Raw genomic sequence first — 72,089 nt, forward strand, 5'->3', positions numbered from 1 at the left:
ATATTAAGATTAATAATAATATTAATCTTAATAATAATAATAATAATAATAATAATAATAATAATAATAATAATAATAATAATAATAATAATAATAATAATAATAATAATAATAATAATAATAATAATAATAGAGAGATTGAGACGAGAGATATAAGTAAATAAAACTGGTACCAGACTTCGCGTTTTATAGCATCTGGCCTGAAAAAGTACCTCATGCGATCGCATGGGATTTGTGCTTCAAGGCCATGCGATCGCATGGCACCCTGGGACAGCTCACAATTGTTTAACTTCTAGTTTGTCGACATATTTTTATATTATATATAATATATTTAATTTATATAATTAATTATATATTATATTAAATTCACGTGCATAGTTGACTTGTAATTTTTGTTCCGATAAGTCATACGTCATCACTCGACTTATGTCCCGGTTCTGGTTTTTCGAGTGTCACTTCGTACGCTGAGAAAACTTGTAATTTACATTTTGGGACACGTACCTTTGTCAAAATATAGCCTTAAATTATCCCTAAATTATATCACTCAAAGTGTATCTTAAACTTTCGAGTGTTTTGGTTATTTACTTCTATAAATCATTATCTCGCAGTATATACATATACATATATACATTTTCATTTTGAAATAGTGTTTCACTGTAGCAAAGTTACTGTAGCAAAGTTTTTTTACGATAGCAAATAGTGATTTTCGAAAACACTGTAGCTTTTCGGGTACTGTAGTAATTCGAACATACTGTAGCAAATTAGTGTTTTACTGGTTCATCTTAAACGTTTTAGTTAACTTATCTAAATATCAATCGAATCAATAATCGAATGTTACTATCGTTTACTAAATAACTTGAAATCATATATATTCAAATAGATATATAAACCAATAAGTTTAATGTACGGTATCATGCAATTAAAACTTTGTTACGTCTTCAAGTTATAGTATATATATGTATCTATTTACATATAATGGTTCGTGAATCGTTGAGAACAACCGAAGGGTACTTGAATAGTTCAAAAATTTAGAGATTCGGTTTTACAGACTTTGCTTATCGTGTCGGAAACGTTAAATCATTTAAAGATAAAGTTTAAATTCGGTCAAAAATTTCCGGGTTGTCACAAAAAAAAAATAATAATATATATATATATATATATATATATATATATATATATATATATATATATATATATATATATATATATATATATATATATATATATATATATATATATATATATATATATATATATATATATATATATATATATATATATATATATTAACTTAGTCATAAAATGTCCCAATTTAAAATAATATATTTTGGTAAACAACGAGTCACTGATTTATAGAAGCAAATGACCACGACGCTCAAATTTTATAAGATACATTTTCATAAAGTAAATTTTTGATAAATAATTCAAATTATTATTAAAGGTACACGTCGCGTAACGTAAAAGGCTAGTTTTCTAAACGTACGAAAGTGCGCTAAAAAAATCGAAAGTGGTACATGAGTTGAGTGACAACGTACGACTCATTTGAACAAAAATTACATTTTAACTATGCACGAGAATATAATATAATATTTAATTAATTCTAAAGATTTAATATATATATATAAATATAAAATATAAGTATCAATTTTTTTGTTGGTATGCAATAATGTAAATGAGGTGGTTAGGTGGGAGATATCCTTTAAAACGCTCGATATCTGGTTCATTTTTCTCACACATTCGATCTTTCTTCTTTATATACTCTGTATTATAATTATATTATTATTATTATTATTAATATTAATATTATTAATATTAATCTTATTATTATTAGTGTTAGTATTATTAGGAGCGATATTACTAGTATTGTGCATAAAATATTACGACAAGGTCAGGAGAGCGTGATTTTCAAAACGGGTTTTTTTTTTCTTTCCGAAAGGGATAGGGCTAAGGAAATTATGGGTTATAGCTATGGAGGTTATGGATATGGTTCATGGGTATGCTCGTGAGGTCAATTTAGTATTTATCGTCTCCGTTGCGTCTACGTACCTTTCCTGCAATATTGAATCTCAATATTGATACGTGAGCACTCATAACTTAACTTTTATTTATTAATAGTGTATCCCTGACTAGTGCTCGAGTATATAGGATTATGCATGCTTGTACTTTTGATATTGTCATTAGAAAGGTTATGTTAAATCCTGAATTAGTTACATATGCGGTTGAGATAAGGTATAAGATATGCATGTCGTTGGAAAGCTAGCGAAAAATTAAGAACTTTTCATTTAGATATCGAATAGTTTCGATGAACGGATTAGAAGTTATAGTCAATTGAATCTTTGTATTATTATTAAAAATGATTATTATTATCGTCATTACTATTGTCGTTATAACTTTTATCCAATTATTATTATTATTATTATTATTATTATTATTATTATTATTATTATTATTATTATTATTATTATTATTATTATTATTATCATTATTATTATTATCATTATTAATATATATATATATATCATTATTTAAAAATGGTTATTGTTATTGTTATTGTTATTATTATTATTATATTATCATTAAAATAATTATTAGTATTATCGTTAATAATGTCATAGTAATTATCATTATTAGTATTATTGTAATTAAAACTAATATTAGTAACACCTAATTATTTTGATTACTATTATTATCATTATTCTGAACACGATATAAAAGACGATTAAAAGCTATTAAATGAAATGATTAAGAAATAATGAGTAAGAGTATCTTGATAAAATTAAAATATTATAAGATATTGATTTAGATAAAATTATCGTTCTTATTATTTTTATCATTACTATTATTATTAAAAGTATCGTTTGTATTAAAACTATCATTTTAACAAAAATTATCATTTTAAATAGAAATGTCATTGTTATTATAAAATATCACTATTATTATCATTTTAAATAGAATTATTATTTTAAAGATAACATTAAAAAGTATCGTAAATATTAAAGTTATCATAATTAAAATTATCGTTTTACCATAATGTCATCTTAGTAATTATAAATATTGATATTTTTTTATGATAATAATTATTATTACAAAATAATACAACTTTTACTTACTATTATTATAGATATTATTTTATCAAATAAATATGTAGTACAAATAATATAATTACCTTAATAAGATTTATCATAATATTTTTATGAACTTTATTACTTAAGATATATAAAAGTATATTTTTTTATATAAAGTTTTATTTATTGATAAATGAATAATATTATTTACTCTAATAAAACTTTTGAAAATATTTAAAAATATAAAACGACGATATTTAAACTATATAATAATCATGTATAATTTTGAAAATCATTTTGAGTCAAATTGACTGTTGTTGACTTTTGCATATTAATCTCGAGCATTAGGATTGTGGTACACTATGACATAACCTAATTTGGTAGACAAATATTGACCAACATATAAATATATATATATATATATATATACTTAATTTAGGTTCGTGAATCCGAGGCCAGCCTTGCACTTGTTCAATGATGTTATATGTATTTTTACTACGAAATACAGTATGGTGAGTTTCATTCGCCTTTTTACCCTTTATATTTTTGGGCTGAGAATACATGCGTAATTTTTATAACTGTTTTACGAAATAGACACAAGTAATCGAAACTACATTATATGGTTGAATGATCGAAGCTGAATATGCCCCTTTTGCTTGGTAACCTAAGAATTAGTAAACAGATCTACTAATTGACGCGAATCCTAAAGATAGATCTATTGGGCCTAACGAACCCCATCCAAAGTACCGGATGCTTTAGTACTTCGAATTCGTTTTTATCATGTCCGAAGGATTTCCTGGAATGATAGGGGATATTCTTATATGCATCTTGTTAATGTCGGTTACCAGGTGTTCAATCCATATGAATGATTTTTGTCTCTACGCATGGGACGTATATTATGAGAACTGGAAATGAAATTCTTGTGGTCTATTAAAATGATGAAAATGATCGTTTATGATAAACTAATGAACTCACCAACCTTTTGGTTTACAATTTAAAGCATCTTTATTCTCAGGTGTTAAAGAAATCTTCCGCTGTGCGTTTGCTCATTTTAAAGATATTACTTGGAGTCTTTTATAGCATTTTTCGAAGAACATTGCATTCGAGTCATTGAGTTCATCAAAGATTGTTATTAAGTAAATTTATAGTTGGATAGTGGATATTATAAAATGGTATGCATGCCTGTCAATTTTCGATGTAAAGAAAGTTTTTCATCTAAAAACGAATGCAATGTTTGTAAAATGTATCATATAGAGGTCAAATACCTCGCGATGTAATCAACTATTGTGAATCGTTTATAATGTATATGAACGGGTCCTTTCAGTTGGTATCAGAGCGGTGGTCTTAGCAAACCAGGTCTGCATTAGTGTGTCTAACTGATAAGTCGTTATGATGCATTAGTGAGTCTGGACTTCGACCGTGTCTGCATGTCAAGAGTTTTGCTTATCATTTTGTGTCAAAAATTACCTATTTATCATCCTTAGTAAATTACATGCTTATCACTCTTAGTCTAGACACGTCTTGCTGCATTGATTGCATGAATAGTGTACAGACAAAATTCATATCTTAGCGTATCTGCTAAATCATATCTTATCGTATCTATTACTGTAAACATTGCCTGACATATTCCGCAAATTCCTCCGTAATCTACAAAATCTTTTACTCTATATATATGGATATTCTATGTAATTAGAATACCATCCGATAGCCGGAAAATCATTTCATATCGAAAAATCCTTTATTCAATCGTACAAAATGGAATTTGTCATTAGTTCAAGTCCCTCAGATTCCGAAATGGAATCCCACTCAAGCTCTGAAAGCAATGTGACCGGAATGGACCAACCAATCAGCCATCATCTATTCTGGATGAATTGGGGATGGGTTCGTAGCCTCCTCAATCATTGGAGACAAGAAGAAGGCGATCCTTTCCATCCACCACATTGCCCTCTTGACGAAGAACCTGAAGCACTTACCGGCGAACCTGTCTGAAACACCTTTTTCTCTCTCATTTCTAGAGTATCTCGTCACGATTATATATTACATCAAATTTTAGATTTTATTTATCCGCTCGTCCGAATCGACAATCACCCCGGTGTAATAGAAAAAGTCAACGAGCTTCGCGCTCGGGTAGTAGCTTTGGAGAATGTTGTGTAGAGATTACAAACACCAGCAGCAGCACCAGCAGTATAACCAGTACTACTATCATCAACGCCAACAGTACCATTACCACCTCCAACCACAACCGCATCGTAAACCTCAACTTCACAATCTGTCCCACGAGCATCAACGTCATACGAACCATAGATACCAAGGAGTACCAAAAACAATAACTGACGAAATATTAATTCATAACTTCATTGAAGAAACATTCCGCGATGATTATATAATCTCTAAAGTCTTAGAGATTATCTAATCTAGCCCTAACCATAAATCAGTTAAGCGAACCAAAATGATATAAGGAAGAGTAGAAACCCTGACAAAAATGGTGTGTGATTAACAAGTTACACTTATTTTACCAACAGCATCAACAGTACCGTCAACGTCACCAGCATCGTCAGTACAGTCAACATCAGAATCAACAACACCTATAACATCACAAACTCCGTCAGTTCAAGAATTATTGTGGACATCATTACGAATCAATAATGCGTATATTGTATCAACGAGTTATGAAGAATTAACTCATTCCTTCTGAAGAAATTATATGTATATTATATATATATATATATATATATATATATATATATATATATATATATATATATATATATATATATATTTTGAAATAAAAATAAATCCTTCCGTGCTAAGCTATTGTGTATGAATCTTAACTAATCGGTTAATTCATATTACAAATATGCAATAATGTACGTCCTTCGGCCGCAACTTAACCAGTGTTAACTACAGTCTCTGTTTCAATTCAACAAATTCCAATTCCTAATAAATCAAGTATATATTTGATTTTACACTCCATCATTGATGTAACCGAAACTTTTCAAATAACATCATTCGTACTTTGCGAAGTTTTACAAGAATTTAACGAAAACCAACATCACATCTCAACAAATAACGAAGTATTGATTCATAATTTCAATATTATTGAAGAAATACTTATGTAATCTCTAAAGCCTTCAAGGGATTATTCAGTTCTAGTTCCAACCGTAAATCGAATGAGTTTAATTTAGTATTAACTCATTAAAATCTATGTTACATCTGAGGAGAATATATACATATATATTTTCATAAAGACTGTAATAAAAAAATTCTTATGTACAAAATATTAATTGTGAAAAAAAAATTTAACGTGTAGGTAATACCCGAGATATATATATATATATATATATATATATATATATATATATATATATATATATATATATATATATATATATATATATATATATATATATATTCACAATTAATATGTTACATTCTTCGAATCAGATTAAGCAAATTATCAACTATACTTCTTACTTTCACAATAATATACATTCTTTCATAGCAATCAAAACAACCATACTCATTCAAACTCAATTACATATTCTGATTTTGAAACCTCAGAAGTAAATTCGAGATATAACTGGTACCATCACTTTTAGATTCCTACATCTTTCAAAGCTATATTTTGACTTCAAAACTGTGTTAGAACATCAAATGTATGTTAACGATTACAATCTGTGTTCAAACCCTTCAAAAATTTCTGAAGACACTTCGAATGATGAGCAATCGAGATGATGATCCAACTACATGTTACCCACAGTTATGTACCCGAAAAACTCTTGAAATCAAAGTAAAAGTTTAAACAACGTATCCGCGTCAGATTCTTTGGCATTTATTAGAAAAAATAACTTTGCGACTCCTTTTCAAAGTAGCCAGTTTTGTCACAACTCCAGCAAGTCAACTTCGACTTTTCAGTCAGACTAACCTTATTATAACCTTGAGATATAAACCGTCGTTACCAGGGAACCTTTTACATTTCACCACATTATTAGCAGATGTACCAACAACATCATTACCCTTTGAATTTAGCCTCTCCAAAAAGTCATTATAATTATTCATTGAAACCCCATCATTTACTTGTTCGCATCTTGTAACAAGAATTGTCATACGAATCATTGGGAATTAGCAATCAGTATTTTGAAATCTCGCAGCATGTCTACGCCAACAGTTATATGTGTATATATAACGTCTATCTTCTGGACTTAATTTGAATGTGAAGTTTCTGAAAAACACTCCGAACTACGAATTGGTTCTCCGAAAATGGAAAAATGCTGATGAAGCAGCAAAAACTATAAACGACTTTAACAGTAAAAGTTTGATGATAATGAAGAAGTGTGCTGGCAAAGCGCAGAAAAAGAGAAGTCTTGGAATTGGAAACCGGATTGAGCAAAGTATGAAAGAGGCTGTGGACAAATCACAAAGACTGAACCTAACTTCAAAGGATCCAAATGATTCAGTACCTGCTGAAGTCATTAACGAATACCTTGCTCCTGACTCTAAACCCCTGTGGACAATATTCTTCATCATCCTCTGATATTAGAAATTCTAAGATATCATCGTATCTTTCATTATAAATATCCTCCATATTTCTGAAGATATTTTCTTAATTATTCTTATCTGAAATCATTTACCTTTTCGCGCTATCTGTATTACATCATAAAAGAAACTATTTTAGTTTCTAAATTCTGAAACATTCGAGTTTAAAATAGGAATATTTTTAAAGTAGTGTTGGGAGCTGAAGCATGAATTAGTATAATATAATGACACTTGATCAACGTGATTATATTACAATAATTCATGTTGAGTTTCTAAATGAAACGTGATGATTCACAGATCATAACGTCATCATGTGCTATGTTACACGACTTTTATATTCTCTTTAACCTCTAAAATATCAAGAAAATATTTCTTGATGATTTGGCCTTTTCCAAGGTATTCTGGTAATTTGACAAGTCAAGATCGTGCCATCACAATTTCTTTCCTAGAACATTAACAATGTTCATTCCGAAATTCATATCTGCGCATTCTGAACCATTACAAGCGGTGCTTAATCGCAAGAAGAAGAAACGAAAGGACAAAACTCCGAAATAGAAATTGGGGTATAAATTGCAGCAAATAAAAGAGAGCATTAACTGTGGATGACAATGATTATAGAAGACAGAAGCAGAGACTTTGAAATATAATGGAAGATTGATAATGCTAAAAATGAACATATATTTCATAGCATTATCCCTCAAGAAAGACAAGCTTTTAGTTGCAATTGTTCTATTTACAAGTGATATTCGTTTAAATAATAAAAGGTGAAGACAAAAGATAGATTCGACGAATTGAAGACGCAAACGACCAAAAAGCTAAAAAGTACAAAATACAATCAAAGTGGTTCAAATTATTAATGAGAAACGTCTCAAAATTACAAGAGTACAAGACGCAAAATGCAAAGTACAAGATATTAAATTGTACGCAAGGACGTCCGAAAATCCGGAACCGGGACCAGAGTCAACTCTCAACGCTCAACGCAACGGACTAAAAATTACAAGTCAACTATGCACATGAATATAATATAATATATAAAAAATTCTTAAAAATTATATATATATATATTATATTATATTTATAAACCGTCGGCAAACAAGAAAACAAATGAGTGTGAGCTGGAACTGCCCTCCATGCGATCGCATGGGAATCAGACATCAAAGCCATGCGATCGCATGGCCCTGAAATGTTGGCCACATCTATAAAAGGCGACGAGTTTTCAGCGAACAAACACATCTTTTTCTCTTCATCTATCAACGTATATATATATATATATATATATATATATATATATATATATATATATATATATATATATATATATATATTATAATTTTAATTTTAATTTTAATTCTAATAATAAGGGTATGTTAGCGAATGTTGTAAGGGTGTAAGTCGAAATTTTGTCCGTGTAACGCTACGCTATTTTTAATCATTGTAAGTTATGTTCAACCTTTTTAAATTAATGTCTCGTAGCTAAGTTATTATTATGCTTATTTAAGCCGAAGTAATTAATATTATTAACCCTAATTAGGGTTTATTAATTAATTAATTTTTAATATATAGTTTTAGTTTTATTATTATTTTGTATTATTTAGTTTTAATCTAGTTTTAATTAATATATAAAATTAATAGTTTTATAAAATAAATAATATAAAAATAATATTTTTATAAAAATTGTATTTTTACAACTTTAAGTTTATTTTTATATTTTGTATCTTTTTATTTGTTTTATCGTAATATTTGTATTTTTCGTTCGTATTTAGTTTTAAGTCATAGTTTTTGCCATTGTTATTTTTTTTTTTCTAGATTTTTTTAGGCTTCGCCGTAAAATCCCTTAAGTGCTTTTTCTTTAGACTAAGATTTAGGTGCTTTAGAATTTTGCGACGCCGTTTTAATATTTTAGTACCTTTTTAAGTAATTGCCGTTTTGGATATAGAATTTCTTTTAAGCTTTAATACCTTTAGACGCAACCTTTAATTCTTAGTTTTAGACTTTTAAGTTTCGACGCGCTACATTCTTTTTATTATTTTTCGACCATTTATTTTTCGACGTTTTTCGACGCACTCTTTTTCTTTCTTATTTCTCGACGCTCTAGTTTTTAGGACATAGAATTTTCTATTTCTTCTCTAAAATTTCTGTAAATTTCAACGAAAAATTATTTTGAGTGGTTAAATTGATAGACATCCAAAATTTTCTGGTTCGTAGTAATAGTTGGATTTGTTAGTGGCGAGTTGTGGGCTTCTGATTTAAAGGGTCCTGGCTACCTGCTGCATCTATTAGCTATTCGAAATGTGGGCAAAATCAGAAAAGTCTATTAATTTGATAACTTATATAATTTTTATTTTTATAACTAATAGGATATTCAGTGAATGCACCGAGCAAAACGTTCACCACCTGTAACTCGATCAAGACATTTAGCCAATATTGTTGCCGTTGATTTTTCTTTAGAATCGTCATCCAGTCGACCAAGTACTCCAATTCAAATTTTCGATAATCCATTTTTTGAACCCGACCTCACAATTGAGAATCCGGAAGATATTCAGGGACAATTCAGAGATCCTGAACCATTAATCTTTCCTCCGGAACCACCAATCATTCAAACGGAGATTGTCGAGGAAGAAACCATTAAATCAGAATCCCTTAGTGATTTAGATTCAACAAATTCAATCATGGAAAATCTAGAACCTCTAAGTATGGAAGACCGAATGAGAGCTAAACGCACTGGCCAAGGTCACGCAATTACTCAACCAGACATTAATGAGCCATATTATGAAATCAAAGGACAAATTCTACACATGGTAACTAATCAATGCCAATTTAGTGGTGCGCCGAAGGAAGATCCAAACGAACATCTTCGTACTTTTAATAGGATATGTACTTTATTTAAAATAAGAGAAGTTGAGGATGAACATATATATCTCATGTTATTTCCCTGGACTTTAAAGGGAGAAGCCAAAGATTGGTTAGAATCATTACCCGAAGGGGCGATTGATACATGGGACGTTTTAGTTGAAAAATTTCTTAAACAATTCTTTCCGGCATCTAAAGCCGTGAGACGTCAAGGAGAAATTGTTACGTTCACGCAAAAGCTAAATGAAACTCTATATGAGGCATGGTCAAGATTTGGAAAGTTATTAAGAGGATGTCCGCAACATGGTTTAGACACCTGCCAAATAGTACAAATATTCTACCAAGGATACGACATCACTACAAGAAAAGACATCGATATAGTAGCTGGTGGTTCCATTATGAAGACAACCGCAACTGACGCTTACAAAATTATTGATAACACTGCTTCCCACTCACATGAGTGGCAACAAGAAAAAGATATCATTAGATCATCTAAAGCGGCTAGAGCCGATTCTAGCCATGACTTTGATTCCATTTCCGCAAAGATAGATGCTGTCGAGAGACGAATGGAAAAGATGACTAAAGATATCCACTCAATACGAATTAGTTGTGAGCAGTGTGGAGGACCACATTTAACAAAAGATTGTTTAAGTATTGAACAAATAATGGAACAAAGAGAGAATGTTTCATACATGAACCAAAGGCCTGGAAATAATTATCAGAATAATTATCAACCGCCAAGACCAATCTACAATCAAAATCAGAATTATAACCGAAATGTTCCATACAACAACCAACAAGGTCCTAGCAATCAACAAGTATCCAATAATACTTACAATCAGCAAAGACCTATTTTTCAAAACAAACCACCACAAACCGATGATAAAAAGCCAAATTTAGAAGACATGATGTCGAAGTTAGTTGAATCTCAAACTCAGTTTTTCACATCTCAGAAACAAACCAATGAACAAAATGCTTAAGCATTTAGAAATCAACAAGCTTCGATTTAAAATTTGGAACAAGAAGTAAGTAACCTAGCAAGGTTAATAGGTGAAAGAAAACTGGGAAGTCTACCTAGTGATACAAATGCTAACCCCCGGAATGAAACAGCTAAAGCCATTACCACAAGAAGTGGTATTACACTTAAACCACCTGAAATACCTGTAATTTCTGAGAACGCTATTCCTACTCCACAAGAACCACAACCTGAGCAAGATAAGGAAAAAAGAACCGGTAGTTGAAAAGGTTAATGAAGATAACACAATTAAGGCTAAACCTTATGTTAAACCATACCAACCACCACTTCCTTACCCGAGTAAAATGAGAAAATAAAGACTTGAAGCCGAGCAATCCAAATTCTTGGATATGTTTAAACAAATAAATGTCAACCTTCCTTTTATTGATTTGATTTCAGGAATGCCTAGATATGCCAAATTCTTGAAAGATCTAATCACAAATAGAAAGAAAATGGAAGAACTCTCGGCTGTTACAATGAATGCTAATTGTTCTGCAGTGCTGTTGAATAAGATACCAGAAAAACTTTCAGATCCAGGAAGTTTCACAATTCCATGTTTTCTGGGTAGTCTTAGTTCAATAGAAGCATTGGCAGATTTAGGTGCTAGTATAAATTTAATGTCGTATTCACTATATGCTAAACTAGACCTTGGAGAATTGAAACCAACACGAATAAGTATACAACTAGCAGATAGATCAGTAAATATCCTAGAGGGATAATGGAAAACATGCTAGTTAAAGTTGGTACTTTAGTATTTCCAGTAGATTGTGTTATTCTGGACATGGAAGAAGATTCTCGAGTTCCTCTCATATTAGGAAGACCATTCTTAAATACGGCTAAAGCAATAATAGACGTGTTCGGTAAGAACTGACCCTAAGTATAGAGGACGAGAGTGTTACCCTTTCTATTGATAGAGCAATGAAACAACCGCAATCTGCAGATGATACATGTTATTATATTCAAACTATAGATTCACATGCAGAATTGTTAGAAGAATTTCCAGAATTACAAGGAACAGGAGAATGTTCTTTAGGAGAAGGAACTGAACCAAATGATGAAACTGAAATGTTAGCTACACTCATGGCTAATGGATATGAACTAACAACAGAAAAAATTCAAATGCTAAAAGAAGAAGACAGATATCGATATAAATCATCGATAGAAGAACCACCGAAATTAGAGTTAAAGCCACTTCCAAACCATTTGGAATATGCTTATTTACATGGTGAATCTGAATTACCGGTAATAATATCGTCTTCTCTTACTGAAAATGAAAAATCTCAACTCACGTCTGTGCTAAAAGCTCATAAACCAGCTATTGCATGGAAGATTCATGATATTAAAGGAATAAGTCCTTCGTATTGCACACATAAAATCCTTATGGAAGAAGGTCATAAAACGTATGTGCAACGCCAACGAAGACTAAATCCTAATATGCAAGATGTTGTTAAAAAAGAAATTATTAAACTGCTTGATGCAGGTTTAATTTATCCAATCTCTGATAGTCCATGGGTAAGCCCAGTTCAATGCGTACCTAAGAAGGGTGGCATGACTGTCATCACAAATGAGAAAAATGAGCTTATTCCTACTGGAACTGTAACAGGATGGCGTATTTGTATTGATTATAGAAAATTAAATGACGCCACCAGAAAAGATCACTTTCCCTTACCCTTTATTGATCAAATGTTGGAAAGATTAGTCAGGAATAGTTACTATTGTTTTCTTGACGGTTTTTTCGGATATTTTCAAATTCCAATAGCACCCGAGGACCAAGAGAAACCACATTCACGTGCCCTTATGGTACTTTTGCTTACAAACGCATGCCATTTGGACTTTGCAACGCCCCTGCACTGCAACCTTTCAAAGGTGCATGATGGTGATTTTTCACGACATGATAGAAGAATGCATGGAAGTTTTCATGGATGACTTTTCAGTCTTCGGTGATACTTTTGAATCATGTCTAGTTAATCTTGAACGAATACTTATTAGATGCGAACAATCAAATCTAGTACTTAATTGGGAGAAATGCCATTTCATGGTTAAAGAAGGCATCGTTCTTGGTCATAAAATTTCAAAGGAAGGAATTGAAGTGGACAGAGCTAAAGTAGATGTAATTGCTAAACTTCCACATCCCACCAATGTTAGAGGAGTTAGGAGTTTTCTAGGGCATGCCGGTTTTTACCGACGTTTCATAAAAGATTTTTCTAAAATTGCCACTCCTATGAATAAAATCCTAGAAAAGGATGCTCCATTCATCTTTTCAGATGAATGCATCAAATCTTTTAATATTCTTAAAGAAAAAACTCACTAATGCGCCGATTATGATAACTCCAAATTGGAATCTACCGTTAGAACTAATGTGCGATGCAAGTGATTTTGCAATGGGAGCCGTTTTAGGACAAATGATTGAAAAATGATCTCAACCTATTTATTATGATAGTAAGACGTTACAAGGAGCACAAATAAATTACACAACTAATGAAAAAGAACTCCTTGCTATTGTCTTTGCTTTTGACAAATTTTGTTCATATCTCGTTCTAGCTAAAACGGTGGTGTATACCGATCATTCTGCTCTTAGATACCTATTTTCAAAACAAGATGCTAAACCAAAATTAATCCGTTGGACCTTACTCTTACAAGAGTTCGATATTGAAATCCGAGATAAAAAGGGAGCAGAAAATCTCGCCGCTGATCATCTTTCTCGCCTTGAAAATCCCGAATTAGAAGTTCTAAATGAATCAGCCATACAAGATAACTTCCCTGATGAATATCTATTGAAGATAGATTATAGTAAAATTTCATGGTTTGCAGACTATGCAAACTACTTAGTATGTGGATTCCTTGAAAAAGGGTTGTCGTACTAAAAACAAAAGAAATTCTTTAGTGATATAAAACACTATTTCTGGGAAGATCCACATTTGTTTAAAAGTTGTCCCGATGGAATAATACGCCGATATGTATTCGGAGATGAAGCTAGTCAAATCTTAAACCATTGTCACACAGGACCAACAGGAGGGCATTATGGGCCTCAACTTACAGCAAGAAAAGTTTACGATGCTGGATTCTATTGGCCTACAATTTTCAAAGACGCACACCTTCTTTGCAAATCCTGTGATGCTTGTCAAAGGACCGGAAAAATAAGTCAACGTGATGAAATGCCACAAAATGTCATTCAAGTATGTGAAGTATTTGACGTTTGGGTTATTGACTTTATGGGTCCATTTCTAAAATCTCATAATAATCTCTACATTCTCGTTGCCATTGATTATGTATCTAAATGGGTGGAAGCACAAGCTCTCCCAACTAACGATGCACGAGTTGTAGTCAACTTTTTAAAACGTCTTTTTGCAAGGTTTGGAACACCGAAAGCTTTAATAAGTGATCGGGGTACTCATTTTTGTAATAATCAACTTGAGAAAGTTCTCAAAAGATATGGAGTAACTCATAAAATCTCAACCGCTTATCATCCACAAACAAGTGGACAAGTTGAAAATACCAACCGAGCTTTAAAACGTATTCTAGAGAAAACCGTAGGATCAAATCCGAAGGAATGTTCCATGAAATTGGAGGATGCACTCTGGGCTTTTAGAACAGCCTACAAAACTCCAATTGGAACCACACCTTTCAGACTCGTTTACGGAAAAGCATTTCATCTTCCAGTAGAAATTGAACACAAAGCATTTTGGGCTTTGAAGACATGTAATCTTGATTTACATGAAGCTGGACGTCTGAGGTTAAGTCAACTAAACGAATTAGAAGAATTAAGACATGAAGCATATGAAAATTGGTTAATCTATAAAGAAAGAACGAAGAAATGGCATGATAAAAGAATCAGAAGTTCAAAAGAATTTAAAGAAGGAGACAGAGTTTTTCTTTTCAATTCACGATTCAAGCTATTTCCTGGAAAATTGAAATCAAGATGGTCTGGACCATTCATAGTCAAAAGAGTTTTCCCGTACGGAACAGTAGAATTAATAAATTCAAATGGAATTGAATTTAAGGTTAATGGTCACAGAGTTAAACATTACATAGATAATCCAATGGAAGTTGAAGATGAAGTTAATCACAATTTCGACACCACAGCTAACTAAGTGTGGGGAGAATCAAGTCTTTTAAGGAAAATATATATTTCTGTTAGAGTTAGATATTCTGTTTTCGTGTAGTTTCCGAGAATGGAATCCGAATGGTCTTTCCCTAGCAGACCCTAAAGAACTAGTCTTCTCCCCCCATTCTGAATTTTTATTTTTTTTAGGTTTTACGAGATGAAGAATTCCTTTGATCTGAACCATGGTCTAATGCTACACGCTATGATTACTAAACGTAATAATGACACACTTCCGAGTGAACTGGTATCATTCATAAGAGAAAAAATGGACGAAGTAAGAAAAGAACTTAGAAAAGATCATCATAAGATACATTTTGGTAAAGGAAAATCAAAATCCGCAACGAAAAGAAGAGCACGACAGCTTGAAAGATGTTACAAATGCGGAAAATGGTCACACGAAGGTAAATGTTCAAATAATCAAACATATTCAAATACCGAATTTGTTACTCTATGCAGAGAAGGACCGTTCATATGTTTAGAAGAAAAGATATTGAAGATTCGAGGTTATGCTTACGTAGCTATGGAGAACCAAATCACACGACTCTCCTATGAGTCGGCTAAAGCAGGTCTCTAAGAATTCTTTCTCATAGGTAAGTATGTACAGTTTTTTATTGCTTTTAACCTTTTGATAATAAACGCTAAATCGTTCGATATAAAGTATTAAATTGGTATTCAATAAAATTAGGTATGCGTAACCAAAATTATTGATATCATACAAAAATTTATTACATCACTGCGAAATTTACCGTTTATTCTTAAGGTATAAATATCTTTAATCAATCAACCCAAAATATTTCAAAAATTTGTCAGGAGTAAAACTAGGTCGTTGAACTGAAATTACTTTACCGAAAAGAGGGGCGTATATTTTTGATAATATTTGATTGATTAAAGTGTGATAAAAGACCAAAAAGATTTTTAATTTTTAATTTTTACCATGTTTTTAAAATTACTATAGAAATATTAAATTAATATTGTAAACTTTTTAAAATCAATATATTTAAGTTTGTAAATATTTAAAAAATTAATATTTTTAATATAAGTTTGTATGTTTAAAAACAAAATTTTTAATATAAAGTTTGTATGTATAAAAATATTAATAATATGAATTTTTAATTTTATGCATTTTAAATTTTAGTTGGTGTGAATTTAAAAACAAAATTTACTTTATTCCGTTAAGTTAAAAATTTGATATTTAAAATTCGTCGTGAGTTGAAACTAGGTCGTTGAACTGAAATTGCTCTACCCAAGGGAGGGACGAGAACTTTTATTATCATTATTTTTAATATTATTGAATTAAAGTATGCCAAAAACATTAAAAAAAACCCAAAAATCTTTACTTTTAAAACTGTGCTTAAAAAAGACAAATTTTAAAATTTTATCGAGGGACGGACTAGGACAACGATCCGAAACGCCCTCACTCCTAAAAAGAAACAAAATTTTTAAAATTTAATTAATTATTTGTTTTAATAAGTATAATGTTTTATTTAAAAATAAAAAAAAAAAATACCAGACCCCCATGCGATCGCATGGGGTTTGGCCTTCAAATCCATGCGAACGCATGGAGACCGAAATCAGGCCAGGATCAAAAAGAGCAGTCGCTGCTGCTGCTCCTCACTTCCAACACACACACACACGAAAATACCCCAAAAACCTCTCTAAAATTCGCAAATTTTTACCGTAATTCGTCAAATTTCTCGCTCTAATCATGAAATTGTTCAGAAGCTTTTCAAAGAAGGTAAAAATTACACCCCTAAACTCATAAATTTTCTAGTTTTTGTGATATTTATTAATATTTTACCTAATTTGATTTTGTTAATTTCTAGTGTAATTAGAGTTAAATTGTTAGTATATTATGCATGTATAACCTAGATTGATGCTATTTAACATGATTTGAAGCCAAAAACTTCAAAATTATTAGGAATCTAGGGTTTGTGTTCTTGAGCAATTTGGGGCTTTTTGATATAAACAGGTTATGGCCGATTTTTGTCATGAATTATTGCTAAATTAAGTAGTGTAACATGTTTAGGTAGCTAAATGATCCAAACTTTGATCCTAAACATAATTTTTGAGAATTAAAGTGGACTTTTTAGGTATAAAATTCATGAACTTGATTAAATTGATGTAAATGCCATTTGAAACTTGTTTAATTGCTAGTAATGGTTATTTTAACATGTTATTTGAGTTAAATGCTTATGAACTTTGTAAACATTTTCATATATGCTTATTTGAAAAAGTGTAGAATTGTAAAAATTGTGAAAATGTATATAAGTTTAATTTTGATTGAACATGTTATTGTAATTGTGTTAATTTGTTATTTTGCTAACACTAATGCATATTTGGATGCACAAATTTTGTGTTTAATGTGTTTTGCAGAGATTTACTAATACTGATGGTGCATCATCATCATCTAGACAACCTGCTCCAGAGCCTGAACCAGAAATGCAATATGAACCTGAACCGGAGCAACAACAGGAACAACAACAACAACCTGATCAACACGTACCTTATTATGATCTGCATCAAGAATATGTTGATGCTTACGTAGTATTTCCGATGCATCCGATAGTAGCTTACCCAACGATTCATGAAGAACAGTTGCATCCCAATCTAAGATTTGATCGAAGTTGGAAAGATTACCCAACATATCAAATTAACAAATTCAAACTGATACCAAAAAATGTAGAAGTGCCAAGGGTAATCGATTGGGAGCCTTTGGAAAGGGTCCAACTTGTTAACTCAGTTAGACAACATTTGATCCAAAGGTATGGCCGCTCTTCTTTTCCCGATTGGGAACGTTTATTCACCATTCGTAAACCTGTATATAAGGAATGGTGTATTGAGCTTATGAGTACTATTTCACTTAATGCGGATGTAGATAGATTAGATGATAGAAGTTTTCTTAGATTTATACTTGGCCGTAGGATGTACAGGATGTCCATGCTGGACATGGTCAGGGCTTTACAGATATATACGCCCACTGAATTGCTATTACCCGATTGTATGAATTTGATTTATCATGGTGAAAGGGTAGATAGAAATTTTGATGCTAATGCCGTCTGGAGGCGTATGTCAGATTTTAATGTTTTTGGGCGGGCAGGAACACACACCTACTTACATATTCACAGAGCCGAGCTTCGTATAATTCATAGATTTCTGGCTAACTCAATTATATAGAGAGGTCACAACAAGGAGAAAATGACCTTAGATGATTTATTCTACCTTAAGTGTATTTGAGACCCAAGAGGCTTTGTTAATATCCCTTACTGTGTTGGTTTTTATTTGTCTAAAATGGTGGAAGGAATACAGGAAGGGGGAATAATAGGAGGAGGTATTTTTGTTACTCTCATTGGAGAGTATTTGGGTGTAGATAGGGATCAAGGGGGTTCACTTTTGGTATGTAGGGAACAGGTTGAGCCTTTAGGATTGAGGGTCTATCAGGGTGCTAAAGTATTAAAAAGCAGACGCAATCAGGTAATACCCTATGTTGGTAATCATCCTCAGGTAGAGAGAGGTTCAGATGAGAAAATGGAGGAAGCAGATGACATTAAGGATGTCATTAGGGAGGCTATGACTGACGTCTACCAGCGTGTAGATGAGGTAGATATGACAAACGAGGAGAGACATAGACGGTACGAGCAGTGGCAAGCCCGGAATGATTACGAGCATTCCAGGCAACGACAGCATGATAGATGGCACTATCACCAGCATCAGATCATGAGCCGGCTATCACCTCAGGATCACTACGTATCGACCCGACCTGCTTACTATCCTCCACACCAGCCAGAGATGAGACCACCATATACTCTCTACGACCCTAACCAGGCCTACCAGTACACCTATCACCAACCATGGAACCCAACCGACGACATGAACTGGAACCCCTATCCAGATTGATATAGTTCCCGTTGGTGATTTCTATGATTTTTATTTTTTATTTTTATTTATTTATGTTTAAACATATAAATATTGATACTTTTATGTAATGTTTAATATTTTTATTATGTTGTACTAATATTTCATATTTGATTTGAAAGTGGGATTTTAAGTCCCATTTCAAATTACCATGCATGTTTATATTTGTATGTATGTATATTGTCAATTGTACACAACAGGATAAAACAGCGCATTTTCAAAGACTGGCATTAAGTTCAGCAAAAGCTACTAATTTTGACGACAAAACAAAAAATAAATATGATGTAACAACAAGACGGAATGAACAAATGATGTGTGCCATTTATCATTCAACAAACAAACGCCAATATGTTTGGAAACTTTGGTAAAATTTAATCATTTTTCTACGCTAATCACCCTCAATAATTTAAATTGTTACTGATTTCTTGCAAATGAGGGCATTGCAAGATCTTAAGTGTGGGAAGAGGTTAAATTCTTTCGGATTTTTAAAAAAATTTTAACTTATACACTTGGTTACCATTAAAAATACTAGTAACACAGTAGTTGTATTAGAATCTAGTGCTCTCTGATAATAAAGAACAGCCCTAGTCTTATATACTGACTACCCAATTCTAGTAAAATTCTCAAAATTTTCAATTAAATGAATTCAAAATCATGTTTATACATATTTATGAACGATAAAACTAGGTGTTAACACCGAAATTATTGTTACCTCGGAAAAGACATAAATTGAGAAACAACCCAAAATGTTAGAATTCATTTAAAATGGAATAGAGGACAATAAAAAGGCAAAGAAAGGAAAATAAAAGCCAAGTGTGGGAAAAATTTACCAAGTTATTTAAAACATATATCACATATTTTTTTACAAATAATTGAAGATACTTTTGTTTTGGACAAAATTAACCGTTTTACCCGGTAAATTGTAAGATATTTGAAAGAAAGATGGATCTACAAAATGAATCAATTCCATTATTAAAAGGAAGTAAAGTCTTCAGAAAAAGAAACGCGCTTCTTGATTTAGGTCAGGAAGTTGTCGTCCAGACCAGCTGTAGGTTGACGAAAAATCTAGAAAAGTCATCTCTAAAATCAGCAGGAAATCCACGGACCTCAGTATCAAACAGGGTCGCCAAGTGGTCAGACTTATCCTATCCATGAGAGGATCTGTCTCGTAAAATGGGGAGGGCGCCATGCAAATTAGCTTGATAAGACTAATGAATCAGATCCCCAGAAAGGATAATCTCCTTAAAGATCAAAAATCAGCTTTTAAGACTGATATTACTCAATCCTTGAGATTGACTTTTAAAGATTGAGAATTCAAACTCATGGAATTATATGATATCTAAACTCGAGCTTGAACGAGAAAATATTTTGATCAAAACTACAAACCGATTTGTTTTCCGAAAACCCATTTTTAATGCGTTCATTACCATTGAACGTAAAATCCTAGGAATTCACCTAGAATTCATTAGGTCACCTGAACCAAATCGGGTGTCAACCGTAAGAACGGTGGTTGCATAGCATAATCAAAGATAGGACCTTGTGCCAGACCGAAAAATTATAGGGTGAGCTTTAGTATTGCTCCTAAAAAGGATAGTAATTGCATCCGACACGATATAAACCATAATTAAAAGCATGTCAGGGAACATTGCCTTAACAGTTGCTTATTCAACGCTTTCCTCTACAACCGGATGGTAGTTTACCGAAAGGTAATATACGGAGCAAGTATACTGGAAGTGTTGCTTTCCCAATACAAGGTTAGCAAGTGGGTGACACAAAACCGCAAGTTTTGAGCTAAAATTTTCAAATCTGAAAGCCACCAAACCCAAAAAAACAATTTGCAAACACCGGTGAAGGGTTATTCCGGAAAACTTATCTAAGGTAAAAGCTAGATTGTATTTTCAAAAGATCAAATGTTTTCATAAAGATCCAATTTCCTTAAGGATCTAAATTTTTATAGTCATGTGGGACTGTAAACCACATCGTTACTACCATTGTTCATACCACCGTATAGAAATCACTGATGTACAAAGTGTGAAGAATAAAGAAGTGATTCTAGTATTTTTATTTCAAGACTATATTACTTGAGGACAAGCAACGCTCAAGTGTGGGAATATTTGATAATGCTAAAAACGAACATATATTTCATAGCATTATCCCTCAAGAAAGACAAGCTTTTAGTTGCAATTGTTCTATTTACAAGTGATATTCGTTTAAATAATAAAAGGTGAAGACAAAAGACAGATTCGACGAATTGAAGACGCAAACGACCAAAAAGTTAAAAAGTACAAAATACAATCAAAGTGGTTCAAATTATTGATGAGAAACGTCTCAAAATTACAAGAGTACAAGACGCAAAATGCAAAGTACAAGATATTAAATTGTACGCAAGGACGTTCGAAAATCCGAAACCGGGACCAGAGTCAACTCTCAACGCTCGACGAAACGGACTAAAAATTACAAGTCAACTATGCACATGAATATAATATAATATATAAATAATTCTTAAAAATTATATATATATTATATTATATTTATAAACCGTCGGCAAACAAGAAAACAAATGAGTGTGAGCTGGAACTGCCCTCCATGCGATCGCATGGGAATCAGGCATCAAAGCCATGCGATCGCATGGCCCTGAAATGTTGGCCACATCTATAAAAGGCGACGAGTTTTTAGCGAACAAACACATCTTTTTCTCTTCATCTATCAACGTATATATATATATATATATATATATATATATATATATATATATATATATATATATATATATATAATTTTAATTTTAATTTTAATTCTAATAATAAGGGTATGTTAGCGAATGTTTTAGGGTGTAAGTCGAAATTCTGTCCGTGTAACGCTACGCTATTTTTAATCATTGTAAGTTATGTTCAACCTTTTTAAATTAATTTCTCGTAGCTAAGTCATTATTATGCTTATTTAAGCCGAAGTAATCGTGATGTTGGGCTAAAATATTAAAGATGGGGTAATGTGTGACGATCGCTCCAAATCCATATGGAATAATATGTCATTCATCGATTTCATTGCGAGGTATTTGACCTCTATATGATACGTTTTATAAACATTGCATTCTTTGGAAAAGGTATACCATAATGAATATTTAAATCCAAAGTTTTTAACATCTGATGATTTCTACATATAGACAATCACCGTAAATAATAGTTTACAATAATACTTCCATTGACAATGCAGTCAAAATAGATACATGATGATGGTTTTGTGAATGCAACGTTTTCTTGAATAAAGCATGTATGACTCCATGCTCAAAGCTTGTCTAACATATAAGCAAACAGCGGAAGACTTCTAGGGAACCTGAGAATAAACATGCTAACAAGTGTCAACACAAAGGTTGGTGAGTTCATAGTTTTAGTGTATCGTATAATCTGTATATAAAGGTGGATCACAAGATTTCAGTTGTTTCATCCAGAAACGTTTATCAAAATATTCTACGAAATTGAGCACTCTGGTAACTAAACTTAATGTATATAATTTATACCCTTTGTATAATCATCTTAATAATACACGCAAACCAACGTGTACGCTTCTCAAATAGCATACGTCCGTTAAAAGGCTAGTGCTCTAGCTCGGATGGGGATATCAAGCCCTATGGATCCATATACTACTACTCGCGCCCACCAGTTCTTATAACTGACAGTTACTAGTTACCAAAGCTAAGGGATTTTTGGTTCAAACTCAGTGTAGAATTTAGTATGTACTTGTATCCATTGTGTTTAAAATAAAGTGCATGTATTCTCAGCCCAAAAATATATATTGCAAAAGCAATTAAAAAGGGATCAAATGAAACTCACCTTAGTAGCACATAAAGTCGTTCACCAAAACGTGACTGAAACTCGGATTACCAAATAATCGTAGATCTCAACCTAGAGAACATATGTTGGTCAATAAATGTCTATCAAGCTAGGTCAGGTCATAGTGTATCACAATCCTAATGCTCGAGATCGACATACAAAAGTTATCAAAAGTCGTTACAAAAAGTCAATCTGAATCAATACTATAGTTAAATGATCAGGGCAATCAAAACATTTTAACATTTCATATAGTTTCCCAATTCTTGTAAAATTAAACTATAGTTTTTATAAGGCTTTAAAATATGATAAAACAATCAATTTCGACAATTGTTCAACAAAACGAGACGTGCCTTATATAGAAATTCATTTACTCGATTAGTAATATCTAAAATTCCAATTTATCAATCTCATAGACAAGTTGTTTAAATATTAATTTCAGATTCAAAAGCAATTTCAATTAACGTTGATCATAATTCAGTTGCCCATATCTTTTAATTCGTTCATCGAAATTTCGCGATTTCTAAATGAAAAGTTATTGATTTTTCGCCAGCTTTCCAAATACATGCATATCATATACCTTTTATCAGTAATATATGTATTTAATTTGTGATTCATCATAAACTGTTTAACGACAAAATTTAGCATATTAGCATGCATAAACATATATACTCGAGCACTAGACATGTATACACTATTAATATATAAAAGATAAGATATGAATGCTCACGTATCAATATTGTGATTCAATATTGCAGGAAAGTACGTAGACGCAACGGAGATGATAAACACTAGTTTGACTTACGAGCAATACCCCCGAATAATACTCATCACCTCCTTAGCTATAACTCATAATTTCCTTAGCTTAAACCCGTTCGAAAAGCTTGTTTTGAAAATAACTCGCTCATGACCTCGTCGTAGTATTTTATGTATAATACTACTAATAATAATACTCCTAACCTTAAGATTAATAATAATATTAATCTTAATAATAATAATAATAATAATAATAATAAAAAAAAAAAAAAAAATAATAATAATAATAATAATAATAATAATAATAATAATAATAATAATAATAATAATAATAATATTATGAATAACAGAGGGAGTAATATAAATGTAAGTGTGTGTGTCGAGCCAGTGAAACGAATTCAATTTATAGACATCTCCTGAAATCACACTCCATGCGATCGCATGGAGTTTATATGTTAATCTCATGAGATCGAATTACAGCTCACAATCATTTGTTTTTATTCTTGTCGACATATTATTTAATTATATATAATATATTTAATTTATATAATTAATTATATATTATATTAAATTCACGTGCATAGTTGACTTGAAATTTTCGTTCCGATGACTCGTACGTTGTCACTCGACTTGTGTCCCGGTTCCGGTTTCTCGAACGCATTTTCGTACATTTAGAAAACTAGCACTTTTCGTTACGCGACGTGTACCTTTATCAAAAATTAAACTTAATCATTGATAAACTATGTCACTCGAAGTGTAGCTTTAATCAATTAAGTGTTTTGGTTATTTGCTTCTATAAATCATCGTCTCGTAGCATATACATATACATATATACATTTTTATTTTGAAATAGTGTTTTACTGTAGCAAAGTTATTGTAGCAAAGTTTTTTTACTGTAGCAAATAGTGATTTTTGAAAACACTGTAGCTTTTCGGGCACTGTAGCAATTCAAAAATACTGTAGCAAATTAGTGTTTTACTGGTTCATCTTAAATGTTTTAGTTAACTTATCTAAATATCAATCAAATCAATAATCGAATGTTACTATCGTTTACTAAATAACTTGAAATCATATATATATATATATATATATATATATATATATGCACAATAAGTTATATATATTGTTCGTGAATCTTCGAGAACAGTCAAAGAATAATTGATTATATGAATATAGTTCCAAAACTTTCGTGACTCAACATTTCAGACTTTGCTTATCGTGTCGAAAACATTAAATCATTTAAAGATAAAGTTTAAATTTGGTCAAAAATTTTCGGGTTGTCACATAATTGGGCTTTGTACCATAATTGGAGTTTGGACAAAAGAACGACACTTGTGGAAATTAGACTATGGGCTATTAATGGGCTTTATATTTATTTAATTAAATGATAGTTTGTTAATTTAATATAAAGATTTACAATTGGACGTACCTATAAATAACCATATACACTCGATCGGACACGATGAGCGGGATATTTATAAGTACTAATAATCGTTCATTTAACCGGATACGGGAATGGATTAATAGTCAATGGACTTATTAAAACAGGGGTGAATTATGTACAAGGACACTTGGCGTAATTGTTAACAAAGTATTAAAACATTGGGTTACACGCAGTCGATATCCTGGTGTAATTATTAAACAAACTATTAAGACCTTGTTACAGTTTAAGTCCCCAATTAGTTGGAATATTTGACTTCGGATATAAGGATAATTTGACGAGGGCACTCGCACTTTATATTTATGACTGATGGACTGTTATGGACAAAAACCAGACGGACATATTGAATAATCCAGGACAAAGGACAATTAACCCATGATAATAAACTAAAATCAACACGTCAAACATCATGATTACGGAAGTTTAAATAAGCATAATTCCTTTATTTCATATTTAATTGCACTTTTAATTATCGCAATTTTATTTACTGTTATTTTATTTAATTGCACTTTTAATTATCGTACTCTTTAATTATCGCAATTTTATTTATCGCACTTTTATTTATCGCAATTTCATTATCGTTATTTACGTTACGCTTAAAATTAAGTTATATTTATTTTTAATATTTTACATTAGGTTTTAACTGCGACTAAAGTTTTAAAATTGACAAACCGGTCATTAAACGGTGAAAACCCCCTTTTTATAATAATAATACTACTTATATATATTTATATATTTACAATTATAGTTTTAAAAATATAGCGTTAAACTTGGCTAAGATCCCTGTGGAATGAACCGGACTTACTAAAAACTACACTACTGTACGATTAGGTACACTGCCTATAAGTGTTGTAGCAAGGTTTAGGTATATCCATTCTATAAATAAATAAATATCTTGTGTAAAATTGTATCGTATTTAATAGTATTTCCTTGTAAAAATATAACTATTTTGTATACACCTCTACGCACATCAAAGATATAAAGCCCAACGACAAACCAGAAATTATAAACCATATATATCGATGCATATAGCAATATAAAGACACTGAGAACTAGAAACACTATAAACCCAAGAGTATAGTAGAAGTAAATAGATTCTTCCGGTGGTAGATGAAAAAGAAGAATGACTGATATAAAAGTTAGAAGTATATCGAGAATCAGAACTGGATGGAGTATATTGATGAATACTTTAAAATACGAGTTAAGGGGGAAAGAATAGAAGGTGATGAAACATGACTAGGAACTTAGAAATCAACAGATTTAACCCACACAATGACGGAATAAGTGAATCAAACCCTCTAGTGAATAGGTTAAACTTTTTGGGATTAATTTAGTCAAACCACAACTAAATCAAGTATGATTAGATCAACACCTAGAGCTATTATTCACCACCTGGGTGATTTGGGCTGAGAGATAATCGGAGGAGCTCACCAGATCTGAGTGTGTGTAACAAATGAGAGACTTAACCTAAAATGAAGAACATAAGACTTTATATACCCCTGCTGTTGACTCACCCGTACGATTCATCCATCACACGTACGAGTTGGCTTCATCAGCCGTACGGGTGATCACTCAGTCGTGACTTCTCATTTAGGTTGTAATTGTGACTTAGCTCAGCATCAACCGTGCATATGAGCCTGTCAGCCGAACGAGTGAGGCTTCCCTCGTACATCTGATTAAGTCTAACATAGCCAAACATCCAAATTTCGTTCCTGCAGTTCCTGTAACTACATGCAAACACGGATATGATTATAACGAGCGATCATGGTGGCCTGTAAACTGGTGTACCTGCAATGGACATGGGTAGATGTCTAGGGACTTGCATAAAATGCATCAACGGAAGGTGTGAGTTGTAAGGAAAACGAAGGAGTTGAATTTATAAGAAAATCTCTGACAGAACAATTAAAATGGACGATCGCATTTAAAGCGGATCCTAATTCCCTTGGTTACCAGAGAATCAAATCTTATTACGAAGATTTTTTTCAAATCCCTTGAAATATGGAAATCAATCATATCTACGTCAAATGATAAGATGAATCTATACTTACTCATTTTAATCTTCTATGTTAGCTTCATTCGTACTCTTCATATAAAAGGATTATTTATCCAAATTATTCGCTGATGATAAAACTCTAATTTTCAGCCCGTATGCATCATGAAAACATACTTATTATCATTCACCACCTTTCCACTCAAATTTCGGGACGAAATTTCTTTAACGGGTAGGTACTGTAACAACCCAGAAATTTCCAACCAAATTTAAACTTTAAATCTTTATATATTCCCGACACGATAAGCAAAGTTTGTAAGTTGAATCTCAAGAATTTTAAACTGTGTTCATACATTCATTTAACCTCGACCAAATTCTAAAGATTCACGAACCATTATAGGATCGGATATGATTATATATGTATATATGTATATATTATAACTTGAAAACATTAACAAAGTATTAGACGTATAATACTTTACATAAACGTATTTGTTTCGAAATATATATATTCAAATAGTTATCGATGGGATTAGAAGATGTTATCAAATGATTGACTTAACAGATACATTGAATTAGGATTACGAGTCTCTGTTAAGAGGTCCACTTTGATTTAGAAAACCTTTCCTTTTTAACGATATCCGGAATATTTGATAAAAGTGATTTACAAAAGTGTCATTAACGAGAGTTAGTCAAAAGTTAGAAATCATTTCCGTTTAAATTTCAAAAATATACTTTACTTGATTAACTCGTGTCCCTCGATAAATCAACTCTTTAGTTTTCATATTAAAAACATTATTTGGTAAAATAACTAATATTATTTAAAAACGAGTTAAAACGAACTTTGAAATCTATTTGGTTTTGAAAGGCTAAATATTATATCATTAGTTAAAATATTTCAAAAATATTTATTAGGTACAAATTTACAATTTTAATTAAATATATATATATATATATATATATATATATATATATATATATATATATATATATATATATATATATATATATATATTTTAACTTAGTCATAAAATGTCCCAATTTAAAATAATATATTTTGATAAACAACGAATCACTGATTTATAGAAGCAAATGACCACGACGCTCAAATTTTATAAGATACATTTAATAAAGTAAATTTTTGATAAATAAGTCAAATTATTATTAAAGGTACACGTCGCGTAACGTAAAAGGCTAGTTTTCTAAACGTACGAAAGTGCGCTCGAAAAACCGAAAGTGGTACATGAGTCGAGTGACAACGTACGACTCATTTGAACAAAAATTACATTTTAACTATGCACGAGAATATAATATAATATTTAATTAATTATAAAGATTTAATATATATATAAATATAAAATATAAGTATCAATTTTTTCGTTGGTATGCAATAATGTAAATGATGTGGTTAGGTGGGAGATATCCTTTAAAACGCTCGATATCTGGTTCATTTTTCTCACACATTCGATCTTTCTTCTTTATATACTCTGTATTATAATTATATTATTATTATTATTAATATTAATATTATTAATATTAATCTTATTATTATTAGTACTAGTATTATTAGGAGCGATATTACTAGTATTGTACATAAAATATTACGACAAGGTCAGGAGAGCGTGATTTTCAAAATGGGGATTTTTTTCTTTCTTTCCGAAAGGGATAGGGCTAAGGAAATTATGGGTTATAGCTATGGAGGTTATGGGTATGGTTCATGGGTATGCTCGTGAGGTCAATTTAGTGTTTATCGTCTCCGTTGCGTCTACGTACCTTTCCTGCAATATTGAATTTCAATATTGATACGTGAGCACTCATAACTTAACTTTTATTTATTAATAGTGTATCCCTGGCTAGTGCTCGAGTATATAGGATTATGCATGCTTGTACTTTTGATATTGTCATTAGAAAGGTTATGTTGAATTCTGAATTAGTTACATATGTGGTTGAGATAATGTATAAGATATGCATGTCGTTGGAAAGCTAGCGAAAAATTAAGAACTTTTCATTTAGATATCGAATAGTTTCGATGAACGGATTAGAAGTTATAGTCAATTGAATCTTTGTATTATTATTAAAAATGATTATTATTATCGTCGTTACTATTGTCGTTATAACTTTTATCCAATTATTATTATTATTATTATTATTATTATTATTATTATTATTATTATTATTATTATTATTATCATTATTAATATATATATCATTATTTAAAAATGGTTATTGTTATTGTTATTATTATTATTATATTATCATTAAAATAATTATTAGTATTATCGTTAATAATGTCATAGTAATTATCATTATTAGTATTATTGTAATTAAAACTAATATTAGTAACACCTAATTATTTTGATTACTATTATTATCATTATTATGAACACGATATAAAAGACGATTAAAAGCTATTAAACGAAATGATTATGAAATAATGAGTAAGAGTATCTTGATGAAATTAAAATATTATAAGATATTGATTTAGATAAAATTATCGTTCTTATTATTTTTATCATTACTATTATTATTAAAAGTATCGTTAGTATTAAAACTATCATTTTAACAAAAATTATCATTTTAAATAGAAATGTCATTGTTATTATAAAATATCACTATTATTATCATTTTAAATAGAATTATTATTTTAAAGATAACATTAAAAAGTATCGTAAATATTAAAGTTATCATAATTAAAATTATCGTTTTACCATAATGTCATCTTAGTAATTATAAATATTGATATTTTTTTATGATAATAATTATTATTACAAAATAATACAACTTTTAATTACTATTATTATAGATATTATTTTATCAAATAAATATGTAGTACAAATAATATAATTACCTTAATAAGATTTATCATAATATTTTTATGAACTTTATTACTTAAGATATATAAAAGTATATTTTTTTTATATAAAGTTTTATTTATTGATAAATGAATAATATTATTTACTCTAATAAAGCTTTTGAAAATATTTAAAAATATAAAACGACGATATTTAAACTATATAATAATCATGTATAATTTTGGGAATCATTTTGAGTCAAATTGACTGTTGTTGACTTTTACATATTAATCTCGAGCATTAGGATTGTGGTACACTATGACATAACCTAATTTGTTAGACAAATATTGACCAACATATAAATATATATATACTTAATTTAGGTTCGTGAATTCGAGGCCAACCTTGCATTTGTTCAATGACGTTATATGTATTTTTACTACGAAATACAGTATAGTGAGTTTCATTTGCCTTTTTACCCTTTATATTTTTGGGTTGAGAATACATGCGCAATTTTTATAACTGTTTTACGAAATAGACACAAGTAATCGAAACTACATTATATGGTTGAATGATCGAAGCCGAATATGCCCCTTTTGCTTGGTAACCTAAGAATTAGTAAACCGATCTACTAATTGACGCGAATCCTAAAGATAGATCTATTGGGCCTAACGAACCCCATCCAAAGTACCGGATGCTTTAGTACTTCGAATTCGTTTTTATCATGTCCGAAGGATTTCCCGGAATGATAGGGGATATTCTTATATACATCTTGTTAATGTCGGTTACCAGGTGTTCAATCCATATGAATGATTTTTGTCTCTATGCATGGGACGTATATTATGAGAACTGGAAATGAAATTCTTGTGGTCTATTAAAATGATGAAAATGATCGTTTATGATAAACTAATGAACTCACCAACCTTTTGGTTGACAATTTAAAGCATGTTTATTCTCAGGTGTTAAAGAAATCTTCCGCTGTGCGTTTGCTCATTTTAAAGATATTACTTGGAGTCTTTTATAGCATTTTTCGAAGAACGTTGCATTCGAGTCATTGAGTTCATCAAAGATTGTTATTAAGTAAATTTATAGTTGGATAGTGGATATTATGAAATGGTATGCATGCCTGTCAATTTTCGATGTAAAAAATGTTTGTCATCTAAAAACGAATGCAATGTTTGTAAAATGTATCATATAGAGGTCAAATACCTCGCGATGTAATCAACTATTGTGAATCGTTTATAATGTATATGAACGGGTCCTTTCATGAATGAACATAAAATAGTTGAAAAACACTTATCTTTTACCTATATAATTAAATATATAGTTTCACGTTCACATGTGCATATTTATTTCCGAACATGTGAACAGTTTCATATAATTAACAATTTAACATGTAATTTGAGCTATTGAACATATGTTTGTTAATGATATGTGCATTAATTAACATTTGCATGTAATTTGTTGCATTTAAACGCATAAAAACTATTAAATTAAATAGTTATCGCAGTTCTCACATTTTTAGTGGTTCTCGTTTGAACCTGTCCCTATATATATATATATATATATATATATATATATATATATATATATATATATATATATATATATATATATATAGATAGTAGAGGGATCAAATGAGAATTTTTTTGTGTGAGAACCTTGAGAACTCAAAAATACACTGAAATTCGAGCAAAAATGGGAAATTCGAGCAAAAAACTCCATATTCGAGCAAAAAATAGGACACGGACGAGCAAAAAACCTGATAGTCGAGCAAAAATGGAGAAAGTCGAAAAAAAAAGAAGGACGAAAAAAAATTTGATATTCGAACAAAAAATGTGTTCTACATTTTTGAAATTCGAACGCAAAAATGTAGAACATATAGGTAGTCGAACAAAAATTTTGATATTCGAACAAAAAATGGTTCTTCATTTTTTTTCGAATTTTTTTTTTTTGCTCGACTATGAAATTTTTGTTCGTCCGTGTTTTGTATTTTTGTTCGAATTTCTCTTTTTTTGCTCGAATTTAAGCGTATTTAGGTGTTTTTTGGAGTTCCTAGAGTTCTCACACTAAAAAAGTTCTCACTGGATCCTCTCACTATATATATATATATATATATATATATATATATATATATATATATATATATATATATATATATATATATATATATATATATATATATATATATAACACAAATTTCCAAATTCTATGTTCACATTTTAGTTCGTTTTACAACATTCAGTTCGTTTTACAATATTTTATTTTATACCTTCTTCAAATTTAAATGTATTAAGTTATGGTGTCATTTTTAATATTTGAAACATAATTTTTAGGATATTTTTAATGAGAAATATTCATTTAAATTATTAATTTTGCTAATTTTTATTATATATATTTTAATTTTAATTTTAATTTAACAAAAGTTCATTTTAAAAGAAAATATATGGATAGATATTGGATAACAAGCTAAATATCACGGAATTTGTGTTTCACACAAAAATAAAATAGAAATAACACTGTCTTTTTCTCCAAGAAATGTAAATTATAGGCCCACCTAACCCGAATTCCCAAACTACCCCTATAAAAATGAATAAATCACCTAAGCCATCTAACATCTACGGTCACAAACACAAAAAGCCACCACTCAATTCAATCCAACGATCCATAATAAGCAATACGACACGTAATCAAAGGCACGCACACAGTGGAATAAACTCTCAAAAAATTAGGGCTTTTCTTTTTCCCCAATTCATTTATCATCATTTAACCCTATAAAACCTGTATATCATTCATTCTATCGTCTTCGTCTCCAATTTCATATTTCATATCAGTCTTCAAACAAATCATCAATCAATTAATCATGGTTAAAGGTCCAGGTCTCTACACCGACATTGGCAAAAAAGCCAGAGGTATATATATATATATATCCGTATCTCTATATATACATGTTCATCGATATATTTCCATATACATATACGTATACATCGATATCTGTATGTGTATGTATGCATGTTAAAATGTTCGATTGTGTATATTCGAGCTTAATAGTCCGATTTCTGTTAATATATTCAATTTTACATATAGTTAGATACATATAGGTGTGTATGTATAAGTATTCGTAGATATGTATGTTTTTGAGCTTAATAGTTTGATTTATGATTTGGTTATCGTATAAGTTATGTTAATTTGATCTACATTTGCTGATTTAAATCTGTTTTTGTAGATCTTCTGTACAAGGATCACCAGAGCGATCATAAGTTCACCATCACTACCTATTCACCTACTGGAGTCGTGAGTTTATTTTTTTTCTTCACTTTTTTATAATTATAGATCTGTTTAATTATTATATAATTTTGATTGTAGTTATTGTTTATGAGTCTATTGAAGTTTGATATGTTGTTATTTGTTTAATATTAGCTACGTTAGCTATTGATGTTGGATTAAACTATGTTTTATATAATTTTGGAATCATTAATGAATATAGAGTGTATTTCAAAGCTGAATGTGTTAACAGACCACTTAGTCTATAAATGAGGTGTATGTGACTGAGAATGAACATGAGAAATTGTTACATAGTTTATTTACTTTATTTATATTCTATGGAGTTGGAGTATCTGATTCTGATGAATAAATAAAGATAAAGGTGTCTGTTAGAAAGTTGATGTTAGGCTCCACACTCACACTTTTGAAGGTTTATATGCTTTAATTTGAATTTTTTAAAGATAGTTTTAATGCTGTATCCTTCTGAGGTTCTTTTGAAAGATATATTTAAAATGTATTTCGTAATCTGATTGTTTTGAAGTATGTATATAAAATTTTGACCATATTTGACACTGCACTTTTTGGTATGGATTCTTTTGATTAAGTTTGCTAGGTGACATGTTTAATTGATTGAACTTATCTAATTATATTACCATGATTTTCAATGCCTTTGCATGTATGATACTCGATTTTATCTCAAATTTAGAAGGCTCTTGTTTGATATTAGAATCATATGTTCCAATGTTTATGTAGTTTCTCTTGGTTATCATAGTCGGTCAAATTTGATATGTGTTCTATTAGAATATTTAGAAATGTATGTTTGTATCCATCTGTTATTGAATGGAAGCCTTGCTAAGGAGTTGTATTGTTTTTTTTTTTGTCTGGATCTGGTATTTTAAGTCCATTACATTAGCAATAACTTAACTTACATGTTTCACAATACACAGGCAATCACATCGTCTGGAACAAAGAAAGGCGAACTATTTCTTGCAGATGTCAATACCCAACTAAAGAGGAACAACATTACTACTGATGTCAAAGTGGATACCAGCTCTAATGTAGGTTTCTCTTTTTTACTTGTCATTCATATTTTGTTTTGCTTCTTCTTTCGTTTTGCCTATTAATTAATCATTATTTAAATTTATATATTCCTCGGCTACAACCTTATCTCTGACATTATTAGTGATACTTGTGGTTTCTGATGATAATATCAGTTTTTTGGTATATAATGTACATTGTAAGAGTTTGTTGCAACTAGTTTAATATCCTTGATCTAATTTTCCTTTGTATGTTCATGATGTTGCTGCCAACAAGTACCATACTAGTTATGCACTGGTTTTTGGTTAGCTCATTTGAGCGTTTATAAGAAATTTAACCCCTGAATCGTGTACCACTATCGCAGCTCTCTACAATCATTACCGTTGATGAACCTGCCCCTGGTTTGAAGGCCATCCTTAGCTTCAAAGTTCCAGATCAAAGGTCTGGCAAGGTATGTAACATGTTCAGTCCTTTTATATTCCACATGTTTAAACTGCTTGATGAAATAATGAAATTTGATTATAATATATTTATGCTTAATTGTCTTTTATTCCTGTAGTTGGAACTGCAATACTTGCATGACTATGCTGGAATCTGCACAAGTATTGGGTTGACTGCAAACCCTATTGTCAACTTCTCTGGTGTGGTTGGAACCGATGTTGCTGCCATTGGAACCGACGTTTCATTTGACACCAAAACTGGCAACTTCACCAAGTATAATGCTGGAATTAGCTTCTCCAATGCTGACCTTATTGCTGCTTTGACCTTGTGAGTAGTTACATCTTTATTAATTTTTTCTTATTTTAAAGCTTGTTAATTTTATAATATAACCGCTGCTTTTTGTATAATAAAACAGGAATGACAAGGGTGACTCTCTGAATGCATCATACTACCACATTGTGAAGCCATTGACCAACACATCAGTGGGTGCTGAAGTGAACCACAGCTTCTCAACCAATGAGAACACAATTACTGTTGGGACCCAGCATGCTTTGGACCCATTGACCACTGTCAAGGCTCGCATTAACAACCTTGGAAAGGCCAATGCTCTGATCCAGCACGAGTGGCGCCCCAAATCCCTCTTCACTATTTCAGGAGAAGTTGACACCAAAGCTGTTGACAAGAGTGCCAAGTTTGGTCTTGCCTTGGCTCTTAAGCCTTGATGAAATGTTTGGTTTTGATCTTGTTTGAAGTTGAAAGGTTTTGATACTTTCCGTACTTTAAGCGGTTTTCATGGATCTGAAAATAATTCTGACAGTTTTTTAAGGACCCATATTTTCTCTACTTATCCATGGGTGATAGATAGTAGCAGATATTCATTTTGGTACTGTTATTTTGATTGACTATTAAGTACTTTTTCTTGCCCAAAGTGTTTTTACTTATTTTGATCTGGTGCTGATGCATGTTTTATGGTTGGATTTGTTGGTTATCTTGGTCCTATGCTTATTTGGTTTTTGACATCCATTGGTTGTTCACATATCTTAAGATTTGCATAATCAAGTGCCTGGATGTTGATGTGCTAAAATCTCCAATTTGCTTTTAATATTTTTGCTAATCGTTTGAGTATTTGATTTCACATTGCATACTCGTGGTGCATAATCTCATATACATGGTTCTGACCAATATTTATGAATATGGTATGGTTATTGTTCAGTTAATCCAAGTCCGTTGATATGTTTAAAATCATTTGTTTTAATGGACTACTAGACTAGTATAGCTTGCTCCAGCTCGACTTTATTCAAGAGCTTTTTAAGATTCTGATTCATTTGGTTTTTGTTTCTACTTAATGCGATGTCCTTGAAAGGCTGAAACCCAATCAGGTTCTTATATGTATAGCTTCGTTAATTATGTTCATCCTGCGCTCATGTATTTAACTGAACCACAGAAAATATTTGATGGTGTAAAACCATCCATTAAATACTAGTAGAAACATGAGGTTAGTGAAAACTATATAAATAGCCTTCACCAGTCTTCCTTTTGACATTTTACTTTGCTGATGTACGTACGTTTGTCCCAAGTTTATTTGTAATCTTGATGATTTGTATATCACCATCGTTTAACTATATACAATCAAATGTGCTTTGGAATGTTAGCATTACAAGCCTCTATAACATATTTGATACAACAACAACAACAACAAAACCCAATATCACATAAGTGGTGTATGGAGGAGGTAAGATGTAGACAATTATTCTCCTATTCGAGAATAAAGACAAGTCATTTCTCCACCCAGAGTGAAAACACTCACAAAAGTCCATCTCTCTATTCCACGGATAGAGAGATTGCTTTCGAGTGGACCTCCGGCCAATACGTAGGAAATTTTTTTAAAAAATAAAATAAAATAAAATTGAGACGCCATGAAAATGATAAAATCAAATTTCCATAGGTTTTAAATCCTGCATGAAATTTAATTTAGGCTCTAAGAGTCAGTCAAGTCGCCAATGAATCGACGCTTGCTGTATATTATATGACAAAAATCATGGTATATCCTGATATCCATCTCCTAGGTATGTATATTATATGACAAAAATCATCATCCTTTTTAATATGGGTATAATGGTATATCCTGATATCCATCTCCTAGAAATGCAAATATATTGATAAAGAGGGGATTTACATCCACAATTTTTATTTGCGTTATTGTACTTGATATTTGATAAATTCAAAATATGTCGGACACAAAAGGATCTGACTCCATATATTTTTATAAACTATGACTCTTTTAGGTAAACAATCACCAAAGTACCTTTCAAAATATAATTATCTTCGAAATTTTTTTCGAGGACTCCATTGGGTTATCAAAACTATTTATTGATGTATAAAGAATATAGATGCATACAATAACGACATATTTTCCCATCATGAAATCTGATGTACATGAGTTGCTTAGAAAGAGAATTACATGGGCCTCTTGGGCCATATCAAAGTGGGCTAACATAAATACATAGCTAGACTTATACAATAACTTTGGTCGATTAATAAATAACAAGTATCACTAGTCAATGAACATGTCATGTTCTCAGAAATATTAATGTAGACAAACCTTACTATACAAACAACAGTATACATTGCTATATACAAATCAGAAAAGATGGTAAGAACATTTTTTTATGTACAAACTCTGACCATATTACATCCATATATATGCAGCTGCTAAATCATTTACCTAAAGTTAAAAAGCCCCCTAATATGTTCACACATAATTTCAATCATTACACATTTCACTTCAACATAATCGTTTCGAGAATATGACGATCTCTAAGCTTGATCACTTCCAGCTTGAAGAAGACCATCGCGTATTTGTGAGGCAATGTCTTTAACAACACCAGGTCCATGAGGAATAAACACAGCACTAGACTTAGACGAAGCTCCGATATCTTTCATCGTTTCAAAGTATTGAGTGATCAACACCATGTCCATAACCTCCTTGGCTGATGTTCCTGACACGTTGTTGGAAAACGCAAGCACACTGTCCCTAAGACCGTCCACTATGGCTTGGCGCTCTCTAGCGGTACCAAGTCCAGATAGGTACTTAGATTCTGCTTCTCCTTCTGCTCGCTTGATTTGCATAATCTTTTCAGCTTCCGCGTTTTCATTTGCAGCAACTCTCATTCTAGAAGCTGTATTCAAAGTTAAGGTATTATTCTTTACATTGTATGTATGTGTATCACTGATCAGAATTACAAACGATGATACGTATACCACCAAAATTATCCATACAACACTAAACATGCTTTAAAATATTGTACTGTACAACTCACACTAAACATGCTTTAAAATATTGTACTGTACAACTCACTAAAGAAGGTTAAGGCATGTTTAGTGGTGTATGGATAAGCTTTGGTGATGTATAGATGACCCTATTAGAAAAGGCTTACAAACACCTTTGTTTGTCCACTTAGTATACATTTTAATATAAATACTAAAACTACTACTCGATAAACCAAATAAGGAGAACGAAATTAGCCAAGGTTTTATATTGTTACCTACTTGGTTAAATATCAATAATAAAATTAACCAAAAATTCAAAAAATTTCACTAACTAAGATGAAAATTGTCCCTACTATTAAAGTGAGCAGAACACTAATCTATCTTGAATCAAATTAACCAAGCTTACCGGCATTGATATCATTCATGGATCTTTTCACAAGTTGATCAGGTTCTATATCTACGATCAAAGTTTGCACAATCTCGAAACCATATCCAGACATGGCCTAAAACAGAACGAGACCAATAATATCAGGAACACAACACAACAACAACAACAATAATATCAGGAAGCATCACATATTTACATAACAACATACGAATATTTATTTACGCACTATTTAGAGGTTAAAAATTACAATAGCACTACTACCTTCTGAAGCTCTTCTTCCACACCTCTTGCTATATCATTTTTCTGCAGAAAAAGGTCATCCAAAAGCAGCTTTGGTACAGTAGCCCTGATCACTAATAATATTGAAGGGGGCACAATTAGACCTTTGAAATGAATAACACAAAAACTAGTACAACTGCTATGATATTCATTTCTGTTGTTGGATGAGCAAACAGACTTGTGACCATAAATTAAATATCATTATCACTAATCTAAAGCTAAAATAATGTGTATGAAATTCGCATCTCACCATCGAAAACATAAGCTTGAATACGTTGCTGTGTATTTGAGAGTTTATAAAAAGCATCAGCAGCCTTCTCGGACAAGGCACGATAGAGTACGGAAGCAACCATAGTAACAAACACATTGTCCTGAAACAACACAATAAACTGAATACTCTTGCAAAATTTTGGCAGTTGCATAACATGATCAGGCACACATTACAAATTTGGTTATAAAGAGAAGGGGAAGAAACCTTTGTTTTTGTCTCACAACGAACATCAAGCTGATTCAGACGCACCGAGAGTTTACCAGCCAACCGATAGCCCACACACCAAGGCAAACAGTAGTAACCAGGCTCAAGTACTTTATCATGCTTCCCAAAATGTTCTTGTATGCCAACATTAGATTGCTCCACTTGAATGCACCCAAAGATTTGGCCCATGATTCAAATCTCGAAACAAGATATGTCTTATTAAAAAACAAAAATGACTCGATATAAGTATGGTGTATGATGACATCCTCTACATATATATTATATAGATTATTTTACATTATATTATATAAAATCAAAAATTAAAATGTATATATTAAAGCTTCATGATAAAAAAGTGAATACATATGAATACAGAAGGCTTCGTTCCAGATTGGCATACATCTATGTTCAGTTATGTCTATTAGAATAATACAACGCTATGAATACAGAAGGCTTCATGTTAAAATCGCATAATATTCAGGGGCGGATCTATGATTGGTGGTCACTGGTGGTGTCATCAGTTAATACCCCAAAATTTTTTCTAATAGATGACTTATTTTAATGGCGTCATACAAAAAAATTTACACTATCCACTGGTATCCCTAGTTAATAACCTCAAATTAATTCCACTATATCACCGCGTAGTTCAGTGGAACCACTGGTAACATACTAGATCTGCACCAGATAATACTACACTACAGTTACGTATATCTATTAGAATACATGTATCATGCCACGTGGCATATTTCGATAGATGTACTAGTGCGCCTAGAAACCAAATTCACACGCATTTAACTATGACATAGTGATATGTAGGCGATAATAGTGTCGAAATCACAACCAATGATCAATTGAAATCAGATTCTACAACCAAATTGATCGATCATGATATATTCAAATGAATTCAAATCCAATTATCATTACAACACTTGAATCTGCTTAAATAGAAAAACTGTAGATCCATAATTATGCACAGTTAGTACTTTAGTATCAAAATTTGAAACACCAATTGATGTAATCATTTTATTACATTGTATCATGATATTCAAAGCCTAACGATGATCAAAAGTCAAACAACTAGGAAATGTATGCATAAACAAACAGAGAGTAACAACACAATTATTACATTGTATATCAGAATTGGATGATGAAAAACTCGCTCAATTGATGTAATCATTTTATTAATTTATTTATTTTAAATCAACTTTAGACTACATGACACAGATTTTTTTCCAAGAATATATACAATTACATATATATAGCATGTAGTTTAACAAGAATAAAAGTGTATTAATTACATGACTAATTTACGCCTGAAATGAACAATCAATGATCAATAAACGAACTGGTGATTGAAAAATTATGGTTACCTTCAATTAAGCGCGTTATTAGGGTTTGAAGATGGAGTTGCAATATGAGATTATTGAGACATACTCACATCTTTAACGGTTTTATATTTCTGGCGGTTGAGTGGGGTCCATGGTCCTTGTAAGTTGTAACTGCCAATAGTAACGATATTTTTAAAAACTTGCGAAAATTGGATCACCGCCATAATTTTGATAGCAAATATTAACAGATTTTTCCCCCCTCATATATAGTGGTATTATGGTATACTTAAAATTTTTATGTGACGGTGATTATTAAAATTTTATAGTTTTTATTGACAACTTAAGATTGTCATTAAAAATTTCTAATATTGTTAGGCATATTTTTGATTTTTTTTCCTCAGGATTTTGTTAGAATAAAAATAGCTAATTGAAGAAAGAGTAAAAGGAATACGTATTCTTAAGTAGCCAATTAAAGCCTCCCAAACTAAACTCCAAACATGTTCCCATGTTAAGTTTTTATATATATATATATATATATATATATATATATATATATATATATATATATATATAGTGGTAGGATCAAGAGGGAAGTAACCATTCGGGGGAAAGCGGGGGAAAGCAAAAACTTTTTTTTTTTTTTTTTTTTTTGAAAAAACTTTGTTCACGAACATTATAGATGAGATGAAAATATGAACATTTAGTAGGGACACTTTGTGATAATTTTTTTTATTTTGGCGGAAAAACGCTCGAAGAAGTAATATATAACAATTATCGTGTTTTTCGAGCGTATTTTGAGGTTTTAGCTATTGGGGTTTAGATATTAGGGTTTAGATATTAGGTTTTATAGGGTTTAGATATTAGGGTTTAGAAATTTAGGGTTTAGGGTTTAGATTTAGGATTTAGATTGAGTTTTTAACACGAACGGTTTAGAGTTTAGGGTTTAGGGTTTAGGGTTTGGTGTTTTGGGTTTATGGAATAAACCCAAACCACCAAACCCTAAACCCTAAACCCTAAACTCTAAATCGGGCTAAATTTTACTTCACAAAACATGAAGAAAAAAAAACGTTCATATTCTTCACGAACAATATTATCTTGAATGTTATTTTTGTCGATCATTTTCCCGCCTAAATAATAACATTCATCACGAAGTGTCTCTTCTAAATCTTCATATTTTCGTGTGATCTTGATGCCAGAAAAAAAAAATTTCAAAAAAAAAAACGAAATTTTTTTTTTTGCTTCCCCCCGCTTCCCCCCGATTGGTTACTTCCCCATTAATCCTGCCCCCATATATATATATATATATATATATATATATATATATATATATATATATATATATATATATATATTTATTGCTTAGTGGTATGATCAAGAGGGAAGTAACCATTCGGGGGGAAGCGGGGGAAGCAAATTTTTTTTTTTCATTTTTTGAAAAAACTTTGTTCACGAACATTATAGATTGGATGAAAATAAGAAAATTTAGAAAAGACACTTCGTGATGAATGTTATTATTTTGGCGGGAAAACGCTCGAAGAAGTAATATATAACAATTATCGTGTTTTTCGAGCGTATGTTGAGGTTTTAGACATTAGGGTTTAGATATTAGGGTTTATAGGGTTTAGATATTAGGGTTTAGAAATTTAGGGTTTAGGGTTTAGATTTAGGGTTTAGATTTAGGATTTAGATTGAGTGTTTAACACGAACGGTTTAGAGTTTAGGATTTAGATTGAGTGTTTAACACGAACGATTGAGTGTTTAACACGAACAATATTATCTTGAATTGAAACAACCCAACCCGTATTAAAACCGGCCCATAAATTTTTTTCCTTTTAATACGCGTTAAATAATACTTTAGGTCCCATTACACAATTTCCAAAACATATTTGTTACCAAAGTAAGTTCAACGAACTTAAAACATACATTAATAGTTTAAACTCCCTAATGCAATGGTTCATTAATTAAATCGTAAACCGGTTATAATCATTATGACCCGACTAGTTACGTTTACACTAAACCGTGCATGGTGATTTGGGACTACGCTACCCAAATCCTAATCAAGTCCAAAAGCAAGATCTTCTAAAGCAACCTAGCCAAGATCTCTAATTCCCAAGCTTACCCGAGCCGCCAAGCCTGCGAACCTATAAAAATAGCAACAACGAGAGGGTAAGCTAACGCTTAGTGAATGATAATATACTACATACATATATATGTATAAAATGGACACGCCACACAAATATCAAATACCGCATACCGAAGCATCCATGTATAAGGCAACTACACTAAGCATACCGTACTATCTCTAAGCAACAAGCTAAAGATATCAACAAAGTGTAAGTTCACCAACGACGATGTGAACAACGCCAATAAGCTACACCCGGAGGGTTAGCTACAACACAACATTACATTAATATACATAACAATATAAAACGAAATAAGGTTAACCCCTTAACCCATTACCGAATACCAAACGCCACAATGAAGATTGGCCGAACTACACGAGCCTTAGTAATCCGAACCCACACGAGATTACTATCTTCACAACATCGAGGTTGGTCGAACCACACGAGCCTTAGTAATCTGAAACCACACGAGATTACTACCTCAATAAGATGACCGAAATACACGAGTCATCGTGAATCCGAACTACACGCGATTCACTTCTCAACATCAAAACCCACGGTCACGGGATTATAAAATCCACCACATCGGGGTCATCCACTTCACAATAATATCAACCCTTCGCCATTGGGGTTATAACATCCAAATCACAACCACGTGTGATAACGTACACACAAGCGTGTACCTCGCCAAAGGTGGTCAACCAAAACGCACAAACGTGCCAATTGGACCTATACACAAGTCCATCACTCCACCTATATGTGAAGTGAGCTCTATGACCGAGAACCACTTCACCCGACCCGCACCCATCCTACACATACATATGCATATAGGATATTAACACTCACCTTGTTGCCTTGAAGAAAATGCTTTCAAGTAATCCGCAACTCGTCAATGGAAAGTACCTAATCCATTATCACAAATTCAACAACACACTTAGATTGGATCTACAAACCAACCCAATTCGACACTTAGTGCAATTTCGACCCAAATGCACTTCCAAGGACAAACCGCTCCCAAACTAACCAATAATCACTAACACAAGTGATAATAGTCCTAATATGCCAATTAAACCCGAACACAAGTGTTAAACACTTATCGTTCTCAAAATCGCCCATAAACCCTAATTTTGACCCATAAGGTCAAAATCTCATCATTTACAAGTTTTGACACCAAAACATGTTTAACTCGATTTTATACTTCAACTTAATCCATTTTAAGTTTACAAACCTCATCGAATCGACATTCGGGTCATAATCCTCAACAAACCCTAATTTTGACTCTAGTCAAAATTAGTCAACCACGAAAACCCTAAAATTCTCCAAAACACCAATAATCACTAATGCTAGTGATTATACACCATTCTCAAGTCTTAAACATGGTTAGATCATTAACCAACCCAAAACTCGCCTCTAACACTTACAAACCCGAATCTCGGTGTTAATCTCCAATTAACAACTAAATGGGTTCCATCTATGAATCATACAATCAAAAGCCCCAAATTTGAATGATGAACACGAAAACGAAATTTGGAGTTAGAGCTTACCACTAGTATCACCGTGTAGCTAAGAATGAGGAGAAAAAACTTGTCAACTACGCCAAAGATCAAATCCCGCTTCTTCCTTTCCAAAAATCCCTTTGAAATCAAGTGGGTGTTTGAGTTTGAGAGGAAAAATGAAAAGAAAAGGAAAAATAAAATGAGAAATGAAATGGGTGGTCCAGATTTAAGATCCCCATCTGGCTCAATCGTGAAATGACCAAATTGCCCTTGAACTTCATTTAATATTAAAGAATCTGGTGCCAGTTCGCACAGTAGGCCGCGCCGCGGCATTAATGGTCGCGCCGTGACCTTTGCCTGAGTCTGGTGCCTTCTTTACCACACTTTCTGATCTGATTTCTTGTTGATTTCCGCACCGTGGCCTCCTTCGTCGCGCCGCGACGTTCCACGTGATCTGACTCCACTTCTCGCACACAAGGCTTTAACACTAGAAAATGCCTCGAACCCTTCTTACATCTATCGTACATACCCAATACATCTATAAATCATATACGGGGAAAACGAGGTGTTACAACTCTCCCCCACTTAGACTCGATCACGTCCTCGTGATCCTCGTCACTTAACCAAACGGACCACACTTCACGGTCCTCAAACATAAGTCCCAACCGACTTTCCTAAGCAATTCTTCCCACTGAATTGCCTTTAACAACTAAATCGTCACCCACGATTTTTCAAATCCACAATCCGAGCACTAAAACCATGCTCATTCCCTAACATCGGGAAAACTCAACCAATCTCGTACCGAGATATCGATCCCTTAGCGGACCCTTACTGAGTACGACGCTAAAAGCAACCAGTCTAAACCTAAGGTCAACAACCCGAAACGATGAAGACCGAACCAAACGAATCCTTACGGATAACACCAATCACTAAACATCCCTTGTAGTGCGCAATAAGACCAATACGCAACTACCGTAACATTATAACAAACGGTTAAGACCGATAACGCCCAAAATGACTATGGTAACGTTAATCCCAAGGTGTACAAAATCGACTATCGTCACACTCGTAGCAACATGTGAGCGAAACACGGCTATCGCATCACTAATCATACAACATGGTCCTCACGACCCCACCATAGGCGTATAAACAACCGATTGTTCCCACAACATGGTCCTTACGACCCCACAATTGGTGTATAAAACAACCAATAGATCAAACATCATGGTCCTTACGACCCCACCATCGGCGTATAAAACAACCGGCAGATCACACAACCCGAAGGCTGTCCGAAAACACACGCGCCTTAGTGAATCCGAACTACACGCGACTCACTACCTTCACCACAACAACAATCGGGATTGGCCGAACTACACACGCCATAGTGAATCCGAACTACACGAGAGTCACTATCCCTGAGGAATGACCGAACTACACGAGTCATTTGTGAATCCGAACTACACGAGACTCACTCCTTAATACAATGACCGAACCCACATGAGTCATTTGTGAATCCGAACTACACGCGACTCACTTCCACAATAAGATGACCGAAACCACACGAGTCATCGTGAATCCGAAATCACACGCGATCCACTACCATGATGAAGTCAGCGGACCCGAAGATCATGCTTCACCAATCTCAACACCGGATGAAGTCAGCGGACCCCGTCAAAAATCATGCTTCACCGATATAACACCTCGCTCATGATGAAGTCAGCGGACCCCGAAGGTCATGCTCCACCAATCGCATACTCCCATGATGAAGTCAGCGGACCCAAAGGTCATGCTTCATCAATCACCAATACCATGATGAAGTCAGCGGACTCCGAAAGTCATGCTTCATCAATCAACGCCCTTTTGGCCTCGAACGACGAGTAGCGTAACATCGCGCTCTGCTACGCCATAGTGAATCCTAACGGATACCACTAACCATTCACACACTCGAGCAAGAACCACCTATATCAAACATAGGCAGAAAACAATAATTCTCTAGAAGAGAATCCGACACACACCTCCCTTAACTGAAGGATTTCACCTTGCTCACCAAACACGTCCATTATCTCTCAACGAGATTTACCACATTACCACCTCGGTGATAATTCAAATCCAAACCATAAGTACAATTTATCCGAAATTGTAATCTACCACAAATCGACCAAAACCAGGTCTCGACAACATTTTCCGGATCTACCAAAAGCATCATCCGAAATCTCACACTAAAACTTCCTCGTGCGGAAGTGTAACTCCCCCACTTGGAACTACGTTCCATATCCACAACTCGTACAACCGTACAATGCTACCAAAGGTAAACTTTACAAACGATTTGGGCTCACACGACCCATCACCATATCTTGCTCCAGCCTTGAGCACATGAAGGATTTCAATCAATCCTTAAACACTTCGAACAAAAAGTGTACCACGATTACACAAACCACACCCTCGCAATCATCCAATTGCTCTAGTTTGTCAATTTCCACCTAGTCACTCATGTACCTAAGGGTTTCACTCCGGTACCCTAAGTACAATGTAACCACAACACAATCGGAGTCGAACACCACGCTAGTAGGTATAAATGAGGCACCTAATGTCGCGTCTTATATACTCCATTACCATCATACATCGAGATCCAAAACACTCGATCTCAAGGGTTCCAACCACCCGACGAACCTCACGGTTCATCAACTTTAACACGAGAGCGAACACGTTCTAACATCCGAACACCAAAACCCTTTCCCAAGGCTTGGTGGAAAATTTCTCAATACTAAGGAATGCTTGGTTGCACCAAGTCTTACGCCCTTCGCCCAACAATCAAACATCACCATAGGGTACTTCCATTAGGAACGTCACCCATAACAATAACATGCACATCACAATGCATTTAACAAGCCGAATTCAAACGGCACATAATAAATAATCAAAGGACATATTTATTAAAATGAAACGTACCTTAACGTCTCCTTGCCGCACCCGTCCCCGCTAACTTGGGACATTTTGACTTACGATGTCCTTCTTCTTGGCAATTGAAACACACCATACCATCACCCTTTGGTACCGAACATTTCCAAGACTTGTGACCCCTCATGCCACAATTGTAACATCTAGATGCACTAGAATCCGGTATAACCGTCCGCATACCACCCGTGCTCACACTCGGACCCTTAGTCCTTTTACTCGGAGCACCATACGAAACAACCCTTCTCTCACTTGAAGGTTCACCACCGACAAGATCAATCTTACCATCCAACCAATCCTTTACCCTACCCCGCAACAAACTAGTAGCGAGTCTCGTCTTCTTCTCAGGAGGGCATTCAATAGTACGAAAACACCCTTCGACATCCGAGATCCAAGTTGTACTTACCAAAGGATCCGGTTTCCCGTCATACAAAGGGGGTTTAGTCCTTATGAAGCTCTTAAGACAACGGTCCATTTCACTACTACCCCAAAATTCGGAATACTTCCTATCCATTTCTTCTCGAAACGCACTCATTTGCTCCGCAACGGTGGCCGCAACTCTAGTGTTAAACTCAGCATTGTTCGTCTCGATCCCACTTCCCATCGCCATTCTAAGGAATGTAAAGCGATTAGATCATGAACGTATAAAACACACACTCCACACCGGTCCATCTTGCTAAACACTCGTCGTACATCACTTGTTTGACACGATTTGCACCCGTAATAAGGTTTGCAAGTCCTTATTACGCACACACGTCATCTCAACTCGTTAGTACAACGACCGCCTCGCTCGATGATATAACCAAACACAAACAAAATTCTACGCGATATACACATACGCGAGAATTATTATCACAACACAATTAATATATTAATAATATCCGCATTACCAATATCGACGTTAGTCCACCTACAACAAGGCACTAACTATAACCTATTCCGAACCGTTCACCTACAAGTCCCGCAACAAATAAGCACACACAAAAGTCTAAGTTTAGGCACCTATCTCAAGTCGCCTAAAATTAGGCTCTGATACCACTTGTAACGACCCAACCCGTATTAAAACCGGCCCATAAATTTTTTTTCCTTTTAATACGCGTTAAATAATACTTTAGGTCCCATTACACAATTTCTAAAACATATTTGTTACCAAAGTAAGTTCAACGAACTTAAAACATACATTAATAGTTTAAACTCCCTAATGCAATAGTTCATTAATTAAATCGTAAACCGGTTATAATCATTATGACCCGACTAGTTACATTTACACTAAACCGAGCATGGTGATTTGGGACTACGCTACCCAAATCCTAATCGAGTCCAAAAGCAAGATCTTCTAAAGCAACCTAGCCAAGATCTCTAATTCCCAAGCTTACCCGAGCCGCCAAGCCTGCGAACCTATAAAAATAGCAACAACGAGAGGGTAAGCTAACGCTTAGTGAATGATAATATACTACATACATATATATGTATAAAATGGACACGCCACACAAATATCAAATACCGCATACCGAAGCATCCATGTATAAGGCAACTACACTAAGCATACCGTACTATCTCTAAGCAACAAGCTAAAGATATCAACAAAGTGTAAGTTCACCAACGACTATGTGAACAACGCCAATAAGCTACACCCGGAGGGTTAGCTTCAACACAACATTACATTAATATATATAACAATATAAAATGAAATAAGGTTAACCCCTTAACCCATTACCGAATACCAAACGCCACAATGAAGATTGGCCGAACTACACGAGCCTTAGTAATCCGAACCCACACGAGATTACTATCTTCACAACATCGAGGTTGGTCGAACTACACAAGCCTTAGTAATCCGAAACCACACGAGATTACTACCTCAATAAGATGACCGAACTACACGAGTTATCGTGAATCCGAACTACACGCGATTCACTTCTCAACATCAAAACCCACGGTCACGGGATTATAAAATCCACCACATCGGGGTCATCCACTTCACAACAATATCAACCCTTCGCCATTGGGGTTATAACATCCAAATCACAACCACGTGTGATAACGTACACACAAGCGTGTACCTCACCAAAGGTGGTCAACCAAAACGCACAAACGTGCCAATTGGACCTATACACAAGTCCATCACTCCACCTATATGTGAAGTGAGCTCTATGACCGAGAACCACTTCACCCGACCCGCACCCATCCTACACATACATATGCATATAGGATATTAACACTCACCTTGTCGCCTTGAAGAAAATGCTTCCAAGTAATCCGCAACTCGTCAATGAAAAGTACCTAATCCATTATCACAAATTCAACAACACACTTAGATTGGATCTACAAACCAACCCAATTCGACACTTAGTGCAATTTCGACCCAAATGCACTTCCAAGGACAAACCGCTCCCAAACTAACCAATAATCACTAACACAAGTGATAATGGTCCTAATATGCCAATTAAACCTGAACACAAGTGTTAAACACTTATCGTTCTCAAAATCTTCCATAAACCCTAATTTTGACCCATAAGGTCAAAATCTCATCATTTACAAGTTTTGACACCAAAACATGTTTAACTCGATTTTATACTTCAACTTAATCCATTTTAAGTTTACAAATCTCATCGAATCGACATTCGGGTCATAATCCTCAACAAACCATAATTTTGACTCTAGTCAAAATTAGTCAACCACGAAAACCCTAAAAGTCTCCAAAACACCAATAATCACTAATGCTAGTGATTATACACCATTCTCAAGTCTTAAACATGGTTAGATCATTAACCAACCCAAAACCCGCCTCTAACACTTACAAACCCGAATCTCGGTGTTAATCTTCAATTAAAAACTAAATGGGTTCCATCTATGAATCATACAATCAAAAGCCCCAAATTTGAATGATGAACACGAAAACGAAATTCAGAGTTAGAGCTTACCACTAGTATCACCGTGTAGCTAAGAACGAGGAGAACAAACTTGTCAACTACGCCAAAGATCAAATTCCGCTTCTTCCTTTCCAAAAATCCCTTTGAAATCAAGTGGGTATTTGAGTTTGAGAGGAAAAATGAAAAGAAAAGGAAAAACAAAATGAGAAATGAAATGGGTGGTCCAGATTTAAGATCCCCATCTGGCTCAATCATGAAATGACCAAATTGCCCTTGAACTTCATTTAATATTAAAGAATCTGGTGCCAGTTCGCACAGTATGCCGCGCCGCATCATTAATGGTCGCGCCGCAACCTTTGCCTGAGTCTGGTGCCTTCTTTACCACACTTTCTGATCTAATTTCTAGTTGATTGCCGTGCCGCGGTCTCATTCGTCACACCGCGACGTTCCACGTGATCTGACTCCACTTCTCGCACACAAGGCTTTAACACTAGAAAATGCCCCGAACCCTTCTTACATCTATCGTACATACCCAATACAACTATAAATCATATACGGGGAAAACGGGGTGTTACATGAATGTTATTTTTGTCGATCGTTTTCCCGCCAAAATAATAAAATTCATCACGAAGTGTCTTTTCTAAATGTTCTTATTTTCATCCAATCTATAATGTTCGTGAACAAAGTTTTTTCAAAAAACAAATTTTTTTCTTCCCCCCGCTTCCCCCCGATTGGTTACTTCCCCATTGATCCTGCCCCTATATATATATATATATATATATAGGGCAGGATCAATGAGGAATTAACCAAGAGGGGGAAAGCAAAATTTTTTATTTTTTTTCGTTTTTCTTGGAATTTTTTTTTCAAGCATCAAGATCACACGAAAATATAAACATTTAAAAAAGACACTTCGTGATGAATGTTATTATTTAGGCGGAAAAACGACCGACAAAAATAATATTCAAGATAATATTGATCGTGAAGAATGTTAACGTTTTTTTTTTTTTTTTTTTTTTTTTTTCATGTTTAGTGAAGTAAAATTTAGCCCGATTTATAGTTTAGGGTTTAGGGTTTGGTGTTGTGGGTTTAGTCCCTAAACCTAAAACCCCAAACCCTAAACCCTAAATTCTAAACCGTTCGTGTTAAAAACTCAATCTAAATCCTAAATCTAAACCCTAAACCCTAAATTTCTAAATCATCATGTCTAAACCCTATAAACCCTAATATTATAACAACCCTCATTTTTTCCCTTCTGAATTAATCAAGTTGTCCTTAGGGTTTCAATGTCATATTTTGTGCATCATCATTAGGGTTGTTATTCATTTCGACAAACGAACATTATACTTTCATTAAATGATCGTAATTATTATTAAAAACCCTAATATGATATAAAACCCTAAACCTAACCGTACCTATTAATTACAAAACCCTAATACCATTAAATATTAAATAATGAACCCTAACCCTAGTACTTAATAAATAATATAAACTATGTGTATTAATATTAAAAGTGACATTATATAAACTATAAAAATAAACACGAAACTAATTGGAATAAATAAAATTTATAAAAGATTAGGGTTTAATAAATAAATAAAATGTAATTAAATAAATGTAACCTTAATAATAATAATAATAATAATAAAAATATATAAATAATATATATAAATAAATAAGTATTCCATAAAAAAATATATAAAGATTACATAATCATAAATAACTCGATCGTATAAGTTCTTAGGGGTTTTTGTTTTAGAAAAACTTGTTCACTAAGCTTTGCAAATCCTAGCTTGATCCTAGTTTCCTTCCTTAATCTCCAAGAATTAGAGTGCAATTAGGAAACTCCAACAACTATATAAAGCCATCGTGATTTCTAGATTAATCACCACAAATAACCTGCAATTGTCGACTAGATACTCCAGCTATTCCCTCTCTCTGTCGAATCATAAACAGCCTCAACACAGCCTATTTTTGGTCGAGTAAACATCCCCTACAGCCCTAGCCTACAGTCGACAATGATCACCTTCAAACAAACCTGCTAATCAGCCATCCAAACAGCCTTGTACTCTCCACCTTAACAGCCATAGTTGCTGTTCGTTTATTACTGGGGTTGCTGCCAAATTTCTTGCTGCTTCTACGAACCAAAACAGCCCCACAAACAACCCTAGTTGCTGCGTTTTGTCTGCTGAGTTTTGCTGTTGATTCTGTCAAGGTAGGTCAGACCCAAACAGCCCTCTGTTGGGTCGTTATTTGCTGCTGCTGCAATCTGTTTCTGTACGTGATCAATTCAGACCCAAACAGACTTCTTTTGGGTCGTGGTTGTTGCTGCAGCTGCTTGGTTTCTGTTTCTGCACGTATCATCATCAATCTTTGGCTTCAAACCTTGCTTAAGGTAGTCTTACACCCTAGTTAACTTTGTTCTTTACTTAATTACATATAAGAATATTAATAAGTATTATTGAATATGAAGTATGATCATGAATCTTGAATAGATAATGGTAATGTTAAAAAAAGTTATGAATAAAAGTTATGAATTAATGCAAAAGCTAAAAATTATGTTTATGATTTTATGTGTTAAAGTTTAATGAATTAGTGTTGAATAATAATAAGTAATTGATTTGATCATAAAGCTAGTTAATAATAATAGTTAAGAGATTATGAATCATGATTATGAATATGAATAAGTGATGAAACTAGATTATGATTATGATAGTAAAGAATTGATTGAATATTAAGATTAGGGATTAAAAGTTTTGAATAATTATTATGGTTAATGATTTTGGCATAGGTTATGAGTAAGTTAAATAATTATGTATGAAGTCTTATGAATAAGATATTGATGATGTTAAAAGTATAATTATAAAGATGATGATTATGATAAAAGATGTATGATTATGATTATTAAAGACTAGGGTTAATGAACATGATTAGTTATTTAGATAAAAACTTATGATTTTATGATTTTATGTTAAAGTTACAAGGTTAAGTTTATTAATAAAAGGTTATGATTTTATGTAGTAAAGAATAATGATAATAATAATACATGTCCATGCATGCATGCAAACGTATGTATGTGCATGTATACACTGTATGTATATGTGTATGTGTATATGTAAATAAATACATACGTGTATATGTATGTGTATATGTGTATGTATATGTACGTGTGTATGTATGTATGAATGTTCATTATGTAAGCTAATAAGTTAGTAAACCTAATAATAATAATAAAAAGTAATGAGTATATATATATGTGTATCATCTTACACCTACCATGTATGTATCATATAGTGTTGAACACATACATGTATAATAATAATACAGAATATATATGTATGTATCACATAGATGTATATTTATAGGTGTAACATATAATAATAGGTATATATATAAAGATTGAATAATTAAAGATTTATATAATACTATTATTAGTATAACCTATACACATACCTATATAGTAACATTTAATAACACTAAGTATAATATCATTCATAAAAATATAACTTTTCTCGAGAACGGTCACTGTTAATATAGTTTACTATATTAATAAACAAGCTATATGCCTACTGGACATTAACTAATCGAATATTATATCTCTAGGTTGAGATCCTCGATTACACATTTCGTACTTACTACTTGCGTGGAATACCTATCTGCTACTAAGGTGAACTTCATAGCCCCACTTTTTACTATTTCTTAACTGTTTATAAACTTTGGGGTGAGACACATGCTTGCTTTTTAAAATTTTTTTATGCTTAGACGCAAGTACTCAAACTTTACTTTGATCAGTTCAAACTGTTTGCTAACATGCTTTGATTCATGCTTAATCCCTACCATGATATCGTTAATTACTGGAATTTGGTAAGCTTAGTTATTGTGATAGCGCTATTGAGGGTGACGTCTCTATCCGAATGACCGCTGGTCAATGGATACATAATAACGATGAACGACACGAACGTGATGTGTTTAGGGTAACTTATGGTTAGTATCGATATCATATACACCAGCACTACTACCGAACTGATTAAACCGCTTATTTAAATCTTGTGGTCTAAAACTTGTTATAATTATTAAACCTATGTTGTTCACTCAACCTTTTTAGTTGACACTTTAAGCATGTTTTGTCTCAGGTGAAGATTGCTAAAGACTTTGTGTGCTATTTGGGCTTTGCTGCTTTGGAGTCCGCATTTTTATCATTTACATTATGCATTAAAACAATTTAGTTTACATTTACATTTTGGATTTACAAATTGTAATGACTTATACATTCCGCTGCGTTAATACATTGGTTTTTAATTAAAATGTCTCATATAGAGTCGTTCTCGTTTATACATACTTGTGTTGTGATATTGTAAAGTCATATTTCCCCGACCCTATTTGGGGGTATGACAGAGTGGTATCAGAGCCAGGTTGTTATAGAGAACCAGGATTGCATATTATGTGTGCCTTATGTGTTAGTTAGGTGCCTTAGCAATCTATAGGACTATAACCTTTCCTGTTTTAGTTCTAGTGCATTTTTCCCTTACGTTTTACTCGTGCTTTTGCGTCATCTTTAGAACCTACCTAATCATCTCTCATTCTATTCATTTAGGATGTCTCGCAATAGCCCGATCATCATCTCCGACAACGAGTCCGACGGATCCTACTCCGAAAGATCTGTCCACACACCGACTTATGGACCCGTCTCCCCGCCATTTTCACCAACTCACCCAAACTATGTCCCTGCTAGTCCACCACACTACCCTCATTTGGAAGAATCCCACACTAATGATAACTATGATGGGGATGACGAGGAGGAAGAGTTTGTGGAGGAGAGAATTGAAGAAGAAGAAGTTGAGGAAGAATCCAAGTCCGAGTCCTCTGTTCAAGGCAATGGCAACAATGGCATACCGCAAAACCTTTCGACTATTCGTTCTTATCAAAGTTTCATAAACTACCCGCCCCCTACATACAAGAGTACTGAAAGACCTGGGCTCAGTAATATAGAAATGGTGAATGCTGATCTCATGAGCTACACCAACCAATTTCAAGAGTTTGTTCTCATGGCTACTCCCGAATATCTAGGGATCCAATGCTACATCAATGGATTGCCTAATAAAGTTTGAAGAGATGTTATCTTGGAGAACCCGAGCACCATACAAGAAGCTGCTTGCATGGCAAGCTATTTTATCGACAAACATAAGGAGAAAGAAGGTGCAAAAAGGAAGAGAGAAGGGATGAAGCAAGAAAATTCTAAAAGCAAAATCAACAAACTTTATAAAGGAAAATTCAACAAATTGTATAAGGGAAAACGTCCTTATTGTAAAAGATGTGAGAGACATCATGAAGGATGGTATAAGGCCAAATGCACCAAGTGCGAGAAGGTGGGTCACGTAGCCAAGACTTGTAGAGTTGTTACTCCATCAGCCAAAACTGTGATGACCCGGGAATTTCCGACCAAATTTAAACATAATCTTATATGATTCGACTCGATAAGCAAAGTCTATTAAACCGAGTCTCATTATGTTTGAACTATTTCATGATAACATTTGACCTTTAACTATTTCCGACGATTCACGAACCTTTAATTGTAACTAAGAATGTAAATATAAATAATTATATATAAAACTAATTATATTAGTATTAATGAACTATTAAGTAATTTTGTTATTATAAAAGATAACATTTAATAACTAAAGATTTTCATTTTGAATATATATAGTATATTGTATATAAATGATTCAAACATATTTTACCAACGTTATCAAAATATTAAATGTACAATGTTATACTTTGTAGTTAATTGTTTAATATACATAATTAATCATCTACTCAACATTTAAAACATGATTTTATATATATGGTAGTATACATATATATATATATATATATATATATATATATATATATATATATATATATATATATATGATTTTATACATAATTATTATATTATGTATATGTAGAAATTTATAATATATCTATGATGAAATAATGTACTATTTTAATAAATATATATAATACTTACATATATAAAACATTTATATTTTTCATAATTACATACATAAGTATAATATAATTAGTATGTAAATAAATATTATAATATATTTATATTAAAATGCATAAATATATAATATTCAGTATATGTTACAATACATATTACATAATTATTAAATATTACATAATAATAGATGATATTAATAAATTAAATTTAAATACAAATATAGTTGTTGTAGTAATGTTATTTGTATCGTCAAATATCAATATTTGTATTCATAATATCACTTTATATCATATAAAGATGAAATTGGATGTATAAATTAGATTATTATTACTAATATTATTATTATCGATAAAATATTAATATTATCATAATTAGTATGGTATTATTATTATTATTATTATTATCATTTTTACAATTATTATTATCATTAATATTATATTTATCATTATTATTAATTTTATTAATATTATTAGATATTAATAGTATTGTTATTATATATTATTATTATTAATTAAAAAAAAACAGTAGGGATCTATATTATACGCTTGACCTCTGTATCCTTTATCTCTATTATTATTTTTTTTTTTGTTTCTTTCCTGCTCCCAACTCGTGAACCTGTGTTGACATTTTCTCCATTTTTTATCAACCGATCTCTATTATTACAACATGATTATGTATAATTGCAAATCAAATAAAAAGGAAATCCAATGGGATTAAAGAGCACAGCGATATTTTTGTTTTCTTCTTCTCTGCACGCTCCAATTTTTTTTTCTCTTAATTCAATTTCGAATAAAGTTTCAAAATCTAAAAATGCAGAAAGGTTAGAAATCTTTCTTTGAATCTATCTGCAAAATCTCAACTCTCAAATCTTTATATCGATCTTGAATTTTGAAGTCAAAGTTTAGTTTAAAAAAGTCAACAATTGTTCTTGAGACAAATTCGCGTTCGTGTATATGTTTCTGATCAAATTGACGATTCCAGTAGTTTTTATACATGTTTAGAAAACTATTTCGTGTTATAAACATTATCTATAATGTTATCTATTACGAAATCAATTTTTTTTGTTTTGTTCCAAGAACCGACGCTGCAGTAGGCCTTAGTGTTTTTTTTTTTTTTTTTTTTTAGAACCCAAATTATTTTTTTTTCTGTAATGTTTTGAAGCTTTAAAGGGAACCCCGATTTTTTTATTTTTTTTGGTTATTGATGTTTTGTTGAATCCATGAGACTTGTGGAGAAGAAGAGGAATAGAAGAAAAACAGTTTATATATAAAATTTAAATTCGATATTAGTACAGAGAATCAGAATTGGTGGGATGGTCGAGAGTGTTTGCGTGTGAGCATGTGGTCACGAGATCGAGTCCAGAGGACGGTAGTTTCTTTTTTTTTTTGAAACTCTTTTCATGTGAGGTAGTTTTCTTTTCTAATTTTATTATTGTTATTATATATTAATTATTATTAGTATTATTATTATTATTGTGATTGTTTTGATTGTTATTGTTATTGTTATTATTAGTATCATACTTGTTATCATATTTGAAAGTATTATAGACATTACTATTATTATTATGATAGGTATTAATAATATTATTATTAGTAATAAACTTATCATTTTAGTATTTTATCATCATTAGGATTATGATTATGATTATCATTATTATTATTATGAAGGAAATAAAAATATATTATTATCATCAATATTAGAATTTGTACCGGTTTATAAATAATAGTATCATCAGTACATTTACAATTAATAATATCATATTTATCAGTATCATCATTAATATTTACTAGTATTATTATGATTATCATTTATCATTTTATAAATATTAGAACCCTTATTATTAACATAAGTATGGTATTAGTATTAATATTATTTTAGAGTTATTATTATTAGTATCATTAACAGTTATCATTTTCATTTTTTTTGCTATTAGTATTATCATTATTAATAAAATTATTATTATTATTAGTAAATCATTATTATCTAAATTATTATTTTAACAAATAAATCTTTTGTACACTATATATATACTTATGGTATATACTAGGATTGTATTAATAATTCACATAACAAACTAATAAAATTTCATAAATACAATACTAACCACAAATATATGTATATAAATATATTAATGTCACTATTTATATAAACGTAAATCATTATAGATATATATACATAAAATCGATATATATATAAAATATAACTTAAAATATAATATAAGTATACGTTTTAAAATAAAGGTTAGAATAAATTCTACAAAACTATAATATATAAATAATACATATTAATAAATGAAATTTTGTAACTTACATTATACGTATTAATATATACACAATTGATATAGGTTCGTGAATCCGAGGCCAACCCTGCATTGTTCAATGACGTCATATGTATTTTTACTACAAAATACAGTATCGTGAGTTTCATTTGCCTTTTTACCCTTTATATTTTTGGGCTGAGAATACATGCGCAACTTTTATAACTGTTTTACGAAATTGACACAAGTACGTGAAACTACATTTTATGGTTGGATTATCGAAGTCGAATATGCCCCTTTTTATTAAGTCTGGTAATCTAAGAATTAGGGAACAGACACCCTAATTGACGCGAATCCTAAAGATAGATCTATCGGGCCCAACAAGCCCCATCCAAAGTACCGGATGTTTTAGTACTTCGAAATTTATATCATGTCCGAAGGAGGATCCCGGAATGATGGGGATATTCTTATATATGCATATTGTTAATGTCGGTTACCAGGTGTTCAATCCATATGAATGATATTTTTGTCTCTATGCATGGGACGTATGTTTATGAGAAATGGAAATCTGAAATCTTGTGGTCTATTAAAATGATGGAAACGATTGTTTAAGTTAAACTAATGAACTCACCAACCTTTTGGTTGACACTTTAAAGCATGTTTATTCTCAGGTACGAAAGAAATCTTCCGCTGTGTATTTGCTCATTTTATAGATATTACTTGGAGTCATTCATGGCATATTTCAAAAGACGTTGCATTCGAGTCGTCGAGTTCATCAAGATTATTATCAAGTCAATTATAGTTGGATATATTATGAAATGGTATGCATGCCTGTCAACTTTCGATGTAATGAAAGTTTGTCTTTTCAAAAACGAATGCAATGTTTGTAAAATGTATCATATAGAGGTCAAGTATCTCGCGATGTAATCAACTGTTGTGAATCGTTTATAATCGATATGGACTTCGTTCGGATGGATTAGGACGGGTCTTCACAGTTGGTATCAGAGCGGTGGTCTTAGCGAACCAGGTCTTGCATTAGTGAGTCTAACTGATAGTCGTTAGAATGCATTAATGAGTCTGGACTTCGACCGTGTTTGCATGTCAAAAGTTTTGCTTATCATTTAGTGTCGAAAAATTATTTGCTTATCATCCTTAAAGTCTAAGACACGTCTTACTGCCTTTGTTGCATAGACAGTGTATAGTTAAATTCATATCTTAGCGTATCTGTTATTGTTACCTTTGCCTGACAGCTTCCGTAGATTCCTCCGTAGCTTATGGGATTTTAGTATTATATATGCATATGTAAATTATGTATTGCAGGGTACTAATCTACATCCTATAATCTATTTCTTATCGAAAATCCTTCATCTGATCGTACGAGATGAATCCCTCAACCAGTTCGAGTCCATCAGATTTCGATAGCTATTTCGATAGTTATTCCGACAGCTATTTCGATATGGATTTCCACTCGAGCTCCGAAAGCAGAGTAACCGGAATGAATCGATCAATTAGCCATCATCTATTCTGAATGAATTGGAGATGGGTTCGTAGTCGACTTAATCAATGGAAACGCGAAGAAGGCGATCATTTCCACTAACCAAATTCACCTCTTGACAATGAACCTAAAACGTTTACCGGCGAACCTGTTCGAGACACCATTTTCTCTCTCATTTCCAAAGTATCTCATCACGATCATATACTATCTCAGATTCTAAACCTCATTCATCCGCTCGTCCGAACCGACAATCATCCCGGTGTAATAGAAGAAGTTAACGAACTTCGCGCATAAGTTGTAGTCTTGGAAAATATGGTGCAAAACGTACCAGCTTCATCCAAATCACCGGCACCAACAGTACCACCAACAACCCAAATTTCAATATCACATGCCTCAACATCTCAATCTATACCTCGAGTATAATCATCATTCTACATGACATTCTACATCAGTTATCTTCGTTCGACATGGTGATTATGTAATCTCTAATGTTTTAGAGATTATTTATTCTAGTTCCAACTGAAAACTAAATGAGTTTAATATCATGTTAACTCATTAAATTCATGATTACATCTGAAGAAAATATATATGTATATATGTTTTCATAAAGATTGTAATTAAAAATTCTTTTGTACAAACTGTTAATAATAAAAATATTTTAACGGGTAGGTAATACCCGAGGAATATTTAAATTTCACATTAATAGGTTACACTGTATATTCTTCGAATCTGATTCAACAGTTATTCACTATCCTATTTACAACCACCGGGATACTTATCCGTTCACCAAAGAATAACTATTTTCATTCAAATTCAATTTCATATTTGAATTTTGACATATCAGAATCCAACAAGTGGCATAATGAAGAAATAATGGACACAATAAAAATTGATTAGAAACAGACTAATTAACAATATTAAATTTTATTAAGAAACCACGCTAACAAAATCCTAGCTAACTGTTCCTAGCTAACTGTTAATTCCGAATTACATTTTATTTATCGCAATTTATTTATCGCAATTTATTTTATCGCAATTTATATTCTCGCAATTTTATTTATTGTCATTTAATTTCTGTTATTTACTTTACGCACTTTATTTATCGTCATTTAATTTCTGTTATTTATTTTACGCACTTTAAATATCGGGACACGTATACAAGGTTTTGACATATCATATCGACACATCTATATATATTATTTGGAATCACCATAGACACTCTATATGCAGTAATGATCGAGTTCTCTATACAGGGTTGAGGTTGATTCTATAATAATATATATACTTTGAGTTGTGATCGAGTCTGAGACATGTACACGGGTCACGATACGTATTAATTAATTCAAATATTATATATTAAACTATATATGAATGATTGCACTGTCAACTGTGGACTATCGACTGTGGACTAATAACATTGGACAATTAAAATGAATTAAAATATTGAATATAACATATGAAACTAAACAATTCTTCAAGTTTGCCACTTGATTTCGTCTTAAACCTCATTTGTATCTTCACGATTACATTCTGCGTTCAAACCTTTCATGATTCTTGAAAACACCTCAATCGATAGGATGAATCAACCGCACTTTATCTACGGAAGGAAAGATTTATGCATATAGTTATGCACCTGAGAAACTCTCGGCAATTGTGTAAAAGTTCAACACGTAGCCGCGTCAGATCCTTTGGCATTTATTAACAAAAACAACTTTGCGATCCCTTTTCAAAATTAGCCAATTTTGTCACAGCTCCAACAAGTCAACTTCGACTTTTCGTACGAAACAACCTTATTATAACGTTTATATATACGCGTGCTCTTTTATTGTTACCAGGTAACCTTTCATATTCCATCATATTACCATCAGCGTTTAATCATCTAAAAACACAATTCTCCTGAAACCACCTCGGATTAATAACCGATGATTCAGATATCATAGCATTAAATGCAGAGGAAACAGAAAAATGGTAGATGGTCTAAACGGACAAAAGTTTGATGATAAAGAAAGGAGTGTTAGGAACGCTCGATAGAAAATTGGGTATTGAAAAACAGATTGAGTTACCCATGAAGGAGACCAAGGACAAATACAAGGACCAAATCCTATATTCAAAGGATTCAGGTAATTCTGGATCCGTTGAAATCTTTAGAGAATATCTTGCTCCGAAGTCATATTAAAATCTTGCGGAAAATCTTTCTCCATCAACCGTCGAACTTAGAAATTCCAAAATATCATCATCAATATCTTTGATATTTCTGAGGATATTTTCATAAATATTCTCGTCCGAAATTATATACCTCTTCGTGCTTCCTGTGTATCAATATATTGGAAACATTCAATAGAAAATATAGTGCCGAAAAGCAGATTATGCGAAACTATGAAGAAAGCCGTGGATAAATCACAAAGAATAAGTTTGACTTCAAAGAATCCAAATAATTCAATGTCTGCTAAAGTCTATAGTGAATAACTTGCTCCTTACTCTAAACCCTTGCAGACAATAGTTTCTATCATCCTATGATCTTAGATATTCTGAGATATTATCGTACCTTTCATTATAAATATCCTCCATATTTCTGGAGATATTTTTATAACTATTCTTATCTGAAATCATTAATCTTTTCGTGCTATCAGTATTACATCATATAGAAACTGTTAGTTTCTATATTCTGTAAATTTTCAAGCTTAAAATATGAATGTTATTGTAGTAATGATGGGAACTAATGCATGAGTTAGTATAATATAATGACACTTGATCAACGTGATTATATTACAGTAAGTCATGCTGAGTTTCTAAATGAAACGTGATGATTCACAGATCATAACGTCATCATGTGCCATGTTACATAACTCTTTCATCCTACTTAACTCCGTAACAAATCAAGAAAATGTATTCTTGATGGTTCTATCTTCCGTGATGTTGATAAATTTGAAAATCAAATCGTGCTATCACGTTCCTTCATGCTTAGAACATTATAATCATTCGAAACTCTATATCTATAAATTCTGGACCATTATTCGCTTGACTTGAAGTCGGGAAGAGAAAACAAAAGCATAGAGCTTTGAAATATAAGGGAGAATATAAAGTCCGATAACAACACATAAATTACAAACCGTGTATATCAATGTTTATCGCAACATAAAGACACGGGAGAATTAAAAACATTATAATCCCGAGGGCGAAGTAGAAGAAAGCAGATTCCTCTGGTGGAAGTTGGAAAAGGAGAATGATTGTTGCGATAGTAAGGATGAGGACAAGGATCAAAACTGGATTAATCATTTTCAGAATCTTTTGGATGTATGAACTAAGAAAGAAAGTATAAGAATGGTGAGAATAATGGAAAGGAAGAGCTTAATTTATACTGGAAATATCAGACGTAGTAATCGGGGCAGATCACCGTATTTAATTAAAGAGATCTTAATTTCCATAAATCCCGAAGAATCAGATTTTATAGATCTTCAAGATTTTCTTTAAATTCCTTAAATTCCGGAATTCAACCAAGGCAATGTCAAAAGTTAAGACGCGCCTTATTTTCTAAATTCAAACCTGACTACGTCAAAAGTTAAAAACAAATCTTTGTTTCTCATTTCATCCTTTTGTGAATAGCTTCATTCGCACTCTTCGAATAATCGAATTATTTTTATCCATATTACTCAATGATGATAAAACTCAAGTTATCAACTCATATTCGTCAGGAAAACATATTTATTGTTAGCTATGACGACCTCACTCAAATTTCGGGACGAAATTTCTTTAACGGGTAGGTACTGTGATGACCCGGGAATTTCCGACCAAATTTAAACATAATCTTATATGATTCGACTCGATAAGCAAAGTCTATTAAACCGAGTCTCATTATGTTTGAACTATTTCATGATAACATTTGACCTTTAACTATTTCCGACGATTCACGAACCTTTAATTGTAACTAAGAATGTAAATATAAATAATTATATATAAAACTAATTATATTAGTATTAATGAACTATTAAGTAATTTTGTTATTATAAAAGATAACATTTAATAACTAAAGATTTTCATTTTGAATATATATAGTATATTGTATATAAATGATTCAAACATATTTTACCAACGTTATCAAAATATTAAATGTACAATGTTATACTTTGTAGTTAATTGTTTAATATACATAATTAATCATCTACTCAACATTTAAAACATGATTTTATATATATGGTAGTATACATATATACATAAATATAACTATATATATATATATATATATATATATATATATATATATATATATATATATATATATATATATATATATATATATGATTTTATACATAATTATTATATTATGTATATGTAGAAATTTATAATATATCTATGATGAAATAATGTACTATTTTAATAAATATATATAATACTTACATATATAAAATATTTATATTTTTCATAATTACATACATAAGTATAATATAATTAGTATGTAAATAAATATTATAATATATTTATATTAAAATGCATAAATATATAATATTCAGTATATGTTACAATACATATTACATAATTATTAAATATTACATAATAATAGATGATATTAATAAATTAAATTTAAATACAAATATAGTTGTTGTAGTAATGTTATTTGTATCGTCAAATATCAATATTTGTATTCATAATATCACTTTATATCATATAAAGATGAAATTGGATGTATAAATTAGATTATTATTACTAATATTATTATTATCGATAAAATATTAATATTATCATAATTAGTATGGTATTATTATTATTATTATTATTATCATTTTTACAATTATTATTATCATTAATATTATATTTATCATTATTATTAATTTTATTAATATTATTAGATATTAATAGTATTGTTATTATATATTATTATTATTAATTAAAAAAAAGCAGTAGGGATCTATATTATACGCTTGACCTCTGTATCCTTTATCTCTATTATTATTTTTTTTTTGTTTCTTTCCTGCTCCCAACTCGTGAACCTGTGTTGACATTTTCTCCATTTTTTATCAACCGATCTCTATTATTACAACATGATTATGTATAATTGCAAATCAAATAAAAAGGAAATCCAATGGGATTAAAGAGCACAGCGATATTTTTGTTTTCTTCTTCTCTGCACGCTCCAATTTTTTTTTCTCTTAATTCAATTTCGAATAAAGTTTCAAAATCTAAAAATGCAGAAAGGTTAGAAATCTTTCTTTGAATCTATCTGCAAAATCTCAACTCTCAAATCTTTATATCGATCTTGAATTTTGAAGTCAAAGTTTAGTTTAAAAAAGTCAACAATTGTTCTTGAGACAAATTCGCGTTCGTGTATATGTTTCTGATCAAATTGACGATTCCAGTAGTTTTTATACATGTTTAGAAAACTATTTCGTGTTATAAACATTATCTATAATGTTATCTATTACGAAATCAATTTTTTTTGTTTTGTTCCAAGAACCGACGCTGCAGTAGGCCTTAGTGTTTTTTTTTTTTTTTTTTTTAGAACCCAAATTATTTTTTTTTCTGTAATGTTTTGAAGCTTTAAAGGGAACCCCGATTTTTTTATTTTTTTTGGTTATTGATGTTTTGTTGAATCCATGAGACTTGTGGAGAAGAAGAGGAATAGAAGAAAAACAGTTTATATATAAAATTTAAATTCGATATTAGTACAGAGAATCAGAATTGGTGGGATGGTCGAGAGTGTTTGCGTGTGAGCATGTGGTCACGAGATCGAGTCCAGAGGACGGTAGTTTCTTTTTTTTTTTGAAACTCTTTTCATGTGAGGTAGTTTTCTTTTCTAATTTTATTATTGTTATTATATATTAATTATTATTAGTATTATTATTATTATTGTGATTGTTTTGATTGTTATTGTTATTGTTATTATTAGTATCATACTTGTTATCATATTTGAAAGTATTATAGACATTACTATTATTATTATGATAGGTATTAATAATATTATTATTAGTAATAAACTTATCATTTTAGTATTTTATCATCATTAGGATTATGATTATGATTATCATTATTATTATTATGAAGGAAATAAAAATATATTATTATCATCAATATTAGAATTTGTACCGGTTTATAAATAATAGTATCATCAGTACATTTACAATTAATAATATCATATTTATCAGTATCATCATTAATATTTACTAGTATTATTATGATTATCATTTATCATTTTATAAATATTAGAACCCTTATTATTAACATAAGTATGGTATTAGTATTAATATTATTTTAGAGTTATTATTATTAGTATCATTAACAGTTATCATTTTCATTTTTTTTGCTATTAGTATTATCATTATTAATAAAATTATTATTATTATTAGTAAATCATTATTATCTAAATTATTATTTTAACAAATAAATCTTTTGTACACTATATATATACTTATGGTATATACTAGGATTGTATTAATAATTCACATAACAAACTAATAAAATTTCATAAATACAATACTAACCACAAATATATGTATATAAATATATTAATGTCACTATTTATATAAACGTAAATCATTATAGATATATATACATAAAATCGATATATATATAAAATATAACTTAAAATATAATATAAGTATACGTTTTAAAATAAAGGTTAGAATAAATTCTACAAAACTATAATATATAAATAATACATATTAATAAATGAAATTTTGTAACTTACATTATACGTATTAATATATACACAATTGATATAGGTTCGTGAATCCGAGGCCAACCCTGCATTGTTCAATGACGTCATATGTATTTTTACTACAAAATACAGTATCGTGAGTTTCATTTGCCTTTTTACCCTTTATATTTTTGGGCTGAGAATACATGCGCAACTTTTATAACTGTTTTACGAAATTGACACAAGTACGTGAAACTACATTTTATGGTTGGATTATCGAAGTCGAATATGCCCCTTTTTATTAAGTCTGGTAATCTAAGAATTAGGGAACAGACACCCTAATTGACGCGAATCCTAAAGATAGATCTATCGGGCCCAACAAGCCCCATCCAAAGTACCGGATGTTTTAGTACTTCGAAATTTATATCATGTCCGAAGGAGGATCCCGGAATGATGGGGATATTCTTATATATGCATATTGTTAATGTCGGTTACCAGGTGTTCAATCCATATGAATGATATTTTTGCCTCTATGCATGGGACGTATGTTTATGAGAAATGGAAATCTGAAATCTTGTGGTCTATTAAAATGATGGAAACGATTGTTTAAGTTAAACTAATGAACTCACCAACCTTTTGGTTGACACTTTAAAGCATGTTTATTCTCAGGTACGAAAGAAATCTTCCGCTGTGTATTTGCTCATTTTATAGATATTACTTGGAGTCATTCATGGCATATTTCAAAAGACGTTGCATTCGAGTCGTCGAGTTCATCAAGATTATTATCAAGTCAATTATAGTTGGATATATTATGAAATGGTATGCATGCCTGTCAACTTTCGATGTAATGAAAGTTTGTCTTTTCAAAAACGAATGCAATGTTTGTAAAATGTATCATATAGAGGTCAAGTATCTCGCGATGTAATCAACTGTTGTGAATCGTTTATAATCGATATGGACTTCGTTCGGATGGATTAGGACGGGTCTTCACAAAAACTCCAGTCACAAAGGCAAATGCAACCGTTCCTACTTGCTATAACTATGGAGGAGTAGGGCATTTCAAAAATCAGTGCTTGGATAAGAAGAAGAATAAAGAGGCACAATGAAGAGTTTTGGAACCCACTAGAGACATTTAAATTTTCATAGTATTCTTTATGTTATCGTTTAGTACTTCTATAGTTTGGAAGATTTCATTAAGTTTCTGTAATACTCTAGTTATTTCCTTTTAATGAATGATGTTATTTTCTTTTCTTTCATTTTCCATTGAATCATTCACCTCGATGAAGATGAATATTGAGTGGATGACATAGTAGTAACCTTATGGAGTGATAAAAGTATGATTTAGAATAATATAATGACACTTGATCAATGTCATTATATTATGATAAGTCATACAGAAATCCTAATGGATCATGATGGGAATAAGATTTGATCAACCTTAGGACCACTGTGTACCATTACATACTCCTTATCACTATATTGTCAACAAAAAATATCAACCCTAGATATTATATATCTTTCTACATATCAATTATCCACGCCCGGTGTTATACCTATTGCATGGATATCATACCGATTAGCTCCACCCGAAATGAATGAATCATCCAGCCAACTCCAAGAGCTTTTGGAGAAAGGTTTCATTCATCTTAGCTTGCCTCCGTGAGGAGCACCCGTTCTTTTCATTAAGAAAGGTGGCACGTTGAGAATGTGTATTAATTGCCGAGAACTCAACAAGCTAATCATCAAGAATCGTTATCCATTTCCGCTTATTGATGACCTGTTTGACCAACTGCAAGGGTCAAGTATCTATTCGAAACTTGATCTTAGGTCGGGTTATCATCAATTGAGAGTCAAGGAAATCAATGTTTCTAAGACTACTTTCCTAACTCGTTATAGACACTATAAGTTTCTTGTCATGTCTTTTGGCTTAACCCATGCTCCTGCTATATTCATGGATCTTATGAACCATGTATGCAAACCTTATCTTGATAAATTCGTAACCGTTTTCATTGATGACATATTAATCTATTCCAAGAGCGAGAAAGAGCATGAGCAACATCTGTAATTGAATCTAGAGCTCTTAAAGAAGGAACAACTATATGCCAAGTTTTCCAAGTGTGAACTTTGGCTACGAATCGTACAATTCATTGGACATGTAGTAAATAGTGAAGAAGTACATGTCAATTCTATAAAAATCACCATTAATCAGAAATTTTCAAGAACTAGTCATGGATGAAGTCCATAGGGCTAGATATTCTAACACCTAGACTCTTTAGCTGGAATTTCATACGATATCAACTCTCACTCAAGTAGATCCCCACTGTAATTAAGTGTAAACTTTGCTTTAACAAAACATTGACCAAATAGTAATTTTTATTCAACACTTCCTGTTAATTAAATTTCATATATTTCACATCTCGAATCTTAAAAAGTGTTCTGTTGATGACATACTTGTTATTCCTTTAAATGGTCTTCGCAATGACAATAAACTGCACCTCACCGAAAAACCTATATAAGTTATGAATCATGAGGATAAACGTTTGAAACAAAACTCTATTCTTGTTGTTAAGATCCGTTGGAATTCACGTAGAGGCCCCGAGTATACCTGGGAACGTGAAAATCAGATGAAGCGAAAAATATCCACATCTATTCTCGACTGTTGGTGCATCCGAGAAATCCTACCGAAACTTCGGGACGAAGTTTAAATTAACGAGGAGGTACTATAACAACCCTCATTTTTCCCTTCTGAATTAATCAAGTTGTCCTTAGGGTTTCAATGTCATATTTTGTGCATCATCATTAGGGTTGTTATCCATTTCGATAAACGAACATTATACTTTCATTAAATGATCGTAATTATTATTAAAAACCCTAATATGATATAAAACCCTAAACCTAACCGTACCTATTAATTACAAAACCCTAATACCATTAAATATTAAATAATGAACCCTAACCCTAGTACTTAATAAATAATATAAACTATGTGTATTAATATTAAAAGTGACATTATATAAACTATAAAAATTAACACAAAACTAATTGGAATAAATAAAATTTATAAAAGATTAGGGTTTAATAAATAAATAAAATGTAATTAAATAAATGTAACCTTAATAATAATAATAATAATAATAATAATAATAATAATAATAATAATAATAATAATAAAAATATACAAATAATATATATAAATAAATAAGTTTTCCATAAAAAAAATATATATAAAGATTACATAATCATAAATAACTCGATCGTATAAGTTCTTAGGGGTTTTTGTTTTAGAAAAACTTGTTCACTAAGCTTTGCAAATCCTAGCTTGATCCTAGTTTCCTTCCTTAATCTCCAAGAATTAGAGTGCAATTAGGAAACTCCAACAACTATATAAAGCCATCGTGATTTCTAGATTAATCACCACAAATAACCTGCAATTGTCGACTAGATACTCCAGCTATTCCCTCTCTCTATCGAATCATAAACAGCCTCAACACAGCCTATTTTTGGTCGACTAAACATCCCCTACAGCCCTAGCCTACAGTCGACAGTGATCACCTTCAAACAAACCTGCTAATCAGCCATCCAAATAGCCTTGCACTCTCCACCTTAACAGCCATTCAGCCTCCTGATTCTGATGTGTAATCGCCTCTAAAACAGTCCATCATCAACTCATAGTTGCTGTTCGTTTGTTACTGGGGTTGCTGCCGAATTTCTTACTGCTTCTATGAACCAAAACAGCCCCACAAACAACCCTAGTTGCTGCGTTTTGTCTGCTGAGTTTTGCTGTTGATTCTGTCAAGGCAGGTCAGAACCAAACAGCCCTCTGTTGGGTTGTTATTTGCTGCTGCTACAATCTGTTTCTGTACGTGATCAATTCAGACCCAAACAGACTTCTTTTGGGTCGTGGTTGTTGCTGCAGCTGCTTGGTTTCTGTTTCTGCACGTATCATCATCAATCTTTGGCTTCAAACCTTGCTTACGGTAGTCTTACACCCTAGTTAACTTTGTTCTTTACTTAATTACATATAAGAATATTAATAAGTATTATTGAATATGAAGTATGATCACGAATCTTGAATAGATAATGGTAATGTTAAAAAAAGTTATGAATAAAAGTTATGAATTAATGCAAAAGCTTAAAATTATGTTTATGATTTTATGTGTTAAAGTTTAATGAATTAGTGTTGAATAATAATAAGTAATTGATTTGATCATAAAGCTAGTTAATAATAATAGTTAAGAGATTATGAATCATGATTATGAATATGAATAAGTGATGAAACTAGATTATGATTATGATAGTAAAGAATTGATTGAATATTAAGATTAGGGATTAAAAGTTTTGAATAATTATTATGGTTAATGATTTTGGCATAGGTTATGAGTAAGTTAAATAATTATGTATGAAGTCTTATGAATAAGATATTGATGATGTTAAAAGTATAATTATAAAGATGATGATTATGATAAAAGATGTATGATTATGATTATTAAAGACTAGGGTTAATGAACAAGATTAGTTATTTAGATAAAAACTTATGATTTTATGTTAAAGTTACAAGGTTAAGTTTATTAATAAAAGGTTATGATTTTATGTAGTAAAGAATAATGATAATAATAATACATGTCCATGCATGCATGCAAACGTATGTATGTGCATGTATACACTGTATGTATATGTGTGTGTATATGTAAATAAATGCATACATGTATATGTATGTGTATATGTGTATGTATATGTACGTGTGTATGTATGTATGAATGTTCATTATGTAAGCTAATAAGTTAGTAAACCTAATAATAATAATAAAAAGTAATGAGTATATATATATATGTATCATCTTACACCTACCATGTATGTATCATATAGTGTTGAACACATACATGTATAATAATAATACAGAATATATATGTATGTATCACATAGATGTATATTTATAGATGTAACATATAATAATAGGTATATATATAAAGATTGAATAATTAAAGATTTATAATACTATTATTAGTATAACCTATACACATACCTATATAGTAACATTTAATAACACTAAGTATAATATCATTCATAAAAATATAACTTTTCTCGAGAACGGTCACTGTTAATATAGTTTACTATATTAATAAACAAGCTATATGTCTACTGGACAATAACTAATCGAATATTATATCTCTAGGTTGAGATCCTCGATTACACATTTCGTACTTACTACTTGCATGGAATACCTATCTGCTACTAAGGTGAACTTCATAGCCCCACTTTTTACTATTTCTTAACTGTTTATAAACTTTGGGGTGAGACACATGCTTGCTTTTTAAACTGTTTTTACGCTTAGACGCAAGTACTCAAACTTTACTTTGATCAGTTCAAACTGTTTGCTAACATGCTTTGATTCATGCTTAATCCCTACCATGATATCGTTAATTATTGGAATTTGGTAAGCTTAGTTATTGTGATAGCGCTATTGAGGGTGACGTCTCTATCCGGATGACCGCTGGTCAATGGATACA

At 31.6% G+C, this 72,089-nt stretch overlaps 2 protein-coding genes across 2 annotated transcripts; one reads left to right on the forward strand and one right to left on the reverse strand.

Annotated features, from left to right (window-relative positions):
* Positions 1-33,056: 33,056 nt before the first annotated feature.
* Positions 33,057-36,090, forward strand: LOC139891956 (mitochondrial outer membrane protein porin of 34 kDa). Its single transcript, XM_071874981.1, has 6 exons — positions 33,057-33,201; positions 33,516-33,583; positions 34,501-34,611; positions 34,956-35,042; positions 35,151-35,359; positions 35,448-36,090. Exons 1-6 carry the CDS (start codon positions 33,153-33,155, stop codon positions 35,752-35,754), a joined length of 831 nt encoding a protein of 276 aa, XP_071731082.1. The 5' UTR covers positions 33,057-33,152; the 3' UTR covers positions 35,755-36,090.
* A 1,759-nt stretch (positions 36,091-37,849) lies between these two features.
* LOC139891957 (hypersensitive-induced response protein 1-like) lies at positions 37,850-39,633 on the reverse strand. The gene is made up of 5 exons (XM_071874982.1): positions 39,445-39,633; positions 39,220-39,340; positions 38,952-39,043; positions 38,709-38,805; positions 37,850-38,211 (listed from the first exon to the last, which is right to left on the reverse strand). Exons 1-5 carry the CDS (start codon positions 39,631-39,633, stop codon positions 37,850-37,852), a joined length of 861 nt encoding a protein of 286 aa, XP_071731083.1.
* Positions 39,634-72,089: the final 32,456 nt, after the last annotated feature.

Source organism: Rutidosis leptorrhynchoides, chromosome 2 (genome assembly GCF_046630445.1).
Source record: "Rutidosis leptorrhynchoides isolate AG116_Rl617_1_P2 chromosome 2, CSIRO_AGI_Rlap_v1, whole genome shotgun sequence".
NCBI lineage: Eukaryota > Viridiplantae > Streptophyta > Magnoliopsida > Asterales > Asteraceae > Rutidosis > Rutidosis leptorrhynchoides.

What these genes read in the sequence shown, in the direction of transcription:
- LOC139891956 (XM_071874981.1), top strand. Translation starts at nt 33,153, where the DNA reads ATGGTTAAAGGTCCAGGTCTCTACACCGACATTGGCAAAAAAGCCAGA. An exon ending in CCTATTCACCTACTGGAGTC is followed by an intron (nt 33,584 to 34,500) that starts GTGAGTTTATTT and finishes CACAATACACAG; the next exon opens with GCAATCACATCGTCTGGAAC. An exon ending in CTTATTGCTGCTTTGACCTT is followed by an intron (nt 35,360 to 35,447) that starts GTGAGTAGTTAC and finishes ATAATAAAACAG; the next exon opens with GAATGACAAGGGTGACTCTC.
- LOC139891957 (XM_071874982.1), bottom strand. Translation starts at nt 39,633, where the DNA reads ATGGGCCAAATCTTTGGGTGCATTCAAGTGGAGCAATCTAATGTTGGC. An exon ending in GTTGTGAGACAAAAACAAAG is followed by an intron (nt 39,341 to 39,444) that starts GTTTCTTCCCCT and finishes GTGTTGTTTCAG; the next exon opens with GACAATGTGTTTGTTACTAT. An exon ending in TGGAAGAAGAGCTTCAGAAG is followed by an intron (nt 38,806 to 38,951) that starts GTAGTAGTGCTA and finishes GTTCTGTTTTAG; the next exon opens with GCCATGTCTGGATATGGTTT.